The 70,686-nt window shown below is 35.2% G+C and overlaps 3 protein-coding genes and 1 pseudogene across 3 annotated transcripts; all 4 read left to right on the forward strand.

Moving 5' to 3' along the window:
• Nucleotides 1-16,487: 16,487 nt before the first annotated feature.
• On the forward strand, nucleotides 16,488-16,739 carry LOC117150080 (annotated as a pseudogene).
• Nucleotides 16,740-23,606: 6,867 nt separating this feature from the next.
• LOC117150082 (stellate orphon protein at 12D-like) lies at nucleotides 23,607-24,041 on the forward strand (the record flags this gene model as incomplete). The annotated part of the gene is made up of 1 exon (XM_033316927.1): nucleotides 23,607-24,041. A coding segment is annotated over one exon (435 nt), but the record flags the coding sequence as incomplete, so codon positions are not given.
• Nucleotides 24,042-43,112: 19,071 nt separating this feature from the next.
• On the forward strand, nucleotides 43,113-43,738 carry LOC117150090 (stellate protein CG33238-like; the record flags this gene model as incomplete). The annotated part of the gene is made up of 2 exons (XM_033316931.1): nucleotides 43,113-43,154; nucleotides 43,286-43,738. Coding segments are annotated over exons 1-2 (495 nt in total), but the record flags the coding sequence as incomplete, so codon positions are not given.
• A 7,512-nt stretch (nucleotides 43,739-51,250) lies between these two features.
• On the forward strand, nucleotides 51,251-51,685 carry LOC117150089 (stellate orphon protein at 12D-like; the record flags this gene model as incomplete). The annotated part of the gene is made up of 1 exon (XM_033316929.1): nucleotides 51,251-51,685. A coding segment is annotated over one exon (435 nt), but the record flags the coding sequence as incomplete, so codon positions are not given.
• Between the last annotated feature and the right edge of the window lie 19,001 nt (nucleotides 51,686-70,686).

The following is a 70,686-nucleotide window of genomic DNA, read 5'->3' on the forward strand; positions in this document are numbered from 1 at the left end:
TTTAGTGCAAATTGATTTTTTCTCCATTTAGTAAGCGGGTAAAACAAGTCTTATTTACTTATAATACAATAGTTGTTAAAAAGTTCGTTCTTAAAATTAGATATTTCATAAAGGTATTTTCGCAATGTCTTCATTATTTAATATTATTTAAAATTTTTGTGTTGAATAAATCAATTTTGGCCAGTGTGTGTATCAATAATGTTTTTGTAAGTCAAATGTTAATAAACGTAAACCGATGTTTTCGTAATGGCAATTCTTGATCAATAAAAATGTTTTAAAATGATCGGAAAGTGATTTTATCTCTTTAAACAATTTGTATTTAATAATAAATTGTTGGTTATTGTTTTCAATTAAATCATTTATTTTATTCTGTATTTTAATGAAATCATCGTGATCCAGAGTTCCAGCTTACCATTTCCAAACAGTGCCTAACTCATTTATTCCCCTTTTTGATCTAGTTGGTATCAGTTGTGACAAAATTAATTCTATTATCTGTATTTCGTAAGTAATTTCCCATTGTGTCCGTATATTTTTATCTTTTCTTACATATCCTGATTCTAGATTAATTATTTCTTTATAAAAACTTAAGTTAGTTACGTGGAATAAGTTAGCATATGATTCATAGGTAAGGACATCCTTTTTGTCCTTGAACAGGAAGAATTCGTGATTGGAGTAATCAATTATTTCTGAAGTGGTTATCATTACGAATGTTATTAGAAGTAATAAGAAATGCATTCTCTGTAATTTAATAAAAAAAATATGGTATTTGTTAAAACTTAATGTTGTCTTTGTGAATAGTCCTGTTCCTATTATTGATTATAACTTTGTTAGGTAAGTTTTCCTTATCAACCTGTTTTTTGTATCTAGTTTTTAGCTTATTTCTTTCTCCGTGTTTCTTCTCATAAACAACTTGACCTACATGATATTCTTTTTCTTTACGACCTTCATTGTGTGTTACTAACATTTTTTCTTGTGTGTTCTTTAGAATTCTTGAAATGTTTTCGTGATCAACTTTATTATAAAGAATATCAAAAGGTTTTGGTTTGTTGTAGAATGAATGCTTTGATTGAATTCTTTTGCGGCTCTAATAATTATTTCAGAATAGTCAGTGAGATTAAATTCTTCTTTTATACAACGAGCTAATTCTGTTAATGTTGAATGTGCCCTTTCTACTTGTCCGTTCGAGGTACTGTGTCTGGGCTCGGCGAAATGTAGAGTTAAACCACATCTTTGTGCAAAGGATTTAAATTGAGCAGAGGTGAAGCTCGGTTCATTATCAGTCATAATTACTTTGGCGTGGGGAAATGTTGGAGTAATTCCATTACTTTATTCTCGATGTTTAATTTATTTTAAATTTCTTTTACAACCAGGAATTTTGAATATGCGTCAATACAGGTTAAGAAAATAAGACTTTGCGCGTAATAAATGTCGATGTGTAAATTCTCTCCTTCTTTAGTTGGAATAGGAGCTTCCCCAATAGGAATTTTAATAGGATGCCGGTTGTATTTATTTTCGTTGCAAATTGTACATTTTTTTATGTATTCCTTTAATTTGATATATAAATTTGGCCAATAAAATAATCTATTTATCTGTTTATAATTTTCGTCTAGTCCTCTGTGAGCACGACTATGTGTTTCTTCTATTATGATAGCCTTATCTTCATTATTTTCCACGTCTTGTAGAAATATATTAGTATAAAGAAATTTGTTGGTAAAGTTATTTTTTATTGGTAATTGAATATGATAAAGATCTTCTAAAGTGCAATGAATTCCTACCGTTATGTTGGTTTTAGATACTCCCTTAATATTTCTATTAAGTTTTCTGGCGTATCATATTCAATTATATGTCGTGTCTTATCAACAACATTCAATAACTCATGTATTGTATACCTCCCCTTTGTTAATAACAGTTGTTGTTGAAACTGATTTAACGGTTTTCGGGTCTCTTGTATTACATTTTCAAAACTACTTTCGGCAGAATGCTGTATATTTTGATCTGAGTTTGATTGTTCTAAGTCGCTGTTAGTAATATTTTTTATTTTTATTCGAGATAATGCGTCAGCTACGACATTAGTTGTTCCGGGTTTATATATTATTTTCGGGGTGAAACATTCTATAAAGGAGTACCATCTTTTCATTTCAACGTTCGGGTTTTTATCTGAGATTGTGAAAGATAAAGATTTATGGTCTGTTTGTATTTCTATACCAATTACACCATATAAGTAATTCCTGAGATTTTTAAGAGCCGAAACTATTGCCAACAATTCTTTTTCATTTGTGGCATAAAGTTGTTCGGTTTTATTTAAAGTTTTGGATATGAAAGTAATTGGTTTATTATCCTGTGATAAAACTGCTCCGATAGCTACATCTGATGCGTCTGTCGTTAAAGTGAATTTTTTGTTATAATCTGGTTGAACTAATTCCACTTGTGCTATTAAATTATCTTTAAGTTCTTTAAAAGCTTTAACAGCTGGGTCGTCTAACTGTATTGTAATTTTTGTGGACATTTTCCTAGAAATTTTTCCATTATCTCCTCCTAGGTATTTGGTTAAAGGTTTGGCAATTTTTGCATAATTTCGGACAAATTTACGGTAGTAGCCGGTGAGGCCTAGAAAACTTCGAAGCTCTCTAATGTTTTGTGGATTCTAATTGTGGAGATTTTCTCAGGTTCTGTTTTAATTACATTGTGAGATACTATATAACCTAGAAATGCTGTTTCTGATTTAAAGAATTTAGATTTTTCTATAGAAATTTTCATATTTGCTTGTTGTAAAATATTAATTATTTGAATTAAATCAGTATAATGTTGTTCAATTGTATTAGAAAAGATTATTATATCATCCATATAAACATTACAAGTTTTTCCGACTTGTTCTCTCAATATGTCATCCATTGCTCTTTGAAATATTCTAGGGGCGTTTGTTAACCCAAATGGCATACGTAAGAATTCAAATTTTCAGTTATTTATAGAGAAAGCTGTTTTTTCAATATCTGAATTTTTCATTAAAATTTGGTGGAATCCTGATTCCAGATCAATTGTTGAGAAATATTTTGACTTCCCTAAGTTAGGTAATAATACAGACGGATCTCGCATCGGGTATCTGCCAGGTATTGTTCTTTCGTTTAGTTTTTTAAAGTCAATAACTAGTCGATGTTTTGGAGATCCATCTTCGTTTTGACCTTTTTTGGAAACAGCGAAGACTGATGAATTGTAAGGGCTTCTACTTGGTCTTATAATTTGTTCTTTTAGTATTCTATCGATTTCATTATTAACAAAATCTGAGACCGACACAGCATAAGGATATTGTTTGCAATAAATTGCCCTGTCATTGTCAGTATTTATTTTAATTTGCATATTTATTATAGAATGCTCCTTTTCAATTTTATTCATAACTTTATTTTCAAATTCTTTTATTTGATTTGAAATTATATTTAGGTTATGCATTTTTTCTTTGTCGGAAAACTCAACGACTGCGTGCTCGGTATTTGTGAATTCCAAGCTATTTGATTTAAGACTGACGGAATTAACATCGTCGTCTTGTTCAGGATTTTTCAATCCCAAACTGATATATTGTTTATTAGCGGATAAATCTACGCTGGCGTGTTCAGGATTTTCAGATCCCGATCTATTAGTTTTATTAATGACGGATAATTCAACGTCGTTGTGCTCAGGATTCATTGATTCCAAGCTATATAAACTGCCTTCAGCAATTACCGTTTCGGTTTTATATATCTTTTGCTCATCTAAATATTTTTTAATTATATATTCTTTTAATGGAAGAATATTTTTTCCTCAATTAAACACAAATCGTTTTTATCCTTGTCAAAATATTCGAGTTTCTCTTTATTTCCCTTATACTCCATGATTCCTTTCTCGATATCCAATTTAGCTCCAATCTTTCTTAACGATTTGAATCCAATTAATAGATCAGATTCTAAACCCTCAATTTCATAGAATAAATGTTGTTCCCCAAATATATTTATCAAATGATAATATTTTATGATTGAATATCCATGAACTGTAGATACTCTTTTGTGTATTGATAATTCCCTTTTATTCTCATAAATACCCTTTTTTATATAGCACGCGGTGGCTCCTGTATCTATTAATATTTTGAGTTGTCTTTTAGTTTTTCTGTAGACAGAAACTTGTTATATGAGGCATCCCTCTGTAAGGTGCTGATCTAAAAAATGGCCCTCGTTGATATTATTTACTCTCATTGTTATTTGAGCTGGCTGGTTGACTGTTCCCGTTGATTCCCGTTTTATCGGGGGGTGTGTTTCGGACTGATTTACATGACCTGCGCTTGTGTTGTATTTTTGCGCTGGGTATTGATTATAATTATTTCTTTGGAAATTATTATTAAAATTGTGTCGGTTATTATTATAATTCCACTGGTTGTTATTATTCATAGGATGATTATAATTTTTATACGGACGATTTTGAACTCTTATGGAGCCGTCTACTTCCATAGGTTCTGGTGGTGGTTGAACTTTGGAATTATTATTAAAATTCCAATTGTTATTCGCTCCGAAAATCCCGTTTTGCGGCCAATTATTATTTATCCTATTTGGTGTATTATTAATCTGTCTAAAGGCAAATCTAAGGTTGTTTCCTTGATTTTTATTTTCATTCCTAAATCCATTATACCTATTTGCAAATTGAGCTCTAAAGTTGTTAGACTCTAATTCCTGACACTTTGCCAAAGCATTTGGCAAGTCTGGTGGGTTAAGAGAGAAGAGTGTTTCTGAGATTGAACCGTTTTATTTGTTTCCTTGGTTATAAGGCTGTCCTTTCCATAAGTCATTATAGTTTTATATATGAGTAACGTCATTTTCTTGTTTACTTCGTTGTAGAATTCTGTAATGGTCATGCGTCCCTGTCTTAAGATGCTTAATTCTGATTCGAGTATATGGATTGGTCTTTTATCGTTATAAATAAAATCCAATCTGGAAAGAATTGCTTGAAAGTTTAAAACGGTACCATGGTTGGTTAGAGCATCGTGTGCTGCTCCCATGATTTTATTACGTAAAATTGTTATAGCGATAAAATATTGTTCACTTTCAATTTTATATAGACTCATTGCGGTTTCCGCCGCTTCTCTCCAGCCTACATATTGGATTATTTCACCTGTGAACTTTGGTAAGAATTTAATTACCTCTAATGTAGTTTCGCATTTTATGGTTCGGTCAATTGTTTGGATCTTTTAGTCTTCTACCTCATTTTTGTTAGCGGTTAACTGCTCTAGAAGAGCAACCCTTCAAGTTTTCTGGTTACTTCACTCCACACCTGCTAAAGAAGCGGAAACAGGCGGAGAACCGAGTCCGTGAATTCTACTGGCTGATGGGCAGACAATCTAAGCTACCGACTTCCACTTAGCTCCTTATCTATCATAAGGCCAATCTGGACGTATGGCATTCAACTGTGGGGCACTGCATCGAAAAGTAACATCAACATTATCCAAACAAAACGTTCCGCACAGTCACAAACGCTCACCCTTTCCACGATAATGCCACTATCCACGAGGTCCTCAGCTTCCCCTGGGTGAAGGATGAGATTAAGAAAAGCAGCAGGCAGTACATGCAGAGGCTTCAAGACCACCCAAACAACCTGGCACAAGACCTGCTGGACACCAGTCAACTCACCAGGAGGCTGCACCGATCACACCCTTTGGACCTCTCTGGGATTAGACACGCACATTAAATTAAATTATATACATACATTATTATATACATCATACATACAATATCGACAGTTATTGTAAAGTTTCGCAACAAATTATGTAATCCATTAATTCTCTACCGTTAAGTTTAGTCCTCAAATTTAATGATTGTCCGCGAAGGACAGTTTTAAATTAATACATCCAAAAAAAAAAAAAAAAAAAAAAAAAAAAAAAAACTTCACTCAACTGTACATTTATTAATCGGTTTATTAATTCCATTGTCAGATTGCTGGCGCTGGATATCCCGCCCGCAGAAAGGGTTGATACTGAACCTCCGTGTGCCATTGTTAAATTTAAATTATCAAAACTATTTATCAAATCTTCCAGATTGTTTCAATTAAATTGATATTGTAATATTTAATTTTAATGTAGTATTCTCTGTATTTTAATCTTAATTTTTTTAGTGCCCACGATACTTTCCGTGGGAGTTCTTCCTTCAGTGTAGTTGGTGGAGGGTTGGGGTCTTCCTTCAATTGGTTGGTCTTAATAATTCTTTGTTGGAGTCTTCCTTCAATTGGGTCTCTTTATTTAGAACTTTTAAATACGCCGCCCCACGTTGGTCGCCAACTAAAATTGTTACTCTTTATTTATTTAAAAAAAATAAATTTTTTTTCTTATTATTTAACATTTATTCGGTGATAAACTTTTTCACTTATACTATTACGAGACACTTTGTTGGTAGCTCATCTTTAGCTTCGAGCTGTTGACGATCTCGTCCCGATTCAGACTGATATTTAAATTCTAAGTCCTAATCCAATCAACCTCGGCCAGAAGCTTTTCTTTTGGAAACTTACCGAACTTTCGATAAAAGCTTTATGCTGGAATTATTCCACTGCATTGTGAAATTCAATTATGCTGATCGATGCAGTTTTTGATTGATCCGCAATAAGTCGGCCGTGATTTGGTCTCCAAGCGGAAGCTGTGTTTACGTTAAGTTTGGGTTGCTTATGTTAGCGGGTAGCTGAGTGCTGGCAAAGGCAATGACAAAAACAAAGACAAAGGAAATGCCGACGAGATCGAGAATTGAAATTTGTTTATAAACTGTGGAAGGGAGCTATGTTCATGGGTTGGATAACTCTCCCCCTTCTAAAATGACGCGTCCCGCTTCATTATTAATTTCGTTCAAACGCTCATTTAATTCTGTTAAAAATTCTACATCATTATTTGGTTTTTCTGGTTCTGGCCGTTTTTGTTTGGTTACAAATATATAATATCTGAATTTTATTATTAATATAGTAACGAAATACAAAATGATTAAAATTAATAATATAAATGAATTTATATGAATGAAAATACAATTTTCCAATTGTAAATTTCAATAAATGGGTTTAAAATATAAATGTTGTCAAGAGAAAGTTCTGAATTGTTGGATTTTATATATTCTGATATCTCTAGGTTTTTAAAGTGATTGGTAGTTATGTATTCAAGTATTTTGTTTTCTGAATTGGTGTATGAAATATTATTTATTGTAGTTGTGCTGTTAAATGTTATTATTATCTTATCTTTACTTATAATACAATAGTTGTTAAAAAGTTCGTTCTTAAAATTAGATATTTCATAAAAGGTATTTTCGCATTTTGCGACCTGATTACTTATTAGTAATTTTCCATCATTATGTGAAATGGATCTGGCATAGTAAATTTCGCATGTTTGTTATAACGGGGTATTTTATATAAATTATTAAGAGTTCTTTATGCAATACAATTTTGAATATGGCTATGTCCATTAAGTCTGCAATAAGTACAGGCTGTTGTTCGTGATCTAATATTTCTTTAATGTATTCATTATTTAAAAATTTGTTGTTGAATATATCAATTTTGGCCAGTGTGATAGTATCGATAATGTTTTGTAAGTCAAATGTTAATAAACGTAAACGATGTTTTCGTAATGGCAATTCTTGATCAATAAAAATGTTTTTAAAATGATAGGAAAGTGATTTTATCTCTTTAAACAATTTGTAATTAATAATAAATTGTTGGTTATTGTTTTCAATTAAATCATTTATTTTATTCTATATTTTAATGAAATCATCGTGATCCGGAGTTCCAGCTAACCATTTCCAAACAGTGCCTAACTCATTTATTCCCCTTTTATCTAGTTGGTATCAGTTGTGACAAAATTAATTCTATTATCTGTATTTCGTAAGTAATTTCCCATTGTGTCCGTATATTTTTATCTTTTCTTACATATCCTGATTCTAGATTGATTATTTCTTTATAAAAACTTAAGTTAGTTACGTAGAATAAGTCAGCATATGATTCATAGGTAAGGACATCCTTTTTGTCCTTGAACAGGAAGAATTCGTGATTGGAGTAATGAATTATTTCTGAAGTGGTTATCATTACGAATGTTATTAGAAGTAATAAGAAATGCATTTTCTGTAATTTAATAAAAAAAATATGGTATTTGTTAAAACTTAATGTTGTCTTTGTGAATAGTCCTGTTTCTATTATTGATTATAACTTTGTTAGGTAAGTTTTCCTTATCAACCTGTTTTTTGTATCTAGTTTTTAGCTTATTTCTTTCTCCGTGTTTCTTCTCATAAACAACTTGACCTACATGATATTCTTTTTCTTTACGACCTTCATTGTGTGTTACTAACATTTTTTCTTGTGTGTTCTTTAGAATTCTTGAAATGTTTTCGTGATCAACTTTATTATAAAGAATATCAAAAGGTTTTTGGTTTGTTGTAGAATGAATGCTTTGATTGAATTCCTTTGCGGCTCTAATAATTATTTCAGAATAGTCAGTGAGATTAAATTCTTCTTTTATACAACGAGCTAATTCTGTTAATGTTGAATGTGCCCTTTCTACTTGTCCGTTCGAGGTACTGTGTCTGGGCTCGGCGAAATGTAGAGTTAAACCACATCTTTGTGCAAAGGATTTAAATTGAGCAGAGGTGAAGCTCGGTTCATTATCAGTCATAATTACTTTGGCGTGGGGAAATGTTGGAGTAATTCCATTACTTTATTTTCGATGTTTAATTTATTTTGAATTTCTTTTACAACCAGGAATTTTGAATATGCGTCAATACAGGTTAAGAAAATAAGACTTTGCGCGTAATAAATGTCGATGTGTAAATTCTCTCCTTCTTTAGTTGGAATAGGAGCTTCACCAATAGGAATTTTAATAGGATGCCGGTTGTATTTATTTTCGTTGCAAATTGTACATTTTTTTATATATTTCTTTAATTTGATATATAAATTTGGCCAATAAAATAATCTAATAATAATAATCTGTTTATAATTTTCGTCTAGTCCTCTGTGAGCACGACTATGTGTTTCTTCTATTATGATAGCCTTATCTTCATTATTTTCCACGTCTTGTAGAAATATATTAGTATAAAGAAATTTGTTGGTAAAGTTATTTTTTATTGGTAATTGAATATGATAAAGATCTTCTAAAGTGCAATGAATTCCTACCGTTATGTTTGGTTTTAGATACTCCCTTAATATTTCTATTAAGTTTTCTGGCGTATCGTATTCAATTATATGTCTTGTCTTATCAAAAACATTCAATGACTCATGTATTGTATACCTCCCCTTTGTTAATAACAGTTGTTGTTGAAACTGATTTAACGGTTTTCGGGTCTCTTGTATTACATTTTCAAAACTACTTTCGGCAGAATGCTGTATATTTTGATCTGAGTTTGATTGTTCTAAGTCGCTGTTAGTAATATTTTTTATTTTTATTCGAGATAATGCGTCAGCTACGACATTAGTTGTTCCGGGTTTATATATTATTTTCGGGGTGAAACATTCTATAAAGGAGTAGCATCTTTTCATTTCAACGTTCGGGTTTTTATCTGAGATTGTAAAAGATAAAGATTTATGGTCTGTTTGTATTTCTATACCAATTACACCATATAAGTAATTCCTAAGATTTTTAAGAGCCGAAACTATTGCCAACAATTCTTTTTTATTTGTGGCATAAAGTTGTTCGGTTTTATTTAAAGTTTTGGATATGAAAGTAATTGGATTATTATCCTGTGATAAAACTGCTCCGATAGCTACATCTGATGCGTCTGTCGTTAAAGTGAATTTTTTGTTATAATCTGGTTGAACTAATTACACTTGTGCTATTAAATTATCTTTAAGTTCTTTAAAAGCTTTAACAGCTGGGTCGTCTAACTGTATTGTAATTTTTGTGGACATTTTCCTAGAAATTTTTCCATTATCTCCTCCTAGGTATTTGGTTAAAGGTTTGGCAATTTTTGCATAATTTCGGAAAAATTTACCGTAGTAGCTGGTGAGGCCTAGAAAACTTCGAAGCTCTCTAATGTTTTGTGGAATCGGATACTTCATAATTGTGGAGATTTTCTCAGGATCTGTTTTAATTACATTGTGAGATACTATGTAACCTAGAAATGCTTTTTCTAATTTAAAGAATTTAGATTTTTCTAGAGAAATTTTCATATTTGCTTGTTGTAAAATTTTAATTATTTGAATTAAATCAGTATAATGTTTTTAAATTGTATTAGAAAAGATTATTATATCATCCATATAAACATTACAAGTTTTTCCGACTTGTTCTCTCAATATGTCATCCATTGCTCTTTGAAATATTCTAGGGGCGTTTGTTAACCCAAGTGGCATACGTAAGAATTCAAATTTTCAGTTATTTATAGAGAAAGCTGTTTTTTCAATATCTGAATTTTTCATTAAAATTTGGTGGAATCCTGATTCCAGATCAATTCTTGAGAAATATTTTGACTTCCCTAAGTTAGGTAATAATACAGACGGATCTCGCATCGGGTATCTGCCAGGTATTGTTCTTTCGTTTAGTTTTTTAAAGTCAATAACTAGTCGAAGTTTTGGAAATCCATCTTCGTTTTGACCTTTTTTGGAAACAGCGAAGACTGATGAATTGTAAGGGCTTCTACTTGGTCTTATAATTTGTTCTTTTAGCATTCTATCGATTTCATTATTAACAAAATCTGAGACCGACATAGCATAAGGATATTGTTTGCTATAAATTGCCCTGTCATTGTCAGTATTTATTTTAATTTGCATATTTATTATAGAATGCTCCTTTTCAATTTTATTCATAACTTTATTTTCAAATTCTTTTATTTGATTTGAAATTATATTTAGGTTATGCATTTTTTCTTTGTCGGAAAACTCAACGACTGCGTGCTCGGTATTTGTGGATTCCAAGCTATTTGATTTAAGACTGACGGAATTAACATCGTCGTCTTGTTCAGGATTTTTCAAACCCAAACTGATATATTGTTTATTAGCGGATAAATCTACGCTGGCGTGCTCAGGATTTTCAGATCCCGATCTATTAGTTTTATTAATGACGGATAATTCAACGTCGTTGTGCTCAGGATTCATTGATTCCAAGCTATATAAACTGCCTTCAGCAATTACCGTTTGGGTTTTATATATCTTTTGCTCATCTAAATATTTATTAATTATATATTCTTTTAATGGAAGAATATTTTTTTCCTCAATTAAACACAAATCGTTTTTATCCTTGTCAAAATATTCGAGTTTCTCTTTATTTCCCTTATACTCTATGATTCCTTTCTCGATATCCAATTTAGCTCCAATCTTTTTTAACGATTTGAATCCAATTAATAGATCAGATTCTAAACCCTCAATTTCATAGAATAAATGTTTTTCCCCAAATATATTTATCAAATGATAATATTTTATGATTGAATATCCATGAACTGTAGATACTCTTTTGTGTATTGATAATTCCCTTTTATTCTCATAAATACCCTTTTTTATATAGCACGCAGTGGCTCCTGTATCTATTAATATTTTGAGTTGTCTTTTAGTTTTTCTGTAGACAGAAACTTGTTATATGAGGCATCCCTCTGTAAGGTGCTGATCTAAAAAATGGTCCTCGTTGATATTATTTACTCTCATTGTTTTTTGAGCTGGCTGGTTGACTGTTCCCGTTGATTCCCGTTTTATCGGGGGGTGTGTTTCGGACTGATTTACATGACCTGCGCTTGTGTTGTATTTTTGCGCTGGGTATTGATTATAATTATTTCTTTGGAAATTATTATTAAAATTGTGTCGGTTATTATTATAATTCCACTTGTTGTTATTATTCATAGGATGATTATAATTTTTATACGGACGATTTTGAACTCTTATGGAGCCGTCTACTTCCATAGGTTCTGGTGGTGGTTGAACTTTGGAATTATTATTAAAATTCCAATTGTTATTCGCTCCGAAGTTCCCGTTTTGCGGCCAATTATTATTTATCCTATTTGGTGTATTATTAATCTGTCTAGAGGCAAATCTAAGGTTGTTTCCTTGATTTTTATTTTCATTCCTAAATCCATTATACCTATTTGCAAATTGAGCTCTAAAGTTGTTAGACTCTAATTCCTGACACTTTGCCAAAGCATTTGGCAAGTCTGGTGGGTTAAGAGAGAAGAGTGTTTCTGAGATTGAACCGTTTAATCAAGAAATAAAAATAATTGTTTTATTTGTTTCCTTGGTTATAAGACTGTCCTTTTATATATGAGTAACGTCATTTTCTTGTTTACTTCGTTGTAGAATTCTGTAATGGTCATGCGTCCCTGTCTTAAGATGCTTAATTCTGATTCGAGTATATGGATTGGTCTTTTATCGTTATAAATAAAATTTATTGAAATTTACAATTGGAAAATTTCAATTTCATTTATATTATTAATTTTAATCATTTTGTATTTCATTACTATATTAATAATAAAAATCAGGTATTATATATTTGTAACCAAACAAAAACGGCCAGAACCAGAAAAACCAAATAATGATGTAGAATTTTTAATTTTTTTAGCTCGAAGTTAAACATAAGTTACCAAGTGTCTCGTAATAGTATAAGTGAAAAAGTTTATCACCAAATAAATGTTAAATAATAAAAAATAAAATTTATTTTTTTAAATAAATAAATAGTAACAATAATTAATAGCTCTCTTCGCTCGAAAATATTTACAATCGTATACATTGAATTTTTGAAAAAAATGAATAATTTGATTGAAAATGATTTTTGAATGATATAATGAAAATCATTTTCTGTAAACAAATAATCGGTATTTTGATCAGAATTTTTTGAAATGATCCCAATTCAGAATGTTATGTATAGTTGATGAAAGATCTAATACTTTGTCATTACTAGACTAAGAAAAATTCGAAAAAATATTAATAAATAAATTGTATTTTATTTAATATAACTGAGTTATAAGTTTATTAATGAATTTAATGTTAAACATTTTCCTTTGGATACTATTTATAAAATAATATAAAAACGCTGTGCTTGCCGCTTTGACGAGTTTGAGATTTTTGTAAAGGCCATTCAGTCCTCGGCCGATTAATGGTTGCGGCCCAACTGATACATTGATGTCATTATGGCATAGTAGGCCTTGTCATTTCGCACTGTACTTTTTATTATTTTTCATACAAGTGACCTGGCAACATGTCGAGCCCGTGAGTAACTAGGTTTTTCTTATGGAAAAAATAGAAAATCACAGTAAAATCTTGTAGGCAGAACAACAACAACAGCAGCTGAATCAGTTTGTTCTTCGGGATCAAGGGCAACGAGTGCCTCTGCCGCCCATCGACTGCATTCAGGAGACGTTCAACCAGATGGGCCTGGAGTACTTCACCGAGACACTGCAAGTGATCCTGAATCCGGTGTTCGACAGTTCCTTGGACTGGGTCTTCGGCGATGAGGAGAAGTGGTACGGCATGATCCCCGCCCGATACATCATGTCGGAGAGAGGCGTGGATGATATGCGCCAAAAGTATGAGAGAGGGGACTTCGAAGTGTGTCCAAAGCTCTCCTGTAGGCAGAAAACCCGGTGCATGTTTTTCCTTCCCTTCATAAAAGGTTATGCGTGCACCAAAGTTGACGGGCCAGGCTGGCCAATGCTTGCTGCATACCGGCATCTCCGCAGCAACGACGTTACCAGCACCACTGAAAGCAGAAACAGGATTACTATAGGCAATGCGTCGGAACAGTAAGCACAATTATTACAATAAGAAATAACACGCGAGTTTTCTGCTTCGTTTTCGCGTGGGAGAGGAGAAACCAGTTTCCCGAAATGCCATTGACACTGAGAAACGCGAGTAACTAGCGGGAAAAATACTAGAATCCCAAAAATACTAACTTGAACAATTCTAGTATTTCTGCCCGATAGTCAGCTGACGGAGAAAAAAGATACTAGCCGATAAGCCCGCCAAAAAGGCTGGCGGGAAAATTGCTAGCATATCGATCATCCGCAGTGCCTTTGAGCTATCGAAGAAGCCCGCCTACGTGCCTAGCCCAAAGCTGCAAGTCAGTTGAGATTATAAAACCGACAGAGGCGGTCGCGCAACAGTAGCACAAAGTGAAGCCAGCAGCAACAACAACAACTTATGAACGGCCAGAACGTGAACCAAAGCGAAGGATGGGCATCGGTGTTATCCATCTCATCGGACGATGGTAACTGCTCATCCTCGCCGCCATCAATAATAGTCTCATCCCTGGATACCACGTCATCGCTTAACAATACTATTCACCAACTACCCCAAGTCCGAGAGGCGTTTTCGAGTAGTTATCACACATCTCCACCACTCCAACTCCATGCTCGTGGATAGTCCAGGAGCTGCTGAAGCTCGGATTCCCCTTGGCCCCATGCGAATGTTTGAAGTGGAGATCGTCATGGCCAAGGACGGCAGTCATGAAAAAATTATCTCACTCAAACAAAATGTGGGCAATGGGTGGTTATTGAAAGGACACGGGAGCCGGTCCAGTGCTACAGATGGCAGGGCTTCAGGCATGCCAAAAATTTATGCATGAGGCCGCCAAGATGCATGAAATGCACTGGCGATCATCTGTCCTCCTGCTGCACCAAGCTAAATAAAAACTGCTCTGGAGAGCATATTAGTGCGTACAAGGCTGTTTCTTGCGGCAAGCAACATTGACATAAACAACATAAGGACAATTAAAGACGCAACAAATAACATTTATAGACGACAAGGCCCCCCTCCACGCAATAATACCCCTCGTCTGCCGAACAGCTCAGCAATCCTGAGCAGGTCAATCGTTGAAGCTCGCCAGGAGGCCGCCAGAAAGGCGATGCTAAATCCTTTTCGGCAAAACTTGAACGACAGAAGACCACGTTTCTCCTCCCATGACACGGCCATTCAGAAGCGACTAGCTTTAAGCCAAGAATCATTGACGAAAACACACCATCGCCACGCAATTCCAACCCATATTTACAGAAAAGCTTCGCGGACGACCCCACCACAAACCTAGCTAAGATAGTCGACAAGCTAAGAGAGTGACGGCCAAAATTGATCTCTGTCCGCTCGCTTACGCTGAGAGCGTAAGAAATCTAAAAATAGAATTTGCTTGCTCGTGTGAGTAAAAACAATAGACGAGATCGTGTGTATGTGTGCGTACTTGTGCTGGAAGACGATTTTCGGGTCGAAATCAATTCTGATAGAAGGAACAAATGTACATATATGGAGTTTTGGCAATATAATGAAAACAATTAAAATTAATAATTCACGCCCTGAGTATTATAATTTTAAAGTTTTTTAAATTCGTATGTTAAGATCGCCGCTCGAATTAGCTGTCCTTTATGGTACATATTTATATTTATGACGATAATTAATTGTGTAATATATATGTACATATGTACATTTTTAAAAATATTTCAAATGCGTATTTTATAAATATTAAAAAAAGATCAGATGGTGCCTTTAGTTTTCCAAAGTATTATAAATTTAAGTAATAAAAATTTAGAAAATAAAAATAAATAAAAATATGAAAAGTTTATTGCAAAAGTCATATCTGGAGGCACGAAGTGCGGACACAAGCACTCAACAATCATTGCCTTATTAATTTTTCACACGTCGCAAGCTGAATACTCTAATGACAAATATTCTAATATAAATTCATTTTTGAAATTTTTTCGTGATATTATGATTCGGCTATTACTATTTAATACACAAGTTAATTACTATATTATTACTATTTTATTTAAATAAGAATAACGTTAAGGCAATGCAAAACTAGAATTTTTCACATGGTGCCAATTGATCAAAAATAATATAGATTTAAAGTCTACGAACTTCCAAGGTGAAGGGAATTTTTTGTCAAATTTACAATGCATGAGCATACGTGTGCACACATACAGTTGTCTGCTATCACTGTATGCGTAGAAAAGTGCTGTTCGCTGTAGCGCTCTTCGCTCGAAAATATTAACAATCGTATACATTGAATTTTTGAAAAAAATGAATAATTTGATTGAAAATGATTTTTGAATGATATAATGAAAATCATTTTCTGTAAACAAATAATCGGTATTTTGATCAGAATTTTTTGAAATGATCCCAATTCAGAATGTTATGTATAGTTGATGAAAGATCTAATACTTTGTCATTACTAGACTACGAAAAATTTGAAAAAATATTAATAAATAAATTGTATTTTATTTAATATAACTGAGTTATAAGTTTATTAATGAATTTAATGTTAAACATTTTCCTTTGGATACTATTTATAAAATAATATAAAAACGCTGTGCTTGCCGCTTTGACGAGTTTGAGATTTTTGTAAAGGCCATTCAGTCCTCGTCCGATTAATGGTTGCGGCCCAACTGATACATAGATGTCATTATGGCATAGTAGGCCTTCTCATTTCGCACTGTACTTTTTATTATTTTTCATACGAGTGAACTGGCAACATGTCGAGCCCGTGAGTAACTATGTTTTTCCTATGGAAAAAATATCAAATCACAGTAAAATCTTGTAGCCAGAACAACAACAACAGCAGCTGAATCAGTTTGTTCCTCGGGATCAAGGACAACGAGTGCCTCTGCCGCGTGCCCATCGACTACATTCAGGAGACGTTCAACCAGATGGGCCTGAAGTACTTCACCGAGACACTGCAAGTGATCCTGAATCCGGTGTTCGACAGTTCCTTGGACTGGGTCTTCGGCGATGAGGAGAAGTGGTAAGGCATGATCCCCGCCCGATACATCATGTCGGAGAGAGGCGTGGATGATATGCGCCAAAAGTATGAGAGAGGGGACTTCGAAGTGTCCAAAGCTCTCCTGTAGGCAGAAAACCCTTCCTGTGGGCCCCAGCGACGTGTGTGGCAAGTACAACGTGAAAATCTTCTGCCCTCGCTGTAACGACTTTTACGAGCTGCGATCCGATACCCAGCTGGACGGAGCAATGTTCGGGACCAGCTTCTCGCACAACTTCTTCGCGCAGCGGCCGAATTTGAGACCCCAGCCGCCCCTGGACGTAATTCTCCGAATTTAGTCCTGGTTCTTTTCTACACAAAACGCTTGCATTTGCAGTCATTTGGCTTCCGGTTTTTACGAGACAGCCTTAATGAAGCTCGAATCGCCCGAGTCCTCGCCCAAGAATATCGGATCCTCGGTCAACAAGTCCCAATGAATAATCTGAATGTTTAAATTCACACGAGGGAGAGCAGAAATGGTTGTCCTATATATCAGTCAGCTTATACTCACGCCAACACACAGACAAACCTAAGCCTTTTCTATTGACGACGCGGACTGCGGCGCATGTTTTTCCTTCCCTTCACAAAAGGTTATGCGTGCACCAAAGTTAACGGGCCTGGCTGGCCAATGCTTGCTGCATACCGGCATCTCCGCAGCAACGACGTTACCAGCACCACTGAAAGCAGAAACAGGATTACTATAGGCAACGCGCAGGAACAGTAAGCACAATTATTACAATAAGAAATAACACGCGAATTTTCTGCTTCGTTTCCGCTTGGGAGAGGAGAGACCAGTTTCCCACTGACAAACGCGAGTAACTGTCGGGAAAAATACTAGAATCCCAAAAATACTAACTTGAACAATTCTAGTATTTTTGCCCGATAGTCAGCTGGCGGAGAAAAAAGATACTAGCCGATAAGCCCGCCAAAAAGGCTGGCGGGAAAATTGCTAGCATATCGATCATTCGCCATGCCTTTGAGCTATCGAAGAAGCCCGCCTACGTGCCTAGCCCAAAGCTGCAAGTCAGTTGAGATTATAAAACCGACAGAGGCGCGCGCGCAACAGTAGCAAAAAGTGAAGCCAGCAGCAACAACAACTTATGGACGGCCAGAACGTGAACCAAAGTGGAGGATGGGCATCGGTGTTATCCATCTCATCGGACGATGGTAACTGCTCATCCTCGCCGCCATCAATAATAGTCTCATCGCTGGATAGCACGTCATCGCTTAACTATACTCTAAAATTACCAAAACTATTTTTTCCTATTCCATAAGCTATTTCCTAAGTAACGTAATATTTAAATTTAAATTCCACACTCGAACCATGGCGCGCAAAACTGCCGCCAAGTAATTCAAAAATGTCTTCCGCAAATTTAAATCATAAATTAATACTTGTAACCACAAACTCCCCTCACCACACCCGTTTTCAAAAGCAAGGCAGCTCAATCCAAAGCCAGGAATGGACCCCCCGCCAGCCGTTACCCTACAGCATTAATGCTTCTGCTCGCAGCGCCCGGGAATGCCCCCCACCCCGTCAAAATTCAGATACAGAGCTATGACCAACTACCTCAAAATTAAAGAAGCTCTGACAGCTAACGGCTTCCCTCTATTCACCAACCAGCCCAAGTCCGAGAGGGGTTTTCGAGTAGTTATCAGACATCTCCACCACTCCCACTGATTAACCTGATTAACCACTGATATTTTTAAATATGTATATTAGTATTTGTAATGACTGAGTAAAGAATTATTAAAAAAATATATTTATTTAGATTGTATTTCAATGTAGTTGTATTTTGCAAAGTAAAAGTTTTGTATTATAATGTTTTTATTAGTTTTTTATTTGTGGTTGGCCAACCAAACAAAATGTATTAGGAATTACAAATTTTTAACCTATCTTTATGGACTATCTGTTTTTTATTTTTATTTCCTATAATTGTAATGTTGTCATTATCTCCTATTTCTGAAACTAAATATGGTCCTAAATAATTATTCCAAGGTTTATGACCCGTTTCGTTTTTAAGTAATATCTTATCTCCTATTTTTAATTCAAAGTTACTAATATTTCTATCATATTTTATTTTTCTATCGGCTTTTGTCTTGTCTAACATATTTTTAGCTCTTCTATATGCTATTTCTAATCTTAGCTTAACTTCTTTTGAATAGTCATCCATGTTGTAAATAGGATCTATTCTGTCTATCCTGTTAAAATCTGTGAACTGTCTTGGTAATCTTCCGAATACTAATTCATATGGACAATATTCATGAACTACCGATGGTGTTGTGTTGAAACATTAAGTAAAATATTGTATCTATACATCCCAATCGTTTTTGTCAACAGATATATATGAGCGACCACACTCGTTGAATGTTCTGTGCCTTCGTTCTATTGTTCCTAATGTCTGGTGATGGTGTGCTGTTGAAGTAATGTTTTTTATCTTCATATATTTGCACAGGTCGTCTATAATTTGGTTTTTATATTCCGTTCCCATGTCCGTTATGATTGTTTTCATTGGAACGTACTTTAGAATAAAATTTTCGAATATAGCCTTAGCAACTGATCTTGCACTTTTATTCGGAATAGGTACCGTTACCAAATATTTTGTTAAATCGCAAATGAGAGTAACAGCATACTCATTTCCGTTTTCTGATCTTGGCAGTTGACCAATAGTATCTATCAAAACTATATCAAATGTTGTTGCTGGCGTTTCTGTTATTGTCAGAGGTGTTTTAGTATGTTTTGTTGTCTTTGCTTGTTGGCATTTTGAACATGTTTTAACATATTTACTTATTGCCTTTGTCATTTGTGGCCAATAATAATAGTTTTTTATTTTCTTCAGGGTTCTAGAAATTCGTGAATGGCCTCCTTCTGACTGATCAATCAATTCTGATCGAAGAAACGAATTTACATATCTGGAGTATTTCGTAGCAGTATGATGAAATAAAATAATAATTAATTATTATCGAATTAGCTACCCTCTACATATTTATATTTATGTTGATAATTAATAATGTGTAATATATATATACTGCACTTGATGCTATAACAATAAACTTTTTTATACACATTTGTTTTTTATTATTTTTAAAAATATTTCAAAATCTTGAATGTATATTTTACAAATATAAAAAAAGATCAGAAGGTACCTTTAGTTTTCCGAAGTATTAAAAATTTAAGTAATAAAAATATATAAAATAAGTAAAAATTTGAAAAAAGGTTTGTTGCAAAAGTCATATCTGGAGGCACGAAGTGCGGACACAAGCACTCAACAATCATTGCCTTATTAATTTTTCACACGTCGCAAGCTGAATACTCTAATGACAAATATTCTAATATAAATTCATTTTTGAAATTTTTTCGTGATATTATGATTCGGCTATTACTATTTAATACACAAGTTAATTACTATATTATTACTATTTTATTTAAATAAGAATAACGTTAAGGCAATGCAAAACTAGAATTTTTAACATGGTGCCAATTGATCAAAAATAATATAGATTTAAAGTCTACGAACTTCCAAGGTGAAGGGAATTTTTTGTCAAATTTACAATGCATGAGCATACGTGTGCACACATACAGTTGTCTGCTATCACTGTATGCGTAGAAAAGTGCTGTTCGCTGTAGCGCTCTTCGCTCGAAAATATTAACAATCGTATACATTGATTTTTTGAAAAAAATGAATAATTTGATTGAAAATGATTTTTGAATGATATAATGAAAATCATTTTCTGTAAACAAATAATCGGTATTTTGATCAGAATTTTTTGAAATGATCCCAGTTCAGAATGTTATGTATAGTTGATTAAACCGGTTTTTACGAGACGGCCTTGATGAAGCTCGAATCGCCTGAGTCCTCGCCCAAGAATATCGGATCCTCGGTCAACAAGTCCCAATGAATAATCTCTCCCACACGAGGGAGAGCAGAAATGGTTGTCCTATATATCAGTCAGCTTGTACCCACTCCAACACACACGACAAACCTAAGCCTTTTCTATTGACGACGCGGACTGCGGCGCATGTTTTTCCTTCCCTTCACAAAAGGTTATGCGTGCACCGAAGTTCACGGGCCAGGCTGGCCAATGCTTGCTGCATAGCGGCATCTCCACAGCAACGACGTTACCAGCACCACTGAAAGCAGAATCAGGATTACTATAGGCAATGCGCAGGAACAGTAAGCACAATTATTACAATAAGAAATAACACGCGAGTTTTCTGCTTCGTTTTCGCGTGGGAGAGGAGAAACCAGTTTCCCGAAATGCCATTGACACTGACAAACGCGAGTAACTGGCGGGAAAAATACTAGAATCCCAAAAATACTAACTTGAACAATTCTAGTATTTTTGCCCGATAGTCAGCTGGCGGAGAAAAAAGATACTAGCCGATAAGCCCGCCAAAAAGGCTGGCCGGAAAATTACTGGCATATCGATCATCCGCCGTGCCTTTGAGCTATCGAAAAAGCCCGCCTACGTGCCTAGCCCAAAGCTGCAAGTCAGTTGAGATTATAATCGTCATGGCCAAGACGGCAGTCATGACAAAATTATCTCACTCAAACAAAAGGTGGGCAACGGGTGGATATTGAAAGGACACGGGATCCGGTCCAGTGCTACAGATGCCAGGGCTTCAGGCATGCCAAAAATTTATGCATGAGGCCGCCAAGATGCATGAAATGCACTGGCGATCATCTGTCCTCCTGCTGCACCAAGCTAAATAAAAACTGCTCTGGAGAGCATATTAGTGCGTACAAGGCGGTTTCTGGCGGCAAGCAACATTGACATAAACAACATAAGGACAATTAAAGACGCAACAAATAACATTTATAGACGACAAGGCCCCCCTCCACGCAATAATACCCCTCGTCTGCCGAACAGCTCAGCAATCCTGAGCAGGTCAATCGGTGAAGCTCGCCAGGAGGCCGCCAGAAAGGCGATGCTAAATCCTTTTCGGCAAAACTTGAACGACAGAAGACCACGTTTCTCCTCCCATGACACGGCCATTCAGAAGCGACTAGCTTTAAGCCAAGAATCATTGACGAAAACACACCATCGCCAGGCGATTCCAACCCATATTTACAGAAAAGCTTCGCGGACGACCCCACCACAAACCTAGCTAAGATAGTCGACAAGCTAAGAGAGTGACGGCCAAAATTGCTCTCTGTCCGCTCGCTTACGCTGAGAGCGTAAGAAATCTAAAAATAGAATTTGCTTGCTCGTGTGAGTAAAAACAATAGACGAGATCGTGTGTATGTGTGCGTACTTGTGCTGAAAGACGATTTTCGGGTCGAAATCAATTCTGATCGAAGAAACGAATCTACATATATGGAGTTTTGGCAATATAATGAAAACAATTAAAATTAATAATTCACGCCCTGAGTATTATAATTTTAAAGTTTTTTAAATTCGTATGTTAAGATCGCCGCTCGAATTAGCTGTCCTTTATGGTACATATTTATATTTATGACGATAATTAATTGTGTAATATATATGTACGTATGTTGATTTTTAAAAATATTTCAAATGCGTATTTTACAAATATTAAAAAAAGATCAGATGGTGCCTTTAGTTTTCCAAAGTATTAAAAATTTAAGTAATAAAAATTTAGAAAATAGAAATAAATAAATATAAATATGAAAAGTTTGTTGCAAGAGTCATATCTTGAGGCACGAAGTGCGGACACAAGCACTCAACAATCATTGCCTTATTAATTTTTCACACGCAAGCTGAATACTCTAATGACAAATATTCTAATATAAATTCATTTTTGAAATTTTTTCGTGATATTATGATTCGGCTATTACTATTTAATACACAAGTTTAATACTATATTATTACTATTTTATTTAAATAAGAATAACGTTAAGGCAATGAAAAACTAGAATTTTTCACATGGTGCCAATTGATCAAAAATAATATAGATTTAAAGTCTACCAACTTCCAAGGTGAAGGGAATTTTTTGTCAAATTTACAATGCATGAGCATACGTGTGCACACATACAGTTGTCTGCTATCACTGTATGCGTAGAAAAGAGCTGTTCGCTGTAGCGCTCTTCGCTCGAAAATATTAACAATCGTATACATTGATTTTTTGAAAAAAATGAATAATTTGATTGAAAATGATTTTTGAATGATATAATGAAAATCATTTTCTATAAACAAATAATCGGTATTTTGATCAGAATTTTTTGAAATGATCCCAGTTCAGAATGTTATGTATAGTTGATTAAAGATCTAATACTTTGTCATTACTAGACTAAGAAAAATTTAAAAAATATTTATAAATAAATTGTATTTTATTTAATATAACTGAGTTATAAGTTTATTAATGAATTTAATGTTAAACATTTTCCTTTGGTTACTATTTATAAAATAATATAAAAACGCTGTGCTTGCCGCTTTGACGAGTTTGAGATTTTTGTAAAGGCCATTCAGTCTTCGGCCGATTAATGGTTGCGGCCCAACTGATACATAGATATCATTATGGCATAGTAGGCCTTGTCATTTCGCACTGTACTTTTTATTATTTTTCATATGAGTGAACTGGCAACATGTCGAGCCCGTGAGTAACTAGGTTTTTCCTATGGAAAAAATAGCAAATCACAATAAAATCTTATAGCCAGAACAAGAACAACAGCAGCTGAATCAGTTTTGTAGTAGGCTAGAGGTACATAAGTGTAATATAGCAACATAGTATATAAACATTAAGTGTATAAACATTAAGTCATGGTTCGCTTTCGGGTGGCATTCTCTCTGTTTCGCAACATCGGCTCTGTAGCAACAAGCATAGATGCAGATCGCTAACGGAGAGGAAGTCAGTCGAATGCTAAAGCTGGAAATGAAAAGTACCGAATAAACTGAAGAGGCTAAATCCTGTGTTCCTGTGTTATTTAAATTAGAGGGCTTATTATACCCCTACAGTTTGTTCCTCGGGATCAAGGGCAACGAGTGCCTCTGCCGCGTGCCCATCGACTACATTCAGGAGACGTTCAACCAGATGGGCCTGGAGTACTTCACCGAGACACTGCAAGTGATCCTGAATCCGGTGTTCGACAGTTCCTTGGACTGGGTCTTCGGCGATGAGGAGAAGTGGTACGGCATGATCCCCGCCCGATACATCATGTCGGAGAGAGGCGCGGATGATATGCGCCAAAAGTATGAGAGAGGGGACTTCGAAGTGTGTCCAAAGCTCTCCTGTAGGCAGAAAACCCTTCCTGTGGGCCCCAGCGACGTGTGTGGCAAGTCCAACGTGAAAATCTTCTGCCCTCGCTGTAACGACTTTTACGAGCTGCGATCCGATACACAGCTGGACGGAGCAATGTTCGGGACCAGCTTCTCGCACAACTTCTTCGCGCAGCGGCCGAACTTGAGACCACAGCCGCCCCTGGACGTCCACCGGTAAGTAATTCTCCGAATTTAGTCCTGGTTTTTTTCTACACAAAGCGCTTGCATTTGCAGTCTATTTGGCTTCCGGTTTTTACGAGACGGCCTTGATGAAGCTCGAATCGCCTGAGTCCTCGCCCAAGAATATCGGATCCTCGGTCAACAAGTCCCAATGAATAATCTCTCCCACACGAGGGAAAGCAGAAATGGTTGTCCTATATATCAGTCAGCTTGTACTCACTCCAACACACAGACAAACCTAAGCCTTTTCTATTGACGACGCGGACTGCGGCGTATGTTTTTCCTTCCCTTCACAAAAGGTTATGCGTGCAAATTAAAATTGTTACTCTTTATTTATTTAAAAAAATAAATTTTATTTTTTATTATTTAACATTTATTTGGTGATAAACTTTTTCACTTATACTATTACGAGACACTTGGTAACTTATGTTTAACTTCGAGCTGTTGACGATCTCGTCCCGATTCTTTCAGACTCCCGATTCAGACTGATCTTCAAATTCTAAGTCCTAATCCAATCAACCTCGGCCATAAGCTTTTCTTTCGGAAAATTACCGAACTTTCGATAAAAGCTTTATGCTGGAAATTTTCCACTGCATTGTGAAATTCAATTATGCTGATCGATGCAATTTTTGATTGATACGCAATAAGTCGGCCGTGGCTTGGTCTCCAAGCGGAAGCTGTGTTTACGTTAAGTTTTGGGTTGCTTATGTTAGCGGGTAGCTGAGTGCTGGCAAAGGCAATGACAAAAACAAAGACAAGGGCAATTCCGACGAGATTGAGAATTGGAATTTGTTTATAAATTGTGGAAGGGAGCTATGTTCATGGGTTGGATAACTCTCCCCCCTCTAAAATGACGCGTCCCGCTTCATTATTAATTTCGTTCAAACGTTCATTTAATTCTGTTAAAAATTCTACATCATTATTTTGTTTTTCTGGTTCTGGCCGTTTTTGTTTGGTTACAAATATATAATACCTGATTTTTATTATTAATATAGTAATGAAATACAAAATGATTAAAATTAATAATATAAATGAAATTGAAATTTTCAAATTGTAAATTTCAATAAATGGGTTTAAAATATTAATGTTGTCAAGAGAAAGTTCTGAATTGTTTGATTTTATATATTCTGATATTTCTAAGTTTTTAAAGTGGTTGGTAGTTATGTACTCAAGTATTTTGTTTTCTGAATTGGTGTATGAAATATTATTTATTGTAGTTGTGCTGTTAAATGTTATTAAATATGACCCATTTAAATGAGAATCGTTCACAATATTATTTCCATTTATTAAAATGGCACCTTCTTGAATGATATCTATATTCTTATTCTTTTCTAGAATTTTAGTGCAAATTGATTTTTCTCCATTTAGTAAGCGGGTAAAACAAGTCTTATCTTTACTTATAATACAATAGTTGTTCAAAAGTTCGTTCTTAAAATTAGATATTTCATAATAGGTATTTTCGCATTTTGCGACCTGATTACTTATAAGTAATTTTCCATCATTATGTGAAATGGATCTGGCATAGTAAATTTCGCATCTGTTTGTTATAACGGGGTATTTTATATAAATTATTAAGAGTTCTTTATGCAATACAATTTTGAATATGGCGATGTCCATTAAGTCTGCAATAAGTACAGGCTGTTGTTCGTGATCTAATATTTCTTTGATGTCTTCATTGTTTAAAATTTTTGTGTTGAATAAATCAATTTTGGCCAGTGTGATAGTATCAATAATGTTTTGTAAGTCAAATGTTAATAAACGTAGGCGATGTTTTCTTAATGGCAATTCTTGATCGATAAAAATGTTTTTAAAATGATCGGAAAGTGATTTTATCTCTTTAAACAATTTGGAATTAATAATAAATTGTTGGTTATTGTTTTCAATTAAATCATTTATTTTATTCTGTATTTTAATGAAATCATCGTGATCCGGAGTTCCAGCTAACCATTTCCAAACAGTGCCTAACTCATTTATTCCCCTTTTTGATCTAGTTGGTATCAGTTGTGACAAAATTAATTCTATTATCTGTATTTCGTAAGTAATTTCCCATTGTGTCCGTGTATTTTTATCTTTTCTTACATATCCTGATTCTAGATTGATTATTTCTTTATAAAAACTTAAGTTAGTTACGTGGTATAAGTCAGCATATGATTCATAGGTAAGGACATCCTTTTTGTCTTTGAACAGGAAAAATTCGTGATTGGAGTAATCAATTATTTCTGAAGTGGTTATCATTACGAATGTTATTAAAAGTAATACGAAATGCATTTTCTGTAATTTAATAAAAAAATATGGTATTTGTTAAAACTTAATGTTGTCTTTGTGAATAGTCCTGTTTCTACTATTTATTATAACTTTGTTAGGTAAGTTTTCCTTAACAACCTGTTTTTTATATCTAGTTTTTAGCTTATTTCTTTCGCCGTGTTTTTTCTCATAAACAACTTGACCTACGTGATATTCTTTTTCTCTGCGACCTTCATTGTGTGTTACTAACATTTTTTCTTGTGTGTTCTTTAGAATTCTTGAAATGTTTTCGTGATTAATTTTATTATATAGAATATCAAAGGGTTTTTGGTTTGTTGTAGAATGAATGCTTTGATTGAATTCTTTTGCGGCTCTAATAATTATTTCAGAATAGTCAGTTAGATTAAATTCTTCTTTTATACAACGAGCTAATTCTGTTAATGTTGAATGTGCTCTTTCTACTTGTCCGTTCGAGGTACTGTGTCTGGGGTCGGCGAAATGTAGAGTTAAACCACATCTTTGTGCAAAGGATTTAAATTGAGCAGAGGTGAAGCTCGGTTCATTATCTGTCATAATTACTTTGGCGTGGGGAAAATGTTGGAGTAATTCCATTACTTTATTCTCGATGTTTAGTTTATTTTGAATTTCTTTTACAACCAGGAATTTTGAATATGCGTCAATACAGGTTAAGAAAATAAGACTTTGCGCGTAAAAAATGTCGATGTGTAAATTCTCTCCTTCTTTAGTTGGAATAGGAGCTTCTCCAATAGGGATTTTAATAGGATGCCGGTTGTATTTATTTTCGTTGCAAATTGTACAATTTTTTATGTATTCCTTTAATTTGATATATAAATTTGGCCAATAAAATAATCTATTAATTTGTTTATAATTTTCGTCTAATCCTCTGTGAGCACGACTATGTGTTTCTTCTATTATGATAGCCCTATCTTCGTTATTTTCCACGTCTTGTAGAAATATTTTAGTATAAAGAAATTTGTTGTTAAAGTTATTTTTTAATGGTAATTGAATATGATAAAGATCTTCTAAAGTGCAATGAATTCCTACCGTTATGTTTGGTTTTATATATTCCCTTAATATTTCTATTAAGTTTTCTGGCGTATCATATTCAATTATATGTCTAGTCTTATCAAAAACATTCAATGACTCATGTATTGTATACCTCCCCTTTGTTAATAACAGTTGTTGTTGAAACTGATTTAACGGTTTTCGGGTCTCTTGTATTACATTTTCAAAACTACTTTCGGCAGAATGCTGTGTATTTTGATCTGAGTTTGATTGTTCTAAGTCGCTGTTAGTAATATTATTTATTTTTATTCGAGATAATGCGTCGGCTACGACATTAGTTGTTCCGGGTTTATATATTATTTTCGGGGTGAAACTTTCTATAAAGGAGTACCATCTTTTCATTTCTACGTTCGGGTTTTTATCTGAGATTGTGAAAGATAAAGATTGATGGTCTGTTTGTATTTCTATACCAATTACACCATATAAGTAATTCCTGAGATTTTTAAGAGCCCAAACTATTGCCAACAATTCTTTTTTATTTGTGGCATAAAGTTGTTCGGTTTTATTTAAAGTTTTGGATATGAAAGTAATTGGTTTATTATCCTGTGATAAAACTGCTCCGATAGCTACATCTGATGCGTCTGTCGTTAAAGTGAATTTTTTGTTATAATCTGGTTGAACTAATTCCACTTGTGCTATTAGATTATCTTTAAGTTCTTTAAAAGCTTTAACAGCTGGGTCGTCTAACTGTATTGTAATTTTTGTAGACATTCTCCTAGAAATTTTTCCATTATCTCCTCCTAGGTATTTGGTTAAAGGTTTGGCAATTTTTGCATAATTTCGGACAAATTTACGGTAATAGCCGGTGAGGCCTAGAAAACTTCGAAGTTCTCTAATGTTTTGTGGAATCGGATACTTCATAATTGTGGAGATTTTCTCAGGATCTGTTTTAATTACATTGTGAGATACTATATAACCTAGAAATGCTGTTTCTAATTTAAAGAATTTGGATTTTTCTAGAGAAATTTTCACATTTGCTTGTTGTAAAATATTTATTATTTGAATTAAATCTGTGTAATGTTGTTCAATTGTATTAGAAAATATTATTATATCATCCATATAAACATGACAAGTTTTTCCGACTTGTTCTCTCAATATGTCATCCATTGCTCTTTGAAATATTCTAGGGGCGTTTGTTAACCCAAATGGCATACGTAAGAATTCAAATTTTCCGTTATTTATAGAGAATGCTGTTTTTTCAATATCTGAATTTTTCATTAAAATTTGGTGGAATCCTGATTCCAGATCAATGGTTGAGAAATATTTTGACTTCCCTAAGTTAGATAATATTACAGACGGATCTTGCATCGGATATCTGTCAGGTATTGTGCTTTCATTTAATTTTTTATAGTCAATAACTAATCGATGTTTTGGAGATCCATCTTCGTTTTGACCTTTTTAAGGCACTACTAAAACTGGTGAATTGCAGGGGCTTCTACTTGGTCTTATAATTTGTTCTTTTAACATTCTATCGATTTCATTATTAACGAAATCTGAGACCGACATGGCATAAGGATATTGTTTGCTATAAATTGCTCTGTCATTGACTGTATTTATTTCTCCTCGAATATCGGTACGAAAAGGAATTTGCGTATTTATTTTAGAATGCTCCTTTTCAATTTTATTCATAACTTTATTTTCAAATTCTTTTATTTGATTTGAAATAATATTTAGGTTATGCATTTTTTCTTTGTCGGGAAACTCAACGACTGCGTGCTCGGTATTTGTGGATTCCAAGCTATTTGATTTAAGACTGACGGAATTAACATAGTCGGCTTGTTCAGGATTTTTTAATCCCAAACTGATATATTTTTTATTAGCGGATAAATCTACGCTGGCGTGCTCAGGATTTTTTGATCCCAAACTGATATATTGTTTATTAGCGGATAAATCTACGCTGGCGTGCTCAGGATTTTTTGATCCCAAACTGATATATTGTTTATTAGCGGATAAATCTACGCTGGCGTGCTCAGGATTTTTTGATCCCAAACTGATATATGGTTTATTAGCGGATAAATCTACGCTGGCGTGCTCAGGATTCATTGATCCCAAGCTATATAAACTGCCTTCAGCAATTACTGTTTCGGTTTTATATATCTTTTGCTCATCTAAATATTTTTTAATTATATATTCTTTTAATGGAAGAATATTTTTTTCCTCAATTAAACACAAATCGTTTTTATCCTCGTCAAAATATTGGAGTTTCTCTTTATTTCCTTTATACTCCATGATTATAATTTTTAAACGGACGATTTTGAACTCTTATGGAGTCGTCTACTTCCATAGGTTCTGGTGGTGGTTGAACTTTGGAATTATTATTAAAATTCCAATTGTTATTCGTTCCGGAGTTGTGGTGTGGTGGTGGTTGAACTTTGGAATTATTATTAAAATTCCAATTGTTATTCGCTCCGAAGTTCCCGTTTTGCGGCCAATTATTATTTATCCTATTTGGTGTATTATTAATCTGTCTAGGGGCAAATCTAAGGTTGTTTCCTTGATTTCTGTTTTCACTCCTAAATCCATTATACCTATTTGCAAATTGAGCTCTAAAGTTGTTAGACTCTAATTCCTGATACTTTGCCAAAGCATTTGGCAAATCTGGTGGGTTGAGAGAGAAGAGTGTTTCTGAGATTGAACCGTTTAATCCAGAAATAAAAATTCTTAGCGCGTTGCTCCTAATTGTTTTATTTGTTTCCTTGGTTATTAGGCTGTCCTTTCCATAAGTCATTATAGTTTTATTTATAAGTAACGTCATTTTCTTATTTACTTCGTTGTAGAATTCGTTAATGGTCATGCGTCCCTGTCTTAAGATGCTTAATTCTGTTTCGAGTATATGGATTGGTCTTTTATCGCTATAGATAAAATCCAATCTAGAAAGAATCGCTTGAAAGTTTAAAACGGTACCATGGTTGGTTAGAGCATTAGAGCATGGTTAGAGTTCACTTTCAATTTTATATAGACTCATTGCGGTTTCCGCCGCTTCTCTCCAGCCTACATATTGGGTTATTTCTCCTGTGAACTTTGGTAAGGATTTAATTACTTCTAATGTAGTTTCGCATTTTATGGTTCGGTCTATTGTTTGGATCTTATAGTCTTCTACCTCATTTTTGTTAGCGGCTAACTGCTCTTCTAACCCTTCAAGTTTTCTGGTTACTTCACTCAACTGTACATTTATTAATCTGTTTATTAATTCCATTGTCAGATTACTGGCGCTGGATATCCCGCCCGAAAGGGTTGATACTGAACCTCCGGTTGCCATTTTTAAATTTAAATTATCAAAACTATTTATCAAATCTTCCAGATTGTTTTAAATTAAATTGATATTGTAATATTTAATTTCAAAGTAGTATTCTCTGTATCTTAATCTTAATTTTTTAAATTTTATTTAAAGACTTAAAGTTGTTTTTATCTGCTCACGATACTTTCCGTGGGAGTTCTTCCTTCAGCGTAGTTGGTGGAGGGTAGGGGTCTTCCTTCAATTGGTTGTTCTTAATAATTCTTTTTTGGTGTCTTCCTTCAATTGGTTGTTCCTTATAATTCTTTTTTGGAGTCTTCCTTCGATTGGGTCGTCTTGATAATTATTTATTGGGGTCTTCCTTCAATTTTTTATATAGCCTTTTTATTTTTGAATTTTGAAATTGAATTTGTTTGAATTTCTTTGGTTTCGTAGTTGAGTTCTGAATTTTTATTATTATGTTATGTTTATGTTATGTTTATTATTATTATGTTCTCGTAATTTGTATTAAGTATTCAGTCCACCTTTTTATGTTAAATACTTAATTGGATTATTGCATTTATTGATTTCCAATTAAGTTTTTTATCACGATCACTTTCACATTAGTTAGGCGTCGTTGTATTGTTGTGGATGTTTTAATTTTTCCACTAAAAATATGGATTGTTGGCGGCGCGAGTTCCGTTTTATTTTTAACTTATTATCGTTAATATTTATTTAGAACTTTTGAATACGCCGCCCCACGTTGGGCGCCAATTAAAATTGTTACTCTTTATTTATTTAAAAAAATAAATTTTATTTTTTATTATTTAACATTTATTTGGTGATAAACTTTTTCACTTATACTATTACGAGACACTTGGTAACTTATGTTTAACTTCGAGCTGTTGACGATCTCGTCCCGATTCTTTCAGACTCCCGATTCAGACTGATCTTCAAATTCTAAGTCCTAATCCAATCAACCTCGGCCAGAAGCTTTTCTTTCGGAAAATTACCGAACTTTCGATAAAAGCTTTATGCTGGAAATTTTCCACTGCATTGTGAAATTCAATTATGCTGATCGATGCAATTTTTGATTGATATAAGTCGGCCGTGGCTTGGTCTCCAAGGGGAAGCTGTGTTTACGTTAAGTTTTGGGTTGCTTATGTTAGCGGGTAGCTGAGTGCTGGCAAAGGCAATGACAAAAACAAAGACAAGGGCAATTCCGACGAGATTGAGAATTGGAATTTGTTTATAAATTGTGGAAGGGAGCTATGTTCATGGGTTGGATAACTTGCACCAAAGTTGACGGGCCAGGCTGGCCAATGCTTGCTGCATACCGGCATCTCCGCAGCAACGACGTTACCAGCACCACTGAAAGCAGAAACAGGATTACTATAGGCAATGCGCAGGAACAGTAAGCACAATTATTACAATAAGAAATAACACGCGAGTTTTCTGCTTCGTTTTCGCGTGGGAGAGAAGAAACCAGTTTCCCGAAATGCCATTGACACTGAGAAACGCGAGTAACTAGCGGGAAAAATACTAGAATCCCAAAAATACTAACTTGAACAATTCTAGTATTTTTGCCCGATAGTCAGCTGACGGAGAAAAAAGATACTAGCCGATAAGCCCGCCAAAAAGGCTGGCGGGAAAATTGCTAGCATATCGATCATTCGCCGTGCCTTTGAGCTATCGAAGAAGTCCGCCTACGTGCCTAGCCCAAAGCTGCAAGTCAGTTGAGATTATAAAACCGACAGAGGCGCTCGCGCAACAGTAGCACAAAGTGAAGCCAGCAGCAACAACAACAACTTATAAACGGCCAGAACGTGAACCAAAGCGAAGGATGGGCATCGGTGTTATCCATCTCATCGGACGATGGTAACTGCTCATCCTCGCCGCCATCAATAATAGTCTCATCGCTGGATACCACGTCATCGCTTAACAATACTATTCACCAACCAGCCCAAGTCCGAGAGGCGTTTTCGAGTAGTTATCACACATCTCCTCCACTCCCACTCCATGCTCGTGGATAGTCCAGGAGCTGCTGAAGCTCGGATTCCATGCGCGCTTCGTCAGAAATATGACGAATCCGGCTACAGGTGGCCCCATGCGAATGTTTGAAGTGGAGATCGTCATGGCCAAGGACGGCAGTCATGACAAAATTATCTCCCTCAAACAAAAGGTGGGCAATGGGTCGATATTGAAAGGACACGGGAGCCGGTCCAGTGCTACAGATGCCAGGGCTTCAGGCATGCCAAAAAATTTATGCATGAGGCCGCCAAGATGCATGAAATGCACTGGCGATCATCTGTCATCCTGCTGCACCAAGCTAAATCCACCATTGCCACTTGCGTCAACTGCTCTGGAGAGCATATTAGTGCGTACAAGGCGGTTTCTGGCGGCAAGCAACATTGACATAAACAACATAAGGACAATTAAAGACGCAACAAATAACATTTATAGACGACAAGGCCCCCCTCCACGCAATAATACCCCTCGTCAGCCGTACAGCTCAGCAATCCTGAGCAGGTCAATCGGTGAAGCTCGCCAGGAGGCCGCCAGAAAGGCGATGCTAAATCCTTTTCGGCAAAACTTGAACGACAGAAGACCACGTTTCTCCTCCCATGACACGGCCATTCAGAAGCGACTAGCTTTAAGCCAAGAATCATTGACGAAAACACACCATCGCCAGGCAATTCCAACCCATATTTACAAAAAAGCTTCGCGGACGACCCCACCACAAACCTAGCTAAGATAGTCGACAAGCTAAGAGAGTGACGGCCAAAATAGCTCTCTGTCTGCTCGCTTACGCTGAGAGCGTTAGAAATCTAAAAATAGAATTTGCTTGCTCGTGTGAGTAAAAACAATAGACGATTTTCGGGTCGAAATCAATTCTGATCGAAGAAACGAATGTACATATATGGAGTTTTGGCAATATAATGAAAACAATTAAAATTAATAATTCACGCCCTGACTATTATAATTTTAAAGTTTTTTAAATTCGTATGTTAAGATCGCCGCTCGAATTAGCTGCCCTTTACATATTTATATTTATGACGATAATTAATTGTGTAATATATATGTATGTCACAGCGTTGGCATTTTCTTGAGCCTGATCTTCCATATTGGCAAATAAACTTTTCGAGTGAAGCGAATTCCAACCGGCGTGCGCGATTGTCTGTATGCAACTGATCGTATTTTCTACGCATCGATCTATCCTTTACACACCCTAGCTGGACTACACTTGGCGACAGCGCGACAACGCCGTCGCCTCACTCGTAACGGTACTTTGGCGCCAGTCATATTCTACGTTGTAGTCAAATTCTAAGAATGACCTCTCAATATACCAAACTCATTGCGCAGCTGCGTCTTGCAAGCGCAGTGGTCTAACCATGTTAATAATGTGACAGACACGTACAGTGGTCAAAATACATTCGTAATGCGACACGGCCTTCCTGACATAATACACGTCCTCGTGTGTTGTCTTAAATCTACCACATAAGTGATAATACTTCAGGATTCAAAGACTCTCTGGATATTTCAAAGAATTATTTTCATTCAATCTATTTCTGATTCAAATTAGTTTCAACTTTATCCTTATCATAACATGACTAAATTATTTAAATTTTCGTAACATAATTTAAATTTAATAAATCATACCATTCGTGTAATTCCTTTAACACATTTTTCTCTTAATCTTTTAAATCAAACAAATTTTGTAGTTCCTTTTACAAATAATTAACTTATCTTTTGTGTAGTTCCTTTTACACATAATAAACTTATCTTTAGTGTAGTTCCTTTTACACTTAATTAACTTATATTTTTTGTAGTTCCTTTTACACATACTGAACTTATATTTTGTGTAGTTCCTTTTTCACATACTGAACTAATATTTTGTGTAGTTCCTTTTACACATACGACCCCCGCCATAACAAGTCTCTTCTGCTATGGTGCGGTCTTCAGTTTCACTATTGGGCAACAGACACAACTCCTATAGTGCTGTCCCTGCCTTTACATAACTCATCGTGTATCTGATTATTTGGCATTGCTCTTAAACATTCATGAGAATACTTATATGTTCGTTTACATGTTCTTTTTAGCCTCCTTTCTCAAATTTTCTTTGTCTACCTCATCATCGTTATCTTTGTTTAGCGGCAACAAGCCAAAAGGTCGAGCTTCTTTACCAATCAATAATTCCATAGGGCTAAGCTTAGTCACACGATTAATCGTGCCATTCATTGCTAGCTGCACTTCAGCCAACGCATCCTGCCATGATCTCTGACTAGACTCGGCTTCTATTTTAGGAATAGGATGCAGCTCAGCCTGCACTTTTCCAGCTAGTGGCTTAGAAACTTTACATATAATATAATGATCTTCTACGAATCCACGCACACATTTAGACATATTTTTGAACCGATAATAACAATAGACTTTGTCCAGTGTAATGATGAACTCCAAATAAGAACACAAGTCCGATTTAAGTTGAATGCAGCCGTCGGGCTGACTTATATTTATTCAATTTCTTCTTTTGATTTTAGAGTATGCAGATATGGTTCTGCCAGCTCAACGTCTACAGAGTGTCTGATTTTACAGTTTTGAATATATTTGGACTTAGGCTAATCCGCGTAGCTGCGCTGCCGGGTACGCCAGCGGCGGAGCGGCGTTCTTATGTATATCTTATATATCTAGGCTTATCGGGAGAGCGAGCTAAGTATGTACGTATGTAATATGCATTTGGTCGGCGTGGGAATGCTGACCATGCACTTATACTTTGTGGCCTTCGAGTGGGCAATGCAATGATCATGTTACATCCGCCCTGGGCCTTACTGCGTCCATAAACATAAACATAAACATAAACATAGCAACAAAGTGCTGCCATATGTTAGTTAATATGCTATTTTATTTAATTGTTCTTAATATTGCATAGGCACATACTACATCTCCCTCCTTTTGAAAAATAACGTAACCTAGTGAAGTTATATTAATTATTAAATGCAAATTATTTCATTTTTAATTTTTTTTTTTTTTTTTTAAGTTTGTGTTTTTGTTTGAACAACAATAGTATTATTAATATAAAAGTTGATTTTGTAATGCAAAGATAAAAATATACATAGTGTATGGAAAATTTTGTAATAATTATTAAGGAAAATATAAGTTTCAAATCAATCATGAATGAAATTTCTTTAATCTATCTTTATGAACTACTTGCTTCTTATTTTTATTAGTAAGTAGCGTAATATTGTTATTATCTCCTATGCTTTCTATCTTATAGGGCCCTGTGTATTTAAAGTCTAATTTATGACCTACCTCATTTCTTAGTAAAACTCTATCTCCTACTTCTAACTCTATGTCATTTACTTTTAAATCGTAATTTTCCTTATTTTTCTCTTTGTGTGCTTCAAGCAGTTTTCTTGGTCGAGCATATGCTACTTCTATCCTATATTTACTCTCCTTAGCGTAATCATCTATGTTATATATTGGTTCTATGCTATGTAGTTTATTAAAATGTTTTGGTAAATTACTTGTTCTACCGAAAACTAATTCATATGGACAGTAATTATGTACCATAGATGGGGTCGTGTTGAAGCAGTATACGAAATATTGAAGCCATACGTCCCAATCGGTTTTGTCCGCCGATATGTAGTATCGTATATACTCGTTTAAAGTTCTATGACTTCTTTCTACTACTCCAACTGTCTGGTGGTGATGAGCTGTTGATGTTATATTTTTTATTTTCAAATATTTACATGGGTCAGTAATTATTGAATTCTTATACTCTGTTCCCATGTCCGTTATGAACGTCTTCATTGGACCGTACTTTAGAATAAAAGATTCAAATATAGCTTTTGCGACTGTTTTTGCGCTTTTATTTGCTATTGGTATGGCAACTAAGTACTTGGTTAAATCACATATGAGAGTGACTGCGTACTCGTTACCATTTTCTGACTTAGGTAGTGGACCAATTGTGTCCACGACAACTCTATCGAAAGCATGTTCTGGTGTGTCGGTTATAGTCATTGGGGTCTTTATATGCATTGTTATTTTTGCTTTTTGTCATTTTTGACATTTTCTTACGTACTCTTTTATGTAAATACATAATATCATATTTTTCCAATAATAATGTCTTCTGACCTTGGCCAAGGGTTTTATAATGCCTGTATGCCCTCCTTGTATTGGATCATCATGTAGTGTAGACAATATAGCTTCTTTTTCTTTTTCATTATTTATTTGGGTCACCGGGATAAGCAGTGCTACTTTTAAATTCTTTAATATTTTATTGCCCATATTTATAAATTCATCTATTGAAACGTGTTCAAAGATTTTCTTCCACGGTGCCATTTTGATTTGGCTGATATCATATATACCGGCTTGCAATTCAAGCCTTTTGAAAAATTGATCTAAATCAAGAATTCCATTAGTATAAAGATCACCAACATCATATCTTGCAGTGATTTTCTTTCCATGTTTAAATAAACATATCGTGTCATTCAATTGCAATGTCACTACTTTTCGTAACTCGTCATTTGTTATGACTTCGTATACGTTGGGCTCTGAAGCTTTTTCTTTGGTTTGTTCGTGCAAATCCAATTGTTCTTTTCCTGCGCAGGATTTTTGTCTACTTTGAAATCTTGTAGTGACTTTTAATATATTTCCAGTTATTTCTTTTAGCTCTTTGATGGTTATTCGTGATAACGCATCAGCTACATGATTGTCTTTGCCCTTTAGATAATCTACCGTAAAATTATATTCCTCTAATTCAAGCCTTATTCTTGTTAATTTGGAACTGGGGTTCACCATCGAGAATAAATATGTCAATGGTCTATGGTCTGTTTTCACAGTGAAGTGTTTTCCGTAAATGTATGGTCTAAAATGTACTATTGCCCAATGAATTGCTGCTAATTCTTGTTCTGTTGTACTCTTATTGCTTTCACCTTTCGTAAAAGCTCTTGATGCATAAGCAACTGGGAGTTGGTGGCCATTATGGTTTTGAGTTAAAACTGCGCCACACGCTTGCTTGCTTGCATCTGTTATTATGCAAAATTCTTTGCTGAAGTCTGGGTACTGCAAGAGTGTTGGGTTAATTAGCTGAGATTTTAAATGTATGAATGCTTTTTGACATTCATCTGTCCACTTGAATGGAACATTCTTTTTACATAATCTTGTTATGTGCCGCGAATAGTCGGCGAAATTTTTGATAAAACGTCTGTAGTAATTGCAAAATGCTACAAAACGTCTAGCGCTGTCCGCATCATGTGGAACTGGGTAGTTCTGAATGACATCATATTTTTTGTCATCCGGCAAAATTCCTTTGTCTGTGCATTTATGTCCCAAAAATGTGACTTCATGCATGAAAAATTAACATTTTTCAGGATGTAACTTTAGGTTGTATTCCCTGCATTTACCAAAAACTTCAGTGAGGTTTTTAAGCATATGTTTTTCGGAACAACCTATGACTATTAAGTCATCCATATAAAGGAATGCCTGAGACGGTTCTATTCCGGAGAATGCTATAGTCATCATTCTTTGGAATGAATTAGGCGCTATTTTTAAGCCAAATGGCAATCGCGTGAAACGATATGAGCCATTGTTGGTTGGGAAAGATGTTATATCTCTCGAGCCTTCATCTAGTTCGATTTGATGAAAACCTGACATTAAATCAAGGCAGGAGAAATATTTTGCTCGACCAAGTTGGTCCAAAATATCATCTATTCTCGGTAGTGGAAATTTGTCAGCTAAAAGTTTCTTATTAATTTGGCGATAGTCTATTACTAATCTCCATTTCTTTTTATCTGAATTTGGGCTTGACTTTTTAGGTACTAATAGCAAAGGGCTATTGTACTGTGAAACTGATGGTTCGACTATTTTATCTTTTATTAATTTCTGAACTTGGGCGTGTATTTCTTCTACTTGACTATGAGGACTTCTATAATTTTTAGTCCCTATATAGTCCCTGCTTCCAGTACTGTTTTTATACTTTCGTGCTCAGCACGATTTATCATTGTGTCTATTGCCTCTTTAGTGCTTAGACCAGTGGCATGTTCGAGAGGTATACCCTCATCGATAAAGGAAGCTTCTAGTAGCTTTCTCAGCCTATCAACTTCAGCGGTAAATTGCATTGCAGTTTTACCTCTTTGCTGAACTGTTGCTAGTTTTGCCTTGACATTACTGGATGTTTCACCTACGACTACTTTCTGCAATTTGTTTATAATTGCCGGGGTCGCCGTTTCATTTTCAACTGAGTTCAAAGTTGTGCCAACTATTTTTGACTTAATGACCTCAACTGCAATGTCTTCATATGGTCCTTTAGCTAGGTCTACCAATTTAATTGCCTTAATGAATCTTTGTAAATGGATCTTTTGTCCATCAAATTCTGGCACAGTGCAAGCGACTTCCTTGAAGTACGACCTAATGGCTGCTACTTGTTCTGCCATGGTTACTTTATTTTCGGAGTCAGCTGCGTTGTTCGTTTTATCCTCGTCCCTCAGCATTAATTTTGCTGGTAAAGTTAGATCGTGAAGATCTTCCTCTTTAATATCTTCTTTGACTCTAGTCCTATCTTTTTCGTCAGAGTTAGTGCTATCTTCATCCAAATTTATTCTTAGCGGTGTGTTTACTATGGTTGGAATTTCTATCTGGAGACTGAATTTATTTTTTATGAATATTAATTTTTCTCTTAGTGTCACCAGTAATTCCAAAGCTTTAGCACACTGTTTGCTGTCCAAATTCTTTCTATTTTGTTGGATCAGCTCTCTGACTTCATTATAACTATTTACCAGGACTTTGGCATTCTTATTAATTGTTACAGCTTGTATTGATCTGTTTTGCGTAAAGCATTTATAAGATTTTCTGAAGTTTTCATTTGGATTTTTTATCTGATCAACAAGCTTTTCCCAGTCCATGCTGTGGTATACTCATATCTTCTAATTTATGCATTTGTATTTTTTTTTTTAGATAAATTCAATATTACGTTTATTTTTATTTATTATTTTTTTTCATAAAATTTTTCTCATATTTTCATTCGTAATTGATTCTCTCCAAGATCTTCCTTAAATATTATCTATTACCGTTAGCAGTGCTACGGTATCGTTTCTTAAGACACTTGTTATGCAATTTGTATATTTTTATTAATGCATTGGATACCATAATTAGTGCGATTACAATTAGTATTATGGTTATCCAGAACAAATCTGCATTTTGGACTTTTTATGACATTGGCTGTAGAGCCCACAGTTTTAGTGTCTATTAGACCCATTTTGGGTATACTAATTTTATATTTTGGCAAAGAATCTTCTATATATATATTTATATTTTTAGTTTTACTTATTCCATTTGTCTCTATAGACATTTATGTATGGAATTTTTTTTATTTATAAAATTTTTTTTTAATTTTCGCAAGAGAATAAAAAGTTGTATTTTACATTGTTGCCTGCCTGATTCTAGCTATGGCTTCACGGGCCATATTGGGTTAACAGGGCATAATAGTATATGCTCCGTTTTACAATATTTCTTACAATTTTCTTATATTTATATTTTATATTTATTATATATTTAACGTTCTGCTGCTGCTGATGCTCATCAGGTGTCAGCTGGGCGTCGCCGGGGGTGGCACGCTGACACTCCCTCGCTGCTGTCTATTGTTTGGCCGCTGACGATGTCGATGGCTGCTCACAAGTCCCCAAGCAGTGAGGACTCCAGATTCCTTCGCAGCCAGGGGGGCAGGACTTCTTCGGTTTTGTTAATGCTGGTGCTGGACATGCCTGGTATTTTGGAACTTCATTAATTGTGGGTATATTTTTAATATTATCTGAGTGAGTTTTCTCGAGTTTATGGGTCTTTAATTCATGCTGATATTGCAGCAAGTGGTCTAGCTCTGCATGTAGCTTTAGAGCTTTCGACCAAACCGGTGGCGTTTGCTGACCGTATATTAGCCACCTTACGTGGGCTATACGTTTATTCAGCTTAGTTTTCAAACCGCCACGGTGTTTGCCCATACTCAATAGAACTCTACTCACTCAGATTTTTCCTTGGTTTTTGCAGTTCCATTTAATTATTCCTTGGTGATGGGTCTTCTTCCAGTCCAGTATTCCTTTGTCTTCACCAGCTGTCACGGTCGCCATGTAATGATGAACTCCAAATAAGAACACAAGTCCGTTTTAAGTTGAATGCAGCCGGGCTGACTTATATTTATTCAATTTCTTCTTTTGATTTTAGAGTAGGCAGATATGGTTCTGCGGAGCGGCGTTCTTATGTATATCTTATATATCTAGGCTTATCGGGAGAGCGAGCTAAGTATGTACGTATGTAATATGCATTTGGTCGGCGTGGGAATGCTGACCATGCACTTATACTTTGTGGCCTTCGAGTGGGCAATGCACTTATACTGTGTGGCCTTCAAGTGTGTGTGTGGCCTTACTGCGTGCATAAACATAAACATAAACATAGCAACAAAGTGCTGCCATATGTTAATATGCTATTTTATTTAATTGTTCTTAATATTGCATAGGCACATACTACACCAGCGTCTTTTCCCATCCAAGATGCATAATAACGTAACTCATTATTCTTTAACTTTACAAATATATCTTGTATCTCAGTATCTCGCTGTTGTTCTGAAACAAACCAGTTATCAGATACCTCGGTCAAATTGATTCGTAACTCTGAAATCTTATTCATTACCTTTCTGTTGTTCAAGCACTGGATTTCGACAGAGAAAATCCACATGCGCCATTCGCTCGCATTTTCTATACCTCTAGCGCCTTACTTAAAGTTATCATCAGGCTGCTACCTTCGGGCATTTTATCAGCAAAAATGAGATCCACTGTTTTACACCAAGCTGAGGCATCTGCACCAGCTCCCTCAGGATGAAACTTTGGGAGAGTTATATGTTTTCCCTTTTCATCAGTTGCCGATGCCTTTGGTGTCTGCATATTTTTGATGATCTCCAATAGGTTGTTGTTTTGCACTTGTAATGCTGCCAGGTATGCATCGGTGATATTTGCAGGCAAAGCAGATCCCACTTCTGATGTCGCAGCGTTGGCATTTTCTTGAGCCTGATCTTCCATATTGGCAAATAAACATTTCGAGTGAAGCGAATTCCAACCGGCGTGCGCGATCGTCTGTATGCAACTGATCGTATTTTCTACGCATCGATCTATCCTTTACACACCCTAGCTGGACTACACTTGGCGACAGCGCGACAACGCCGTCGCCTCACTCGTAACGGTTTTTTGGCGCCAGTCATATTCTACGTTGTAGTCAAATTCTAAGAATGACCTCACAATATACCAAACTCATTGCCCAGCTGCGTCTTGCAAGCGCAGTGGTCTAACCATGTTAATAATGTGACAGACACGTACAGTGGTCAAAATACATTCGTAATGCGACATGTACATATAACATTCATTATTTACATAAAACCATAATGAGAAAGCACTACTTTTATTTGTGCACTTAATGCTGTTGATCATAAATTTTATTAAATTTAAATTTAAAATTAAAATTAATTTAATTAATTTAAATTTAGTTAAATTTTTTTATACACATTTGTTTTTTATTATTTTTAAAAATATTTCAAATGCGTATTTTACAAATATTAAAAAAAGATCATATGGTGCCTTTAGTTTTCCAAAGTATTAAAAAATTTAAGTAATAAAAATTTAGAAAATAAAAATAAATAAAAATATGAAAAGTTTCTTGCAAGTCTTGAGGCACGAAGTGCGGACACAAGCACTCAACAATCATTGCCTTATTAATTTTTCACACGCAAGCTGAATACTCTAATGACAAATATAATAATATAAATTCATTTTTGAAATTTTTTCGTGATATTATGATTCGGCTATTACTATTTAATACACAAGTTAATTACTATATTATTACTATTTTATTTAAACAAGAATAACGTTAAGGCAATGCAAAACTAGAATTTTTCACATGGTGCCAATTGATCAAAAATAATATAGATTTAAAGTCTACGAACTTCTAAGGTGAAGGGAATTTTTTGTCAAATTTACAATGCATGAGCATACGTGTGCACACATACAGTTGTCTGCTATCACTGTATGCGTAGAAAAGAGCTGTTCGCTGTAGCGCTCTTCGCTCGAAAATATTTACAATCGTATACATTGAATTTTTGAAAAAAATGAATAATTTGATTGAAAATGATTTTCGAATGATATAATGAAAATCATTTTCTGTAAGCAAATAATCGGTATTTTGATCAGAATTTTTTGAAATGATCCCAATTCAGAATGTTATGTATAGTTGATGAAAGATCGAATACTTTGTCATTACTAGACTAAGAAAAAATTTGAAAAAATATTAATAAATTGTATTTTATTTGATATAACTGAGTTATAAGTTTATTAATGAATTTAATGTTAAACATTTTCCTTTGGATACTATTTATAAAATAATATAAAAACGCTGTGCTTGCCGCTTTGACGAGTTTGAGATTTTTGTAAAGGCCATTCAGTCCTCGGCCGATTAATGGTTGCGGCACAACTGATACATAGATGTCATTATGGCATAGTAGGCCTTGTCATTTCGCACTGTACTTTTTATTATTTTTCATACGAGTGAACTGGCAACATGTCGAGCCCGTGAGTAACTAGGTTTTTCCTATGGAAAAATAGCAAATCACAGTAAAATCTTGTAGCCAGAACAACAACAACAGCATCTGGATCAAGGGCAACGAGTTCCTCTGCCGCGTGCCCATCGACTACATTCAGGAGACGTTCAACCAGATGGGCCTGGAGTACTTCACCGAGACACTGCAAGTGATCCTGAATCCGGTGTTCGACAGTTCCTTGGACTGGGTCTTCGGCGATGAGGAGAAGTGGTACGGCATGATCCCCGCCCGATACATCATGTCGGAGAGAGGCGCGGATGATATGCGCCAAAAGTATGAGAGAGGGGACTTCGAAGTGTGTCCAAAGCTCTCCTGTAGGCAGAAAACCCTTCCTGTGGGCCCCAGCGACGTGTGTGGCAAGTCCAACGTGAAAATCTTCTGCCCTCGCTGTAACGACTTTTACGAGCTGCGATCCGATAAACAGCTGGACGGAGCAATGTTCGGGACCAGCTTCTCGCACAACTTCTTCGCGCAGCGGCCGAACTTGAGACCACAGCCGCCCCTGGACGTCCACCGGTAAGTAATTCTCCGAATTTAGTCCTGGTTTTTTTCTACACAAAGCGCTTGCATTTGCAGTCTATTTGGCTTCCGGTTTTTACGAGACGGCCTTGATGAAGCTCGAATCGCCTGAGTCCTCGCCCAAGAATATCGGATCCTCGGTCAACAAGTCCCAATGAATAATCTCTCCCACACGAGGGAGAGCAGAAATGGTTGTCCTATATATCAGTCAGCTTGTACCCACTCCAACACACACGACAAACCTAAGCCTTTTCTATTGACGACGCGGACTGCGGCGCATGTTTTTCCTTCCCTTCACAAAAGGTTATGCGTGCACCAAAGTTCACGGGCCAGGCTGGCCAATGCTTGCTGCATAGCGGCATCTCCACAGCAACGACGTTACCAGCACCACTGAAAGCAGAATCAGGATTACTATAGGCAATGCGCAGGAACAGTAAGCACAATTATTACAATAAGAAATAACACGCGAGTTTTCTGCTTCGTTTTCGCGTGGGAGAGGAGAAACCAGTTTCCCGAAATGCCATTGACACTGACAAACGCGAGTAACTGGCGGGAAAAATACTAGAATCCCAAAAATACTAACTTGAACAATTCTAGTATTTTTGCCCGATAGCCAGCTGGCGGAGAAAAAAGATACTAGCCGATAAGCCCGCCAAAAAGGCTGGCCGGAAAATTACTGGCATATCGATCATCCGCCGTGCCTTTGAGCTATCGAAAAAGCCCGCCTACGTGCCTAGCCCAAAGCTGCAAGTCAGTTGAGATTATAATCGTCATGGCCAAGACGGCAGTCATGACAAAATTATCTCACTCAAACAAAAGGTGGGCAACGGGTGGATATTGAAAGGACACGGGATCCGGTCCAGTGCTACAGATGCCAGGGCTTCAGGCATGCCAAAAATTTATGCATGAGGCCGCCAAGATGCATGAAATGCACTGGCGATCATCTGTCCTCCTGCTGCACCAAGCTAAATAAAAACTGCTCTGGAGAGCATATTAGTGCGTACAAGGCGGTTTCTGGCGGCAAGCAACATTGACATAAACAACATAAGGACAATTAAAGACGCAACAAATAACATTTATAGACGACAAGGCCCCCCTCCACGCAATAATACCCCTCGTCTGCCGAACAGCTCAGCAATCCTGAGCATGTCAATCGGTGAAGCTCGCCAGGAGGCCGCCAGAAAGGCGATGCTAAATCCTTTTCGGCAAAACTTGAACGACAGAAGACCACGTTTCTCCTCCCATGACACGGCCATTCAGAAGCGACTAGCTTTAAGCCAAGAATCATTGACGAAAACACACCATCGCCAGGCGATTCCAACCCATATTTACAGAAAAGCTTCGCGGACGACCCCACCACAAACCTAGCTAAGATAGTCGACAAGCTAAGAGAGTGACGGCCAAAATTGCTCTCTGTCCGCTCGCTTACGCTGAGAGCGTAAGAAATCTAAAAATAGAATTTGCTTGCTCGTGTGAGTAAAAACAATAGACGAGATCGTGTGTATGTGTGCGTACTTGTGCTGAAAGACGATTTTCGGGTCGAAATCAATTCTGATCGAAGAAACGAATCTACATATATGGAGTTTTGGCAATATAATGAAAACAATTAAAATTAATAATTCACGCCCTGAGTATTATAATTTTAAAGTTTTTTAAATTCGTATGTTAAGATCGCCGCTCGAATTAGCTGTCCTTTATGGTACATATTTATATTTATGACGATAATTAATTGTGTAATATATATGTACGTATGTTGATTTTTAAAAATATTTCAAATGCGTATTTTACAAATATTAAAAAAAGATCAGATGGTGCCTTTAGTTTTCCAAAGTATTAAAAATTTAAGTAATAAAAATTTAGAAAATAGAAATAAATAAATATAAATATGAAAAGTTTGTTGCAAGAGTCATATCTTGAGGCACGAAGTGCGGACACAAGCACTCAACAATCATTGCCTTATTAATTTTTCACACGCAAGCTGAATACTCTAATGACAAATATTCTAATATAAATTCATTTTTGAAATTTTTTCGTGATATTATGATTCGGCTATTACTATTTAATACACAAGTTTAATACTATATTATTACTATTTTATTTAAATAAGAATAACGTTAAGGCAATGAAAAACTAGAATTTTTCACATGGTGCCAATTGATCAAAAATAATATAGATTTAAAGTCTACCAACTTCCAAGGTGAAGGGAATTTTTTGTCAAATTTACAATGCATGAGCATACGTGTGCACACATACAGTTGTCTGCTATCACTGTATGCGTAGAAAAGAGCTGTTCGCTGTAGCGCTCTTCGCTCGAAAATATTAACAATCGTATACATTGATTTTTTGAAAAAAATGAATAATTTGATTGAAAATGATTTTTGAATGATATAATGAAAATCATTTTCTGTAAACAAATAATCGGTATTTTGATCAGAATTTTTTGAAATGATCCCAGTTCAGAATGTTATGTATAGTTGATTAAAGATCTAATACTTTGTCATTACATTATAAAAATATTTATAAATAAATTGTATTTTATTTAATATAACTGAGTTATAAGTTTATTAATGAATTTAATGTTAAACATTTTCCTTTGGTTACTATTTATAAAATAATATAAAAACGCTGTGCTTGCCGCTTTGACGAGTTTGAGATTTTTGTAAAGGCCATTCAGTCTTCGGCCGATTAATGGTTGCGGCCCAACTGATACATAGATATCATTATGGCATAGTAGGCCTTGTCATTTCGCACTGTACTTTTTATTATTTTTCATACGAGTGAACTGGCAACATGTCGAGCCCGTGAGTAACTAGGTTTTTCCTATGGAAAAAATAGCAAATCACAATAAAATCTTATAGCCAGAACAAGAACAACAGCAGCTGAATCAGTTTTGTAGTAGGCTAGAGGTACATAAGTGTAATATAGCAACATAGTATATAAACATTAAGTGTATAAACATTAAGTCATGGTTCGCTTTCGGGTGGCATTCTCTCTGTTTCGCAACATCGGCTCTGTAGCAACAAGCATAGATGCAGATCGCTAACGGAGAGGAAGTCAGTCGAATGCTAAAGCTGGAAATGAAAAGTACCGAATAAACTGAAGAGGCTAAATCCTGTGTTCCTGTGTTATTTAAATTAGAGGGCTTATTATACCCCTAAATATGGATTTATTATTGCGTATGACAACCGATGCAGTAAATGAATTTTCGGGAGATACAAGTGCACGCAAATGGATCCTACAGGTGAAAAATATAGCCAGCGTTTATGGAATACATGAACCGTATATAAAGATTTTGATCGTCAGTAAGATAAAAGGAAAAGCATGCATGTGGTTGCATGCAGATCCAGAACGTGTATTGCTACCAACAGAGCAGTTGTCGGCTGAGCTTATATCAATGTTTGGTGAGAGGAAGTCGAAGTTAGAAGCAAGGCGAAAATTTGAGGAACGAAAATGGACAGCGGGCGAAAGCTTTGTTGCTTATGCAGACGATAAGGTGATGCTTGCACATGGAATAAAAATGGATGATGAAGAATTGGTGGCGCTCCTCATTGAAGGTATTCCGAATGAAATGCTACGTAACCAAGCCCGTATCCAATGCTTTGAAGATATCCAGCACATAAAGTTGGCATTTGCGGAAGTGAAACTACCGAAAATGTATGAAGCAGACAAGAAGGTGGCATCGGTGAACAATAATAACAGCACACTCTTGCGTTGTTTCAATTGCAATTCGAAGGGACACTGGGCCAAAGAGTGCAGGAAGCCAAACCGCGAAAAAGGGTCATGCTATGCCTGTGGTGAGATGGGGCACTTTGCAGCAAAGTGCCTGAAAAACAAGAATGGGGATGAAAACAATTACGTAAGATATTTTGAAATTAATTTTATGAACAATTCTAAATCAAAATTTATTACAGCATGCCTCATAGACACGGGAAGCCCCATTTCGTTTATCAAAATTAGTAAAGTACCTAAAGATGTTATTGAAGTACCAGTTTTAAGTTCATTTTACGGATTAAACAAAAGTTCCTTGAAAACATATGGAAAAATATTGTGTTACGTTATGAAAAATTTGAATAAAATACACTTTAATTTAATAATAGTGGCAAACGAGTCTATGAGTCATGATGTAGTATTGGGAAGAGACTTTATGGAAGCATGCAACTTATGCTTGAATCTGGACACCTTGAAAATTATTACAGTGGATAAAATTGGAAGTCGATGTAACAAGAAAAGCGATAAAATGCTAGAAGAAACAAATATGTACAACAATAGTAAAACAGTTAGCGATAATGTTAGTCAAGGTAGTAGTAAAAGTCAAATGATTAGTGACAAGGTTAAAAATAAATTAGAGAAAGCTGTCAATGCTGAAATAAGCACAGCGGAGAGGGAAATGCTTGAAATTAATGTAATAGATGACTCAATTGATTACAAAATAGGTGATCAGGTGGATCATAATATGAAATGTCAATTTATTGAGTTGGTAGAAAACTGTTATGTTAATAAAGAAAGACCGAATGAACCGGAGATTCGGTGTGAAATACAATTAAGATTAAATGACCCGAAACCGTTAGTTGTTCTCCTAGAAGATTAGCATATACTGAAAAAGAAAAGCTGCAGATTATCTTAGATGAGTATCTAAAAAGCGGAATTATTAAACCGAGTGATTCAGAGTATGCATCTCCGATAGTATTAGTGAAAAAGAAAACAGGAGACCTAAGATTATGTGTTGATTACAGAAAACTTAACAAAACAATGGTCAAAGATAATTATCCTTTACCATTGATTGATGATTTGTTGGATAGATTAGTAAATAAAACGATATTCTCGAAGTTAGATCTTAAACATGGCTACTTTCATGTTTTTGTTAATAAGGAATCGATGAAATATACATCTTTTATGACGCCTTTGGGACAGTTTGAATTTTTAAGGATGCCAATGGGGCTGAAAAATGCACCGGCGGTCTTTCAGAGATTTATTAATAGAATTTTCGAGGATATGATAAGGCAGGATAAAGTTATTATATATATGGATGACATTATGATAGCTAGCAAAGGAATTAAGGAACATATGGAAGTACTTAGGGAAGTTTTTGACAGGTTGACGAGGAACAAATTAGAGCTGAGAATGGATAAATGTGAGTTTCTGCAATCGAGTGTACAATATTTAGGATTTTTAATAACAAGTAAGGGAATACAGGCCAATAACAAGGGAATAGAAGCAATTAGAGATTTTCCAGTACCAGATAAGGTGCATGATGTCAGAAGCTTTTTAGGATTGTGTTCATATTTTAGAAGATTCATTAAGGGTTTTTCAACGATAGCAAAACCTTTATATGACTTATTGAAGAAAGACAAAGAATTTTCGTTTGAAGAAAAAGAGTTAGAATGTTTTGAGACACTTAAGAAAAAGTTAGTGGAAGCTCCAGTGTTAGGGTTATATTGTTATAAGGATGAAATAGAGTTACATACAGATGCAAGTGCACAAGGCTTTGGTGCAGTGTTATTGCAAAAGAAAGAGGATATGAAATGGCACCCTATATTTTATTACTCGAAAGCCACAACAAAGGATGAGGCCAAATATCATAGTTTTGAACTTGAAACATTGGCCATCCTGTATGCATTAAGAAGATTTAGAATCTATGTACAGGGAAAGAGATTTAAAATTGTTACGGATTGCAACGCATTAACTCTAACGTTAAATAGAGTAGAATTAAATCCTAGGATTGCAAGGTGGGCATTAGAACTATTAGAGTACGATTTTGAGTTAGTTCATAAAGCAGGAAAGCATATGCAGCATGTGGATGCATTGAGCAGAAATACGAACATATTAGTGATAGAAACTAATAGTTTTGAAGATAATTTAATTATTTGTCAAGCAAAAGATGAAAAGTTGAAAGATATTAGAAAAAAGTTAGAGAAAACGGAAGATAAAATTTTTGAAATGAGAAATGGTGTACTTTATAGGAAGGCTATGGTGGAAGATTGTTGTTTTGTGTACCAGAAGAAATGGAAGAAAAAATTTTATATAAATATCACAATGAATTAGGTCACTTAGGGAGAGATAAGGTTATCGATGCTATTGTTAAGACTTATTGGTTTTCGAATATGAAAGAAAAAGTTGTTAGGCATATAGGAAATTGTTTGAGATGTGTGGCATTTTCACCGAAGTCTGGAAAAGAAGAAGGAATGCTGCATAGCATCCCAAAGGGAAATGTGCCGTTTGAGATAATACATATCGATCATTATGGACCGGTAGATAACGGTAGAATAAAGAAACATCTGTTTGTAATAATAGATGGATTCACAAAATATGTTAGGTTATACGCAACAAAAACAACGAACACAAAGGAAGTAATTCTAGCTTTAAAGGATTATTTTAGATCATATAACAGGCCGAAAGTTATAGTATCAGATAGGGGGACCTGTTTTACATCCGAAGATTTTGCAAAATGTATGGAAGAGTATAATATTAAACACATAAAGATAGCGACAGGTTCACCCCAGGCCAATGGACAGGTAGAAAGAGTCAATAGAATAGTAGGGCCTATGATAGCTAAATTAACAGACATTGAAAAGGGATTGCATTGGGATGCAGTTATTGAAGACGTAGAATTTTCTCTGAATAATACCAAACAAAGAAGTGTAGCGGAATCTCCCAGCAAGATGTTGTTTGGAATTGAACAAAAGGGAAAAGTTGTTGATGAATTAAGACAAAAATTAGAAGAGTTAGATAATGTTAGTGAAATTAGAGACCTGAAAGAAATAAGAAGAAAAGGATCGGAATCGCAATTAAAAGCACAGAGGTATAATGAAAAAAGATATAATAATAAGAAAAAAGAAAGTACGCAGTACAAAGTAGGAGATTACATTATGGTTAAGAATTTCGATAGTACAGGAGGAGTTGCTAGAAAGCTAATACCTAAACATAAGGGTCCATATGTAATAGAGAAGGTATTGAAAAATGATAGGTTTTTAATTAAAGATGTTGAAGGTTTTCAATTGGCGCGCAATCCATATCAAGGTGTCTGGAGTAGTCAAAATATTAAACATTGGATAGGGAGTAGAAAGTAAATTTGTATAATTAAAGATAAAAAAAAAAAAAAAAAAAAATGTTTTAAGTAAATAGCGACTAAGAACAATGTAATAAGTATAAGTTCAAAATTTCGACAAGATCAGGTGATCTTAAATGTCAGGATGGTCGAATTGTAGTAGGCTAGAGGTACATAAGTGTAATATAGCAACATAGTATATAAACATTAAGTGTATAAACATTAAGTCATGGTTCGCTTTCGGGTGGCATTCTCTGTTTCGCAACATCGGCTCTGTAGCAACAAGCATAGATGCAGATCGCTAACGGAGAGGAAGTCAGTCGAATGCTAAAGCTGGAAATGAAAAGTACCGAATAAACTGAAGAGGCTAAATCCTGTGTTCCTGTGTTATTTAAATTAGAGGGCTTATTATACCCCTACAGTTTGTTCCTCGGGATCAAGGGCAACGAGTGCCTCTGCCGCGTGCCCATCGACTACATTCAGGAGACGTTCAACCAGATGGGCCTGGAGTACTTCACCGAGACACTGCAAGTGATCCTGAATCCGGTGTTCGACAGTTCCTTGGACTGGGTCTTCGGCGATGAGGAGAAGTGGTACGGCATGATCCCCGCCCGATACATCATGTCGGAGAGAGGCGCGGATGATATGCGCCAAAAGTATGAGAGAGGGGACTTCGAAGTGTGTCCAAAGCTCTCCTGTAGGCAGAAAACCCTTCCTGTGGGCCCCAGCGACGTGTGTGGCAAGTCCAACGTGAAAATCTTCTGCCCTCGCTGTAACGACTTTTACGAGCTGCGATCCGATACACAGCTGGACGGAGCAATGTTCGGGACCAGCTTCTCGCACAACTTCTTCGCGCAGCGGCCGAACTTGAGACCACAGCCGCCCCTGGACGTCCACCGGTAAGTAATTCTCCGAATTTAGTCCTGGTTTTTTTCTACACAAAGCGCTTGCATTTGCAGTCTATTTGGCTTCCGGTTTTTACGAGACGGCCTTGATGAAGCTCGAATCGCCTGAGTCCTCGCCCAAGAATATCGGATCCTCGGTCAACAAGTCCCAATGAATAATCTCTCCCACACGAGGGAAAGCAGAAATGGTTGTCCTATATATCAGTCAGCTTGTACTCACTCCAACACACAGACAAACCTAAGCCTTTTCTATTGACGACGCGGACTGCGGCGTATGTTTTTCCTTCCCTTCACAAAAGGTTATGCGTGCAAATTAAAATTGTTACTCTTTATTTATTTAAAAAAATAAATTTTATTTTTTATTATTTAACATTTATTTGGTGATAAACTTTTTCACTTATACTATTACGAGACACTTGGTAACTTATGTTTAACTTCGAGCTGTTGACGATCTCGTCCCGATTCTTTCAGACTCCCGATTCAGACTGATCTTCAAATTCTAAGTCCTAATCCAATCAACCTCGGCCAGAAGCTTTTCTTTCGGAAAATTACCGAACTTTCGATAAAAGCTTTATGCTGGAAATTTTCCACTGCATTGTGAAATTCAATTATGCTGATCGATGCAATTTTTGATTGATACGCAATAAGTCGGCCGTGGCTTGGTCTCCAAGCGGAAGCTGTGTTTACGTTAAGTTTTGGGTTGCTTATGTTAGCGGGTAGCTGAGTGCTGGCAAAGGCAATGACAAAAACAAAGACAAGGGCAATTCCGACGAGATTGAGAATTGGAATTTGTTTATAAATTGTGGAAGGGAGCTATGTTCATGGGTTGGATAACTCTCCCCCCTCTAAAATGACGCGTCCCGCTTCATTATTAATTTCGTTCAAACGTTCATTTAATTCTGTTAAAAATTCTACATCATTATTTTGTTTTTCTGGTTCTGGCCGTTTTTGTTTGGTTACAAATATATAATACCTGATTTTTATTATTAATATAGTAATGAAATACAAAATGATTAAAATTAATAATATAAATGAAATTGAAATTTTCAAATTGTAAATTTCAATAAATGGGTTTAAAATATTAATGTTGTCAAGAGAAAGTTCTGAATTGTTTGATTTTATATATTCTGATATTTCTAAGTTTTTAAAGTGGTTGGTAGTTATGTACTCAAGTATTTTGTTTTCTGAATTGGTGTATGAAATATTATTTATTGTAGTTGTGCTGTTAAATGTTATTAAATATGACCCATTTAAATGAGAATCGTTCACAATATTATTTCCATTTATTAAAATGGCACCTTCTTGAATGATATCTATATTCTTATTCTTTTCTAGAATTTTAGTGCAAATTGATTTTTCTCCATTTAGTAAGCGGGTAAAACAAGTCTTATCTTTACTTATAATACAATAGTTGTTCAAAAGTTCGTTCTTAAAATTAGATATTTCATAATAGGTATTTTCGCATTTTGCGACCTGATTACTTATAAGTAATTTTCCATCATTATGTGAAATGGATCTGGCATAGTAAATTTCGCATCTGTTTGTTATAACGGGGTATTTTATATAAATTATTAAGAGTTCTTTATGCAATACAATTTTGAATATGGCGATGTCCATTAAGTCTGCAATAAGTACAGGCTGTTGTTCGTGATCTAATATTTCTTTGATGTCTTCATTGTTTAAAATTTTTGTGTTGAATAAATCAATTTTGGCCAGTGTGATAGTATCAATAATGTTTTGTAAGTCAAATGTTAATAAACGTAGGCGATGTTTTCTTAATGGCAATTCTTGATCGATAAAAATGTTTTTAAAATGATCGGAAAGTGATTTTATCTCTTTAAACAATTTGGAATTAATAATAAATTGTTGGTTATTGTTTTCAATTAAATCATTTATTTTATTCTGTATTTTAATGAAATCATCGTGATCCGGAGTTCCAGCTAACCATTTCCAAACAGTGCCTAACTCATTTATTCCCCTTTTTGATCTAGTTGGTATCAGTTGTGACAAAATTAATTCTATTATCTGTATTTCGTAAGTAATTTCCCATTGTGTCCGTGTATTTTTATCTTTTCTTACATATCCTGATTCTAGATTGATTATTTCTTTATAAAAACTTAAGTTAGTTACGTGGTATAAGTCAGCATATGATTCATAGGTAAGGACATCCTTTTTGTCTTTGAACAGGAAAAATTCGTGATTGGAGTAATCAATTATTTCTGAAGTGGTTATCATTACGAATGTTATTAAAAGTAATACGAAATGCATTTTCTGTAATTTAATAAAAAAATATGGTATTTGTTAAAACTTAATGTTGTCTTTGTGAATAGTCCTGTTTCTACTATTTATTATAACTTTGTTAGGTAAGTTTTCCTTAACAACCTGTTTTTTATATCTAGTTTTTAGCTTATTTCTTTCGCCGTGTTTTTTCTCATAAACAACTTGACCTACGTGATATTCTTTTTCTCTGCGACCTTCATTGTGTGTTACTAACATTTTTTCTTGTGTGTTCTTTAGAATTCTTGAAATGTTTTCGTGATTAATTTTATTATATAGAATATCAAAGGGTTTTTGGTTTGTTGTAGAATGAATGCTTTGATTGAATTCTTTTGCGGCTCTAATAATTATTTCAGAATAGTCAGTTAGATTAAATTCTTCTTTTATACAACGAGCTAATTCTGTTAATGTTGAATGTGCTCTTTCTACTTGTCCGTTCGAGGTACTGTGTCTGGGGTCGGCGAAATGTAGAGTTAAACCACATCTTTGTGCAAAGGATTTAAATTGAGCAGAGGTGAAGCTCGGTTCATTATCTGTCATAATTACTTTGGCGTGGGGAAAATGTTGGAGTAATTCCATTACTTTATTCTCGATGTTTAGTTTATTTTGAATTTCTTTTACAACCAGGAATTTTGAATATGCGTCAATACAGGTTAAGAAAATAAGACTTTGCGCGTAAAAAATGTCGATGTGTAAATTCTCTCCTTCTTTAGTTGGAATAGGAGCTTCTCCAATAGGGATTTTAATAGGATGCCGGTTGTATTTATTTTCGTTGCAAATTGTACAATTTTTTATGTATTCCTTTAATTTGATATATAAATTTGGCCAATAAAATAATCTATTAATTTGTTTATAATTTTCGTCTAATCCTCTGTGAGCACGACTATGTGTTTCTTCTATTATGATAGCCCTATCTTCGTTATTTTCCACGTCTTGTAGAAATATTTTAGTATAAAGAAATTTGTTGTTAAAGTTATTTTTTAATGGTAATTGAATATGATAAAGATCTTCTAAAGTGCAATGAATTCCTACCGTTATGTTTGGTTTTATATATTCCCTTAATATTTCTATTAAGTTTTCTGGCGTATCATATTCAATTATATGTCTAGTCTTATCAAAAACATTCAATGACTCATGTATTGTATACCTCCCCTTTGTTAATAACAGTTGTTGTTGAAACTGATTTAACGGTTTTCGGGTCTCTTGTATTACATTTTCAAAACTACTTTCGGCAGAATGCTGTGTATTTTGATCTGAGTTTGATTGTTCTAAGTCGCTGTTAGTAATATTATTTATTTTTATTCGAGATAATGCGTCGGCTACGACATTAGTTGTTCCGGGTTTATATATTATTTTCGGGGTGAAACTTTCTATAAAGGAGTACCATCTTTTCATTTCTACGTTCGGGTTTTTATCTGAGATTGTGAAAGATAAAGATTGATGGTCTGTTTGTATTTCTATACCAATTACACCATATAAGTAATTCCTGAGATTTTTAAGAGCCCAAACTATTGCCAACAATTCTTTTTTATTTGTGGCATAAAGTTGTTCGGTTTTATTTAAAGTTTTGGATATGAAAGTAATTGGTTTATTATCCTGTGATAAAACTGCTCCGATAGCTACATCTGATGCGTCTGTCGTTAAAGTGAATTTTTTGTTATAATCTGGTTGAACTAATTCCACTTGTGCTATTAGATTATCTTTAAGTTCTTTAAAAGCTTTAACAGCTGGGTCGTCTAACTGTATTGTAATTTTTGTAGACATTCTCCTAGAAATTTTTCCATTATCTCCTCCTAGGTATTTGGTTAAAGGTTTGGCAATTTTTGCATAATTTCGGACAAATTTACGGTAATAGCCGGTGAGGCCTAGAAAACTTCGAAGTTCTCTAATGTTTTGTGGAATCGGATACTTCATAATTGTGGAGATTTTCTCAGGATCTGTTTTAATTACATTGTGAGATACTATATAACCTAGAAATGCTGTTTCTAATTTAAAGAATTTGGATTTTTCTAGAGAAATTTTCACATTTGCTTGTTGTAAAATATTTATTATTTGAATTAAATCTGTGTAATGTTGTTCAATTGTATTAGAAAATATTATTATATCATCCATATAAACATGACAAGTTTTTCCGACTTGTTCTCTCAATATGTCATCCATTGCTCTTTGAAATATTCTAGGGGCGTTTGTTAACCCAAATGGCATACGTAAGAATTCAAATTTTCCGTTATTTATAGAGAATGCTGTTTTTTCAATATCTGAATTTTTCATTAAAATTTGGTGGAATCCTGATTCCAGATCAATGGTTGAGAAATATTTTGACTTCCCTAAGTTAGATAATATTACAGACGGATCTTGCATCGGATATCTGTCAGGTATTGTGCTTTCATTTAATTTTTTATAGTCAATAACTAATCGATGTTTTGGAGATCCATCTTCGTTTTGACCTTTTTAAGGCACTACTAAAACTGGTGAATTGCAGGGGCTTCTACTTGGTCTTATAATTTGTTCTTTTAACATTCTATCGATTTCATTATTAACGAAATCTGAGACCGACATGGCATAAGGATATTGTTTGCTATAAATTGCTCTGTCATTGACTGTATTTATTTCTCCTCGAATATCGGTACGAAAAGGAATTTGCGTATTTATTTTAGAATGCTCCTTTTCAATTTTATTCATAACTTTATTTTCAAATTCTTTTATTTGATTTGAAATAATATTTAGGTTATGCATTTTTTCTTTGTCGGGAAACTCAACGACTGCGTGCTCGGTATTTGTGGATTCCAAGCTATTTGATTTAAGACTGACGGAATTAACATAGTCGGCTTGTTCAGGATTTTTTAATCCCAAACTGATATATTTTTTATTAGCGGATAAATCTACGCTGGCGTGCTCAGGATTTTTTGATCCCAAACTGATATATTGTTTATTAGCGGATAAATCTACGCTGGCGTGCTCAGGATTTTTTGATCCCAAACTGATATATTGTTTATTAGCGGATAAATCTACGCTGGCGTGCTCAGGATTTTTTGATCCCAAACTGATATATGGTTTATTAGCGGATAAATCTACGCTGGCGTGCTCAGGATTCATTGATCCCAAGCTATATAAACTGCCTTCAGCAATTACTGTTTCGGTTTTATATATCTTTTGCTCATCTAAATATTTTTTAATTATATATTCTTTTAATGGAAGAATATTTTTTTCCTCAATTAAACACAAATCGTTTTTATCCTCGTCAAAATATTGGAGTTTCTCTTTATTTCCTTTATACTCCATGATTATAATTTTTAAACGGACGATTTTGAACTCTTATGGAGTCGTCTACTTCCATAGGTTCTGGTGGTGGTTGAACTTTGGAATTATTATTAAAATTCCAATTGTTATTCGTTCCGGAGTTGTGGTGTGGTGGTGGTTGAACTTTGGAATTATTATTAAAATTCCAATTGTTATTCGCTCCGAAGTTCCCGTTTTGCGGCCAATTATTATTTATCCTATTTGGTGTATTATTAATCTGTCTAGGGGCAAATCTAAGGTTGTTTCCTTGATTTCTGTTTTCACTCCTAAATCCATTATACCTATTTGCAAATTGAGCTCTAAAGTTGTTAGACTCTAATTCCTGATACTTTGCCAAAGCATTTGGCAAATCTGGTGGGTTGAGAGAGAAGAGTGTTTCTGAGATTGAACCGTTTAATCCAGAAATAAAAATTCTTAGCGCGTTGCTCCTAATTGTTTTATTTGTTTCCTTGGTTATTAGGCTGTCCTTTCCATAAGTCATTATAGTTTTATTTATAAGTAACGTCATTTTCTTATTTACTTCGTTGTAGAATTCGTTAATGGTCATGCGTCCCTGTCTTAAGATGCTTAATTCTGTTTCGAGTATATGGATTGGTCTTTTATCGCTATAGATAAAATCCAATCTAGAAAGAATCGCTTGAAAGTTTAAAACGGTACCATGGTTGGTTAGAGCATTAGAGCATGGTTAGAGTTCACTTTCAATTTTATATAGACTCATTGCGGTTTCCGCCGCTTCTCTCCAGCCTACATATTGGGTTATTTCTCCTGTGAACTTTGGTAAGGATTTAATTACTTCTAATGTAGTTTCGCATTTTATGGTTCGGTCTATTGTTTGGATCTTATAGTCTTCTACCTCATTTTTGTTAGCGGCTAACTGCTCTTCTAACCCTTCAAGTTTTCTGGTTACTTCACTCAACTGTACATTTATTAATCTGTTTATTAATTCCATTGTCAGATTACTGGCGCTGGATATCCCGCCCGAAAGGGTTGATACTGAACCTCCGGTTGCCATTTTTAAATTTAAATTATCAAAACTATTTATCAAATCTTCCAGATTGTTTTAAATTAAATTGATATTGTAATATTTAATTTCAAAGTAGTATTCTCTGTATCTTAATCTTAATTTTTTAAATTTTATTTAAAGACTTAAAGTTGTTTTTATCTGCTCACGATACTTTCCGTGGGAGTTCTTCCTTCAGCGTAGTTGGTGGAGGGTAGGGGTCTTCCTTCAATTGGTTGTTCTTAATAATTCTTTTTTGGTGTCTTCCTTCAATTGGTTGTTCCTTATAATTCTTTTTTGGAGTCTTCCTTCGATTGGGTCGTCTTGATAATTATTTATTGGGGTCTTCCTTCAATTTTTTATATAGCCTTTTTATTTTTGAATTTTGAAATTGAATTTGTTTGAATTTCTTTGGTTTCGTAGTTGAGTTCTGAATTTTTATTATTATGTTATGTTTATGTTATGTTTATTATTATTATGTTCTCGTAATTTGTATTAAGTATTCAGTCCACCTTTTTATGTTAAATACTTAATTGGATTATTGCATTTATTGATTTCCAATTAAGTTTTTTATCACGATCACTTTCACATTAGTTAGGCGTCGTTGTATTGTTGTGGATGTTTTAATTTTTCCACTAAAAATATGGATTGTTGGCGGCGCGAGTTCCGTTTTATTTTTAACTTATTATCGTTAATATTTATTTAGAACTTTTGAATACGCCGCCCCACGTTGGGCGCCAATTAAAATTGTTACTCTTTATTTATTTAAAAAAATAAATTTTATTTTTTATTATTTAACATTTATTTGGTGATAAACTTTTTCACTTATACTATTACGAGACACTTGGTAACTTATGTTTAACTTCGAGCTGTTGACGATCTCGTCCCGATTCTTTCAGACTCCCGATTCAGACTGATCTTCAAATTCTAAGTCCTAATCCAATCAACCTCGGCCAGAAGCTTTTCTTTCGGAAAATTACCGAACTTTCGATAAAAGCTTTATGCTGGAAATTTTCCACTGCATTGTGAAATTCAATTATGCTGATCGATGCAATTTTTGATTGATATAAGTCGGCCGTGGCTTGGTCTCCAAGGGGAAGCTGTGTTTACGTTAAGTTTTGGGTTGCTTATGTTAGCGGGTAGCTGAGTGCTGGCAAAGGCAATGACAAAAACAAAGACAAGGGCAATTCCGACGAGATTGAGAATTGGAATTTGTTTATAAATTGTGGAAGGGAGCTATGTTCATGGGTTGGATAACTTGCACCAAAGTTGACGGGCCAGGCTGGCCAATGCTTGCTGCATACCGGCATCTCCGCAGCAACGACGTTACCAGCACCACTGAAAGCAGAAACAGGATTACTATAGGCAATGCGCAGGAACAGTAAGCACAATTATTACAATAAGAAATAACACGCGAGTTTTCTGCTTCGTTTTCGCGTGGGAGAGAAGAAACCAGTTTCCCGAAATGCCATTGACACTGAGAAACGCGAGTAACTAGCGGGAAAAATACTAGAATCCCAAAAATACTAACTTGAACAATTCTAGTATTTTTGCCCGATAGTCAGCTGACGGAGAAAAAAGATACTAGCCGATAAGCCCGCCAAAAAGGCTGGCGGGAAAATTGCTAGCATATCGATCATTCGCCGTGCCTTTGAGCTATCGAAGAAGTCCGCCTACGTGCCTAGCCCAAAGCTGCAAGTCAGTTGAGATTATAAAACCGACAGAGGCGCTCGCGCAACAGTAGCACAAAGTGAAGCCAGCAGCAACAACAACAACTTATAAACGGCCAGAACGTGAACCAAAGCGAAGGATGGGCATCGGTGTTATCCATCTCATCGGACGATGGTAACTGCTCATCCTCGCCGCCATCAATAATAGTCTCATCGCTGGATACCACGTCATCGCTTAACAATACTATTCACCAACCAGCCCAAGTCCGAGAGGCGTTTTCGAGTAGTTATCACACATCTCCTCCACTCCCACTCCATGCTCGTGGATAGTCCAGGAGCTGCTGAAGCTCGGATTCCATGCGCGCTTCGTCAGAAATATGACGAATCCGGCTACAGGTGGCCCCATGCGAATGTTTGAAGTGGAGATCGTCATGGCCAAGGACGGCAGTCATGACAAAATTATCTCCCTCAAACAAAAGGTGGGCAATGGGTCGATATTGAAAGGACACGGGAGCCGGTCCAGTGCTACAGATGCCAGGGCTTCAGGCATGCCAAAAATTTATGCATGAGGCCGCCAAGATGCATGAAATGCACTGGCGATCATCTGTCATCCTGCTGCACCAAGCTAAATCCACCATTGCCACTTGCGTCAACTGCTCTGGAGAGCATATTAGTGCGTACAAGGCGGTTTCTGGCGGCAAGCAACATTGACATAAACAACATAAGGACAATTAAAGACGCAACAAATAACATTTATAGACGACAAGGCCCCCCTCCACGCAATAATACCCCTCGTCAGCCGTACAGCTCAGCAATCCTGAGCAGGTCAATCGGTGAAGCTCGCCAGGAGGCCGCCAGAAAGGCGATGCTAAATCCTTTTCGGCAAAACTTGAACGACAGAAGACCACGTTTCTCCTCCCATGACACGGCCATTCAGAAGCGACTAGCTTTAAGCCAAGAATCATTGACGAAAACACACCATCGCCAGGCAATTCCAACCCATATTTACAAAAAAGCTTCGCGGACGACCCCACCACAAACCTAGCTAAGATAGTCGACAAGCTAAGAGAGTGACGGCCAAAATAGCTCTCTGTCTGCTCGCTTACGCTGAGAGCGTTAGAAATCTAAAAATAGAATTTGCTTGCTCGTGTGAGTAAAAACAATAGACGATTTTCGGGTCGAAATCAATTCTGATCGAAGAAACGAATGTACATATATGGAGTTTTGGCAATATAATGAAAACAATTAAAATTAATAATTCACGCCCTGACTATTATAATTTTAAAGTTTTTTAAATTCGTATGTTAAGATCGCCGCTCGAATTAGCTGCCCTTTACATATTTATATTTATGACGATAATTAATTGTGTAATATATATGTATGTCACAGCGTTGGCATTTTCTTGAGCCTGATCTTCCATATTGGCAAATAAACTTTTCGAGTGAAGCGAATTCCAACCGGCGTGCGCGATTGTCTGTATGCAACTGATCGTATTTTCTACGCATCGATCTATCCTTTACACACCCTAGCTGGACTACACTTGGCGACAGCGCGACAACGCCGTCGCCTCACTCGTAACGGTACTTTGGCGCCAGTCATATTCTACGTTGTAGTCAAATTCTAAGAATGACCTCTCAATATACCAAACTCATTGCGCAGCTGCGTCTTGCAAGCGCAGTGGTCTAACCATGTTAATAATGTGACAGACACGTACAGTGGTCAAAATACATTCGTAATGCGACACGGCCTTCCTGACATAATACACGTCCTCGTGTGTTGTCTTAAATCTACCACATAAGTGATAATACTTCAGGATTCAAAGACTCTCTGGATATTTCAAAGAATTATTTTCATTCAATCTATTTCTGATTCAAATTAGTTTCAACTTTATCCTTATCATAACATGACTAAATTATTTAAATTTTCGTAACATAATTTAAATTTAATAAATCATACCATTCGTGTAATTCCTTTAACACATTTTTCTCTTAATCTTTTAAATCAAACAAATTTTGTAGTTCCTTTTACAAATAATTAACTTATCTTTTGTGTAGTTCCTTTTACACATAATAAACTTATCTTTAGTGTAGTTCCTTTTACACTTAATTAACTTATATTTTTTGTAGTTCCTTTTACACATACTGAACTTATATTTTGTGTAGTTCCTTTTTCACATACTGAACTAATATTTTGTGTAGTTCCTTTTACACATACGACCCCCGCCATAACAAGTCTCTTCTGCTATGGTGCGGTCTTCAGTTTCACTATTGGGCAACAGACACAACTCCTATAGTGCTGTCCCTGCCTTTACATAACTCATCGTGTATCTGATTATTTGGCATTGCTCTTAAACATTCATGAGAATACTTATATGTTCGTTTACATGTTCTTTTTAGCCTCCTTTCTCAAATTTTCTTTGTCTACCTCATCATCGTTATCTTTGTTTAGCGGCAACAAGCCAAAAGGTCGAGCTTCTTTACCAATCAATAATTCCATAGGGCTAAGCTTAGTCACACGATTAATCGTGCCATTCATTGCTAGCTGCACTTCAGCCAACGCATCCTGCCATGATCTCTGACTAGACTCGGCTTCTATTTTAGGAATAGGATGCAGCTCAGCCTGCACTTTTCCAGCTAGTGGCTTAGAAACTTTACATATAATATAATGATCTTCTACGAATCCACGCACACATTTAGACATATTTTTGAACCGATAATAACAATAGACTTTGTCCAGTGTAATGATGAACTCCAAATAAGAACACAAGTCCGATTTAAGTTGAATGCAGCCGTCGGGCTGACTTATATTTATTCAATTTCTTCTTTTGATTTTAGAGTATGCAGATATGGTTCTGCCAGCTCAACGTCTACAGAGTGTCTGATTTTACAGTTTTGAATATATTTGGACTTAGGCTAATCCGCGTAGCTGCGCTGCCGGGTACGCCAGCGGCGGAGCGGCGTTCTTATGTATATCTTATATATCTAGGCTTATCGGGAGAGCGAGCTAAGTATGTACGTATGTAATATGCATTTGGTCGGCGTGGGAATGCTGACCATGCACTTATACTTTGTGGCCTTCGAGTGGGCAATGCAATGATCATGTTACATCCGCCCTGGGCCTTACTGCGTCCATAAACATAAACATAAACATAAACATAGCAACAAAGTGCTGCCATATGTTAGTTAATATGCTATTTTATTTAATTGTTCTTAATATTGCATAGGCACATACTACATCTCCCTCCTTTTGAAAAATAACGTAACCTAGTGAAGTTATATTAATTATTAAATGCAAATTATTTCATTTTTAATTTTTTTTTTTTTTTTTAAGTTTGTGTTTTTGTTTGAACAACAATAGTATTATTAATATAAAAGTTGATTTTGTAATGCAAAGATAAAAATATACATAGTGTATGGAAAATTTTGTAATAATTATTAAGGAAAATATAAGTTTCAAATCAATCATGAATGAAATTTCTTTAATCTATCTTTATGAACTACTTGCTTCTTATTTTTATTAGTAAGTAGCGTAATATTGTTATTATCTCCTATGCTTTCTATCTTATAGGGCCCTGTGTATTTAAAGTCTAATTTATGACCTACCTCATTTCTTAGTAAAACTCTATCTCCTACTTCTAACTCTATGTCATTTACTTTTAAATCGTAATTTTCCTTATTTTTCTCTTTGTGTGCTTCAAGCAGTTTTCTTGGTCGAGCATATGCTACTTCTATCCTATATTTACTCTCCTTAGCGTAATCATCTATGTTATATATTGGTTCTATGCTATGTAGTTTATTAAAATGTTTTGGTAAATTACTTGTTCTACCGAAAACTAATTCATATGGACAGTAATTATGTACCATAGATGGGGTCGTGTTGAAGCAGTATACGAAATATTGAAGCCATACGTCCCAATCGGTTTTGTCCGCCGATATGTAGTATCGTATATACTCGTTTAAAGTTCTATGACTTCTTTCTACTACTCCAACTGTCTGGTGGTGATGAGCTGTTGATGTTATATTTTTTATTTTCAAATATTTACATGGGTCAGTAATTATTGAATTCTTATACTCTGTTCCCATGTCCGTTATGAACGTCTTCATTGGACCGTACTTTAGAATAAAAGATTCAAATATAGCTTTTGCGACTGTTTTTGCGCTTTTATTTGCTATTGGTATGGCAACTAAGTACTTGGTTAAATCACATATGAGAGTGACTGCGTACTCGTTACCATTTTCTGACTTAGGTAGTGGACCAATTGTGTCCACGACAACTCTATCGAAAGCATGTTCTGGTGTGTCGGTTATAGTCATTGGGGTCTTTATATGCATTGTTATTTTTGCTTTTTGTCATTTTTGACATTTTCTTACGTACTCTTTTATGTAAATACATAATATCATATTTTTCCAATAATAATGTCTTCTGACCTTGGCCAAGGGTTTTATAATGCCTGTATGCCCTCCTTGTATTGGATCATCATGTAGTGTAGACAATATAGCTTCTTTTTCTTTTTCATTATTTATTTGGGTCACCGGGATAAGCAGTGCTACTTTTAAATTCTTTAATATTTTATTGCCCATATTTATAAATTCATCTATTGAAACGTGTTCAAAGATTTTCTTCCACGGTGCCATTTTGATTTGGCTGATATCATATATACCGGCTTGCAATTCAAGCCTTTTGAAAAATTGATCTAAATCAAGAATTCCATTAGTATAAAGATCACCAACATCATATCTTGCAGTGATTTTCTTTCCATGTTTAAATAAACATATCGTGTCATTCAATTGCAATGTCACTACTTTTCGTAACTCGTCATTTGTTATGACTTCGTATACGTTGGGCTCTGAAGCTTTTTCTTTGGTTTGTTCGTGCAAATCCAATTGTTCTTTTCCTGCGCAGGATTTTTGTCTACTTTGAAATCTTGTAGTGACTTTTAATATATTTCCAGTTATTTCTTTTAGCTCTTTGATGGTTATTCGTGATAACGCATCAGCTACATGATTGTCTTTGCCCTTTAGATAATCTACCGTAAAATTATATTCCTCTAATTCAAGCCTTATTCTTGTTAATTTGGAACTGGGGTTCACCATCGAGAATAAATATGTCAATGGTCTATGGTCTGTTTTCACAGTGAAGTGTTTTCCGTAAATGTATGGTCTAAAATGTACTATTGCCCAATGAATTGCTGCTAATTCTTGTTCTGTTGTACTCTTATTGCTTTCACCTTTCGTAAAAGCTCTTGATGCATAAGCAACTGGGAGTTGGTGGCCATTATGGTTTTGAGTTAAAACTGCGCCACACGCTTGCTTGCTTGCATCTGTTATTATGCAAAATTCTTTGCTGAAGTCTGGGTACTGCAAGAGTGTTGGGTTAATTAGCTGAGATTTTAAATGTATGAATGCTTTTTGACATTCATCTGTCCACTTGAATGGAACATTCTTTTTACATAATCTTGTTATGTGCCGCGAATAGTCGGCGAAATTTTTGATAAAACGTCTGTAGTAATTGCAAAATGCTACAAAACGTCTAGCGCTGTCCGCATCATGTGGAACTGGGTAGTTCTGAATGACATCATATTTTTTGTCATCCGGCAAAATTCCTTTGTCTGTGCATTTATGTCCCAAAAATGTGACTTCATGCATGAAAAATTAACATTTTTCAGGATGTAACTTTAGGTTGTATTCCCTGCATTTACCAAAAACTTCAGTGAGGTTTTTAAGCATATGTTTTTCGGAACAACCTATGACTATTAAGTCATCCATATAAAGGAATGCCTGAGACGGTTCTATTCCGGAGAATGCTATAGTCATCATTCTTTGGAATGAATTAGGCGCTATTTTTAAGCCAAATGGCAATCGCGTGAAACGATATGAGCCATTGTTGGTTGGGAAAGATGTTATATCTCTCGAGCCTTCATCTAGTTCGATTTGATGAAAACCTGACATTAAATCAAGGCAGGAGAAATATTTTGCTCGACCAAGTTGGTCCAAAATATCATCTATTCTCGGTAGTGGAAATTTGTCAGCTAAAAGTTTCTTATTAATTTGGCGATAGTCTATTACTAATCTCCATTTCTTTTTATCTGAATTTGGGCTTGACTTTTTAGGTACTAATAGCAAAGGGCTATTGTACTGTGAAACTGATGGTTCGACTATTTTATCTTTTATTAATTTCTGAACTTGGGCGTGTATTTCTTCTACTTGACTATGAGGACTTCTATAATTTTTAGTCCCTATATAGTCCCTGCTTCCAGTACTGTTTTTATACTTTCGTGCTCAGCACGATTTATCATTGTGTCTATTGCCTCTTTAGTGCTTAGACCAGTGGCATGTTCGAGAGGTATACCCTCATCGATAAAGGAAGCTTCTAGTAGCTTTCTCAGCCTATCAACTTCAGCGGTAAATTGCATTGCAGTTTTACCTCTTTGCTGAACTGTTGCTAGTTTTGCCTTGACATTACTGGATGTTTCACCTACGACTACTTTCTGCAATTTGTTTATAATTGCCGGGGTCGCCGTTTCATTTTCAACTGAGTTCAAAGTTGTGCCAACTATTTTTGACTTAATGACCTCAACTGCAATGTCTTCATATGGTCCTTTAGCTAGGTCTACCAATTTAATTGCCTTAATGAATCTTTGTAAATGGATCTTTTGTCCATCAAATTCTGGCACAGTGCAAGCGACTTCCTTGAAGTACGACCTAATGGCTGCTACTTGTTCTGCGATGGTTACTTTATTTTCGGAGTCAGCTGCGTTGTTCGTTTTATCCTCGTCCCTCAGCATTAATTTTGCTGGTAAAGTTAGATCGTGAAGATCTTCCTCTTTAATATCTTCTTTGACTCTAGTCCTATCTTTTTCGTCAGAGTTAGTGCTATCTTCATCCAAATTTATTCTTAGCGGTGTGTTTACTATGGTTGGAATTTCTATCTGGAGACTGAATTTATTTTTTATGAATATTAATTTTTCTCTTAGTGTCACCAGTAATTCCAAAGCTTTAGCACACTGTTTGCTGTCCAAATTCTTTCTATTTTGTTGGATCAGCTCTCTGACTTCATTATAACTATTTACCAGGACTTTGGCATTCTTATTAATTGTTACAGCTTGTATTGATCTGTTTTGCGTAAAGCATTTATAAGATTTTCTGAAGTTTTCATTTGGATTTTTTATCTGATCAACAAGCTTTTCCCAGTCCATGCTGTGGTATACTCATATCTTCTAATTTATGCATTTGTATTTTTTTTTTTTAGATAAATTCAATATTACGTTTATTTTTATTTATTATTTTTTTTCATAAAATTTTTCTCATATTTTCATTCGTAATTGATTCTCTCCAAGATCTTCCTTAAATATTATCTATTACCGTTAGCAGTGCTACGGTATCGTTTCTTAAGACACTTGTTATGCAATTTGTATATTTTTATTAATGCATTGGATACCATAATTAGTGCGATTACAATTAGTATTATGGTTATCCAGAACAAATCTGCATTTTGGACTTTTTATGACATTGGCTGTAGAGCCCACAGTTTTAGTGTCTATTAGACCCATTTTGGGTATACTAATTTTATATTTTGGCAAAGAATCTTCTATATATATATTTATATTTTTAGTTTTACTTATTCCATTTGTCTCTATAGACATTTATGTATGGAATTTTTTTTATTTATAAAATTTTTTTTTAATTTTCGCAAGAGAATAAAAAGTTGTATTTTACATTGTTGCCTGCCTGATTCTAGCTATGGCTTCACGGGCCATATTGGGTTAACAGGGCATAATAGTATATGCTCCGTTTTACAATATTTCTTACAATTTTCTTATATTTATATTTTATATTTATTATATATTTAACGTTCTGCTGCTGCTGATGCTCATCAGGTGTCAGCTGGGCGTCGCCGGGGGTGGCACGCTGACACTCCCTCGCTGCTGTCTATTGTTTGGCCGCTGACGATGTCGATGGCTGCTCACAAGTCCCCAAGCAGTGAGGACTCCAGATTCCTTCGCAGCCAGGGGGGCAGGACTTCTTCGGTTTTGTTAATGCTGGTGCTGGACATGCCTGGTATTTTGGAACTTCATTAATTGTGGGTATATTTTTAATATTATCTGAGTGAGTTTTCTCGAGTTTATGGGTCTTTAATTCATGCTGATATTGCAGCAAGTGGTCTAGCTCTGCATGTAGCTTTAGAGCTTTCGACCAAACCGGTGGCGTTTGCTGACCGTATATTAGCCACCTTACGTGGGCTATACGTTTATTCAGCTTAGTTTTCAAACCGCCACGGTGTTTGCCCATACTCAATAGAACTCTACTCACTCAGATTTTTCCTTGGTTTTTGCAGTTCCATTTAATTATTCCTTGGTGATGGGTCTTCTTCCAGTCCAGTATTCCTTTGTCTTCACCAGCTGTCACGGTCGCCATGTAATGATGAACTCCAAATAAGAACACAAGTCCGTTTTAAGTTGAATGCAGCCGGGCTGACTTATATTTATTCAATTTCTTCTTTTGATTTTAGAGTAGGCAGATATGGTTCTGCGGAGCGGCGTTCTTATGTATATCTTATATATCTAGGCTTATCGGGAGAGCGAGCTAAGTATGTACGTATGTAATATGCATTTGGTCGGCGTGGGAATGCTGACCATGCACTTATACTTTGTGGCCTTCGAGTGGGCAATGCACTTATACTGTGTGGCCTTCAAGTGTGTGTGTGGCCTTACTGCGTGCATAAACATAAACATAAACATAGCAACAAAGTGCTGCCATATGTTAATATGCTATTTTATTTAATTGTTCTTAATATTGCATAGGCACATACTACACCAGCGTCTTTTCCCATCCAAGATGCATAATAACGTAACTCATTATTCTTTAACTTTACAAATATATCTTGTATCTCAGTATCTCGCTGTTGTTCTGAAACAAACCAGTTATCAGATACCTCGGTCAAATTGATTCGTAACTCTGAAATCTTATTCATTACCTTTCTGTTGTTCAAGCACTGGATTTCGACAGAGAAAATCCACATGCGCCATTCGCTCGCATTTTCTATACCTCTAGCGCCTTACTTAAAGTTATCATCAGGCTGCTACCTTCGGGCATTTTATCAGCAAAAATGAGATCCACTGTTTTACACCAAGCTGAGGCATCTGCACCAGCTCCCTCAGGATGAAACTTTGGGAGAGTTATATGTTTTCCCTTTTCATCAGTTGCCGATGCCTTTGGTGTCTGCATATTTTTGATGATCTCCAATAGGTTGTTGTTTTGCACTTGTAATGCTGCCAGGTATGCATCGGTGATATTTGCAGGCAAAGCAGATCCCACTTCTGATGTCGCAGCGTTGGCATTTTCTTGAGCCTGATCTTCCATATTGGCAAATAAACATTTCGAGTGAAGCGAATTCCAACCGGCGTGCGCGATCGTCTGTATGCAACTGATCGTATTTTCTACGCATCGATCTATCCTTTACACACCCTAGCTGGACTACACTTGGCGACAGCGCGACAACGCCGTCGCCTCACTCGTAACGGTTTTTTGGCGCCAGTCATATTCTACGTTGTAGTCAAATTCTAAGAATGACCTCACAATATACCAAACTCATTGCCCAGCTGCGTCTTGCAAGCGCAGTGGTCTAACCATGTTAATAATGTGACAGACACGTACAGTGGTCAAAATACATTCGTAATGCGACATGTACATATAACATTCATTATTTACATAAAACCATAATGAGAAAGCACTACTTTTATTTGTGCACTTAATGCTGTTGATCATAAATTTTATTAAATTTAAATTTAAAATTAAAATTAATTTAATTAATTTAAATTTAGTTAAATTTTTTTATACACATTTGTTTTTTATTATTTTTAAAAATATTTCAAATGCGTATTTTACAAATATTAAAAAAAGATCATATGGTGCCTTTAGTTTTCCAAAGTATTAAAAAATTTAAGTAATAAAAATTTAGAAAATAAAAATAAATAAAAATATGAAAAGTTTCTTGCAAGTCTTGAGGCACGAAGTGCGGACACAAGCACTCAACAATCATTGCCTTATTAATTTTTCACACGCAAGCTGAATACTCTAATGACAAATATAATAATATAAATTCATTTTTGAAATTTTTTCGTGATATTATGATTCGGCTATTACTATTTAATACACAAGTTAATTACTATATTATTACTATTTTATTTAAATAAGAATAACGTTAAGGCAATGCAAAACTAGAATTTTTCACATGGTGCCAATTGATCAAAAATAATATAGATTTAAAGTCTACGAACTTCTAAGGTGAAGGGAATTTTTTGTCAAATTTACAATGCATGAGCATACGTGTGCACACATACAGTTGTCTGCTATCACTGTATGCGTAGAAAAGAGCTGTTCGCTGTAGCGCTCTTCGCTCGAAAATATTTACAATCGTATACATTGAATTTTTGAAAAAAATGAATAATTTGATTGAAAATGATTTTCGAATGATATAATGAAAATCATTTTCTGTAAGCAAATAATCGGTATTTTGATCAGAATTTTTTGAAATGATCCCAATTCAGAATGTTATGTATAGTTGATGAAAGATCGAATACTTTGTCATTACTAGACTAAGAAAAAATTTGAAAAAATATTAATAAATTGTATTTTATTTGATATAACTGAGTTATAAGTTTATTAATGAATTTAATGTTAAACATTTTCCTTTGGATACTATTTATAAAATAATATA

The sequence above is a fragment of the Drosophila mauritiana genome, unplaced genomic scaffold (assembly GCF_004382145.1).
Source record: "Drosophila mauritiana strain mau12 unplaced genomic scaffold, ASM438214v1 Y_31, whole genome shotgun sequence".
Classification (NCBI taxonomy): domain Eukaryota; kingdom Metazoa; phylum Arthropoda; class Insecta; order Diptera; family Drosophilidae; genus Drosophila; species Drosophila mauritiana.